Source organism: Centrocercus urophasianus, unplaced genomic scaffold (genome assembly GCF_019232065.1).
Source record: "Centrocercus urophasianus isolate 14NV4802_14NV808 unplaced genomic scaffold, USGS_Curo_1.0 seq_30, whole genome shotgun sequence".
In the NCBI taxonomy this organism is placed as follows: Eukaryota; Metazoa; Chordata; class Aves; order Galliformes; family Phasianidae; genus Centrocercus; species Centrocercus urophasianus.
Window position 1 is genome coordinate 8784214 of NW_024884867.1, and position 54362 is coordinate 8838575.

The window sequence follows — 54362 nt, forward strand, 5'->3', positions numbered from 1 at the left end:
ATGGCATTCTAGGCCCTTGGTAATTCACCTTAGAGAACGAGGTGAGCTTTTATATTGGTAATGTTTGAAAACACATTGTAAAATGTTACCTCAGTCTTCAGGTATTGAGAAATAGGCACTTTCACTGCAATTCTTTCTGAGCATCGCTCCATCTTGCTTTAGGCTGTAGAAGTAAGAAATGACCATGTTTTGTATTACATGAGCCATTTTAGGACAGTGGAACAGAGCTGCAAGAACAAGGAATGATGTTCTTGTTTGGCACAGGTGCTGCCAAATTTTCTTGATGCATTACAGCTGTATGAGATACCTTGTGGGGGTGGAGTCTGGGAGTCAGAGTGTGCTGGTAATGGACATATTATACATAATGTCAAGAGAGGAAAGGCAGCTGCCTAAGGTTGAAGCAGTCTCTGTGATGTACTACAGGTCTGCTGGACATGCTGACAACAAGGCAGCAATGACTTTTAAAGCAGAGATGGCTGGTGCTTGGGTGGTAGGTGCTTTCAGATGCCCAGATGTGTATTGTGTAGGCCACTTACATCGAAACAAACTTCAAGGCTAGAATGCTGAGTGGGTTGACAAAAATCCTTTAAATTTCCATGAAGTCAGAAATGCTTTCTAAAACAGTAATGAAAACAGCTTGATCTTGCCTACCCTTAAATTAGCATTTATGCTATTTTCAGCAATTATGCAAGACTTGGTGCTCTTAACTTCCAAGTAGAAACTATTTTTTTTTTTTTTCTTAAGTCTGCATGAAGATGAAGATGGTCTGAACAGGATGCTGTGCTGAATAATTTCCAAATGAGCCTCACGAGTGCAGGCTGTTGAGCATGGCTCTGCAGCATGAAGATGTGTTAGCAAAATCCAAGCCTCCTCATCAAAATGCTCACAACTTGCCAGAATACACTCCAAAAAGTGGTACATCTTTTTCTCTTCTAAAACCCCTCAATTCCTGAATACCTGTCATTCTCAGATACCCACAGAAAGCATCTAAAGAACTATTATTTTTAAACTAGGAAGTTTAAGAACCTTTCTCTTTAAGTGGTGTATTTTTGTCTCCTTATCTGACAGGGAGACTTGAAGAGTAGTTGAAAGCAAAATAAACAGGCACTGCGGTTTGCAGACCTAGATTTCTCTATCTCCTACAGCCTTGAGGTAACCTGCATCATTGTGGCCCTGTGGTAAATTACATCAGGGAAGCAGTCCAGGTTATAAACATGCAAGCAAAAAAAGTGAGCTTCCTCTTAGATCAAGCCTTCTTTCTATCTGCTTCACAGTGCCAAACACCTTGTATGTGCTGTCAGTGTATTTACAAAATACAGAATCCAGTCTGAGGCCATTGGTGTCTGCACTCTGGCTTTTATCAGTCTCTGAAGAGGATTCCACAGTGTTACTGGCTGCTCACTTTGTTTCTGGTTGCTGGGGCTTGTCTTGAGGGCTTGCTTGGGATGTGGCTTTCCTGGTCCTGAGCTCTTTCTTTGCCCCTTTCCTGAAGGTATTTGAGATCAGGTTGATTGGAGTCTGATTTAGTGCCCAGCTGTGCAGCACTGCCCACAGCAGGGGTTTGGAACAGGTGGTCTTTGAGGTTCCTTCCAGCACAAACCATCCCAGGGTTCCCTGGAGGCAAAGATGATTAGAGGCCTGGAGTGCTTCTCTGAAGAAAAACTGAGAAAGATGGGGTTATTTAAGTAGGAGAAGGCACTGGGGGAGACCTTACAGTCGCCTGGTATTTGAAGGATGACCACAGGAAAGAAGGGGAGAGATTCTCTTGGGGTGCATACTGACAAGACAAGGGGTAAATTTTAAATTAAAAATCGGGGGTTTAAGGGAGAAATTCTTCACTCAGAAGGTGGTGAGGCTGTGGATGCCCCGTCCCTAGTAGGCGCTCACGGCCAGGCTGGTTGGACTGCCTGCTGTAGCCGAGGCTGCTATTCTCCTTGGCTTTTGCCCTTCCCGATAATCAGCGTGCTCTCTGACCTCGGGGGGCCCTGCAGACAGAGCGGCTCCGCCATCACCGCACGCAGAGCCCGCTGCAATTGGGGCAGGGCCGATGCAGGTGTGCGCCCGCAGCGCTAAGCGGATTCCGCGAGGCCGCGCCCGTGCCGGCGGCAGGTGAGGAGGCTCGCGGACGGGCGGGCGTCGACCGCGGCACGGCCCCTCGCTGCGGAGGGAGGAAGGAAATACCGCTATGAGGCTGCTCCTGCTGGCGTGCCTCCGAACGCACACCGGCAACGCGACCACGGCGGCCAGGATACAGTAAGTGCACGCAGCTCGGCGCGAGGGAGGAGATCGGGTCCCCTCCGCCGCATCGCGGTCCGCGTTCGCAGGAGCGAGCCGGCCGCCATTCGCTGCCCGCTGCGGCGCACGGCGGCGGCGTGGCTCACCTCAGCCGCGCGTATGGCTGCTGCCCCGCCGAGCTGCCGCACACCGGAGGTAGCGGGCTGGCAGCGGGCGCCGCGAGGGCTGGCTGCTGTTTCGCAACACGAGAGGGCCGAGGGGAGAAGCCCCCCGCCGAACAGGTAAATGAATGAAGAAATAAGGCTGCGTTCAGCACAGGGCAGGTCACGCTGTAGGGGAATCCGAGCTCTCAAAGGTGCCCTCGTTATCTTAGTGCTGGAGCGTTCTGCTGCTGTTTTGGTCAGTGGTGGTGGGTTTCCCAACGGTTGCTGGTTTGGAAGTGCCCACCATCAGCTGCAAGGTCAGTGTGAGGTGCAGCAGCAGCTGTGGAGTCTGAAACAAGAGCCCGTGCAGCCATCCTAGTGAAGCACGTGGATCCTCTAAGGGCCTAAAATACACTAATAACTCGACATTCTTCATCAGGTTAGATACTAGGTATACATTCTTCTTAGAAAGAGCAATCAGCACTGGTATGAGCTGCACAGGGAAGTGGTGGGGTCACTGTCCCTGGAGGTGGTTCATAACTGTGCAAACGTGGCACTGATGAATGTGTCAATGGGCATGGCTGGGCTGGGTGAGCAGTGCGTCTTTTCCTACCTCAGTGATTCAATGATTCACTTTAATCTTTTCCTCTCACTGGATGAAACAAAGCTGGTTATTCTTGGGGAAGTCTATGCGTGTTCTTCCTCCTGAAGATTATTTCTTCTACCTTTACAAATCACATATTCGTTTACTTTTGCCTTCCACTTCGCATTTAGACTGTGGAGCGGTTCAGAGGTAAGCCAGTGGAAAGCTGGGTCTGCTTTATTTCTAGTTAAACTGAGCGTAAGTAAGCAAATCAAACAAACGTCCACATATTATTCCAAATTTTCTTCTCAATAAACTGAGATTATGACCACATCTATATGTTGCACCAAGACGCAATGGCTTAGTAAGGTACCTTTGTCAGAGTGGCAGTAACCAGCAATTTTGGTTATTCATCCCCAGCTGTGTGTGACTCCTGTGTGGCCTGAGCTAATGTGCAAGAAAGTGTAGGTTTGCTGAGATAGAACAGCTCAGCTGGCAGATGGTTTAGTGTATTACCATCTTAGTGCAACCATTTGCAGCTATGTAAGTGCATCTGCAGTATCTGTGCAGAGTACCCCAACTTGCTTCAGCATCCTAGTGCTCACAGTCGTGCCTTGCACAAAATGGATGCTGGTTACTCATAGACCTTCAGACAGAAAGTTAAGTTGTGAAGGAAAGGCTAATTTGATTCATTTTCAAAATGAAGATAGATTAAAGATTTCTAACAGAAGTAGTCTTTGAGAATCAGTAGCTTATGTCATATTCAGTTGCTATCTTATCACTCGACATAAATTTTGTTTATAGTAGAAATATAAAGGAGCCCATTTAAGAAATGAAATCTAATTGGGAAAAGGAGTAAGGAGTACCAGCTATCAATTAAATCTCCCTGACTAAAAGGCTGCTAAATGACAGCTACCAGCAGAATCATAGAGTCACGAAGACTGGAAAAGACCTCTGAGATCATCCGATACCAACATTTAGTACAGCATCTAAACCAATAAAACCATCTTACTCAGATACTTTTATTTAACATGGGTTTTATTAAAACTTTGTGCCTTTTAAAAGTATCAATGTGTATGGCTAAATGCTTGGGTGTGTTGCTTCCCTCTCTAATTTGCCATACTTGAAGTCAGGTTCATATGGATAACCTTTGTGTATTAACTTGTACCCTGCAGAGAATGTATATTCAGATTAATATTTAGCTTTGGTTGTGTCTGTCTGCATGCTTCTGAATTTATTTGTTCAATCTTCCTTTTTTTTTTTTTTTTTTTTCCTCTTTCATATTGAACTGTGCCTGACTTTCAGTTGAGTATATATGAAACAATGATGTTGCCTCCGGGTTGGACACTTGCCAGCATAGATTAATTTTATGGCTTAATATCACTGGGGATACTATGTTTATGTTATTACAGCTATTTTCATAAATAATATATTCATTTCCTGAGTTTAAAGTAGCTGGTGACAAAGATACCGGAATCTAATTTGGCCTGAAGTCAGTTCACTAAAACAAGTGGTATGATAGAGGTGCTGTGAGCTTTATTTGTATTGGTCTGAGTAATTTTTAATCACTTTGAAAAATCTGAGCAGCGGATAGAGAATAAAGGCAAAGCAAAAGCCATTGGTTGGGCTGCTGTTCTTCTGCCCTAGCAGCATTATGTCCACGAATGTTTCCTGTGGCTGGACCCATTTATAAGGCAGGATTAAACCCTGCAGAGTTATTTTGGCCTTCCAGAGGACTTCAGGGCTGAAGCAGTATCAGTCTCATTTTTATTTCTGTTCTTACTCACAGTAAATTTTATTCATGCTTCCTTCCAGCCAGCATAAATTGTCTGCATTGTTTAAAGGAGAAGCTTGAGTGAGAAGTAAAATAAAGAATATTAAAAAACGGTACAACAACAACAAAAGAGTACAATTTACAAAGGAAACTGAAAAGACCAAGTGGGGTTTCAAGTCTTGTAATTCAACCAGTTTCAGTGGCAATTGTGAGTATTCGACTGTAGCCAAGTCTCAGAAAGTCGCTCTGCTGACTTAATAAGCTTTGGATCACGCTGTATAGATTTAACAATAGTTCATGCGTAGCTGCTTTACAGAGTAGGCAGCCTAGGGGAAGTGGTAATTAATATTTTTGGATGATCCCTATTTTGTGCTGTGAGTAATTCCACTCAAGTATCAGAACACAAATGTTCCTGAGAAGGAGATGGAAGAAAAGAAAACAGGTTTGAAAACCGCAGTATCTTATGAGCAAGCACACTTCTAACTTGTCTGTAAATTAGCTCCAGCCATGCTGTTTGGAGCTGCAGAAGAGTTTCTGAGACCCTGAATTGAAGTTACAATGCAGGGTTAGGAGGCTTTCTGAGCCAGGATAAGAAGGGAGAAATAGTGATTGATAATATAGGAAAGGAAAAATGAGATGTTGTAAAGCATCACCTGGTATTTTGTAGGTGTGGTACAAAAAACTCTTTCTCTGTAGAAGTTTTTAACAAAGTGAAAAGTGCGTCAGATCATCGAGATGGCAACTTTCAGCAATATCCCTCTGCACACTGTATAGATCCAGAGCACTTACACGTGTATGTGTCAGTTATATGTCTCTTGATTTCCAAGGAGAGTAAAAAAATAAAATAAAATCCAGGTGGCTTCTCTTAGTACAAAAATTGGTGAGGCTGGGAAATGTTTAAGTGGTGTTTAGATGTAAATAAAGATCACAGGGTAAGATGTGACTATTACAATCTGCTCTAAGAAATTCTCTTCCAAGCTTACTGTGTGTCTGAGATGTTCCCAGATGGGTTACTTTCTAGCAAAACACCCAAGGTTGGATTCTGGCAGCCAAACTCCTATTTAGAAATATCCTCCTCCCCATGTAGCACTGTTGGTGTCTGTGTAGTAGAGGAAGGTATGACAAAGCAGGGCAAAATCCAGATCCACGCAGTGCTTATTGGGAGTTAAGGTGATTGGAAATCTGTTTGCTGCATTCAGAATTGTGATAGAGGGAAAGTGTAGCCTTGGAATTTGACATTTTCAGCCTGGCTTTAGATTCACAGAGAGGAGGAGTTCACTTTTATTTTTCACATAGATGTTATTTGTTTATGAGACAGTGAAATAATGTGAATACGCAGTTCTAGGAGGAGAAAAGATAGGGGTGGTGATCCTCTAATGTCTTGGCTTTGTTCAGGGGCATCTGTGGCTTCATAGACAGACCAGCCTTCCAAAAAAATTTCCTGCAATATCTTTGCAGCACCCTCTTATCGTGTTCCATGATAACAGAATGTGTGTGAAAATCACAGTCTGCTTTTTTATTTTTTTATTTTTTGCTTATAGAGATGAAAAGTTATCAAAAAAAAAAAAAAGAAAAAAAAATAGCACTGTAAATTTCAGTACTCAAACACCACCCTGTAACTCTGCGTATGTTTCCATATATGCATAATTTGGAGCTTATGACTAATCATATTGAACTCAGTGGTATGTTTATGGGATGAAGGTCTCTTCACGTCTGGGAATTCAAATTATTCTGGGGATGATTACATAATTTTTCCTTCTTAAGCCACATGCAAATTTCTTACGTACTCCTGAGTCATTTTGTGTAGGGAAAAAAACAACCAAAAAGCAATAGAGACAATCCACAATCTGTGAGCCTTGGAGCACATGAGGGAGTCCCCCTCTGCTCACAGCACAAGCAGCTGTCTGTCATTCAGTTGCGTGGTTTGGAGATGTGGAGAAAAGTCTCGTTCCTGGTAGGTGACCAGAAAAAAAAGAGATTTAGATCACAATTTTTAGCAGAGTTTCTAGATTCCTGATGTCCTGAGAGGGTTATTCTCAAATTAATTGTACTACGCAGACATACTGCCTGCATGTGATAGCGATTTATGTAATTGGAACACCGATGGGGGAAAGCACCTTTTACACTATTTAATGAGCAGCTCTGAACTTCGGGATTGCATGCACCAGCATCCCAGCTACTTGCCCCAGAGATTTTCCTTCCACAGCTGTGAGGCTTGGGTGTTGTTATTGAGATAAAAACGGAGAGCCTCTTTCAGATGGCAAACAGTGCTTGGTGCGACTTCATGGGGCAATGGAAGTGAATAATTGCTCGAGAGTGCAAATGAAGAGCTTTGGTCTAGTTGCTTTTTGTTATTTATTAGTGCTAGTTGCAATTCCTTGGTCTATTTTAAATGGTGAAATTAAAAGCAAAAGGAGTTTCTTTTTAGAGTGAAGAAGAAATACAGTACCATATGTTGTGCTGATGGAGCTCTGTGTGATATAGTGCTAATGCATTCCTTTTGAGACCTCACGATATTTTACAACATTTTTAGCACTGATTTCTGCTATAATGACTAACTTCTGCGGGACAGAAAATATCCTCCCTTCCTTGGGAGGATATGAAATGATCTAGAAAGGAAACAGCCAACGTCATCCAAGGAGCTATTGAGTTAGCAAGATTTTAATGCCAGAACAATTAATATTCTGTGAGGAAAAAATCAGCTGGAACTATATGTAATACATAACAAACATCCTTGTGGTATTTAGTAATACTGAAAACATAAACGTTATTTGTTTGAAGCGATGTTATCTCCATGTCAGCTGATGCAGTGTGCCAGTTCCTATCAAAACATGGATTTTACTCCTATTTTTTGGCTGATGGCACTGGAAACTGATAAGTGGATCTGGTTTCTGTGGGAGGAATTATGAGGCGAGTGTATTTAAGGAAAGTCTGAGACAAAGCTTGTGGAAATGCTGAAAGCAGAGCTCCCTGCAATCCATCAGCAGTATTTGAATCAATTTTTTAATAGGAGGAGCTGCTGTAAATGAAGATGAATGGGTAAGCTGGCACCAAGATAGGTGGTTTGTGGTGAGAATTTTTGTAATTGAGACTTTTTTTCTAAAGACTGTGAAAGTTTCTGTGTAATTACTTTGGTGTCTTTTTTTAACTTCAATTATCCTGTGACTGTTTTACAAATGGGATAAACCTGTGCAGGAGACCAGCCCACAATCAAACAGAGAAGGAAAACAGTTTTAACTTTCCAGTTTTATTTATGCCTTCATTTTTTTGTTCCTGCAAACAGGAGCAGGTATTCTTAACAGCATGATGTAGCTGGACGTATTTGTTGGGGCCTTTCTCCAGAACAAGGGTCTGAGGTTATCCAAGACCAAGACTTTCATTCTCTATTCAAATGTAATCTTTTTAGCAAATTGAGCAGATAATGACACAGGAGAGGTGCTGGTCCAGAGTTCACATCCACTGATTCCCCAAGCATTGATAGTCTGGGGCCTTAAAGTAGGTATGGGCTACAATGTATGGCTGTGTGCGCAGTGGTGAAGACCTTTTCCAGGAAAACCCCTTGCTTTAGCTTCATGGTCACCTGAACAAAATTATTATAAAGACAATGAATATAGGAACAAAAACTAAGGGAAAACATTATGTAATTGAATGCCTGCAAAATTCATTTTTTTCTTTTTTTTTTTTTTTCTTTCTCTTGCTCTACCTGTTCTTACAATGAAGGAGTCATCTGCACGATGCAGGTCACATCTGCATTCTCAAAGATGCTTCCAGGTGTGAAAGTCTGACTGAAATAGCGAATCTAACCTCTGCAGATCAATTTGATGCAGCCCTGGCCATTCATCTTTATAAAGGAGGCAGACATCTGCAAGGTAATTCTCTTCCTCTTTTGCATTAGAAGTACCTCCTAAAATGTATTGAAAAAGAAGAAAATAAGTGCAAACTGTTACAAAAGACAATACGTGCATAAACCCACACATAACTTAGTTATTCTCTTTATTCACTTCAACAAGTATTCAGAAACACTGAAAGTCTTTCTCTGTGGGAGATCTAAATAAATGTACTTCTAAAGCACATAATGCATTTTACAATTAAGTACTTAAACTACATTAAGATAAGAGCATCATATTAGCGTTAAGATAGTTTAAACAAAGGTGCTTTTCCAGAGGACAGCAGCTTGGCTAAGTGTAGCTCAGGTCAAACTCAAAAAAGCAGAGGCTAATCTGATTTTTCTGTTGAAAAATGAGTCTGTGTTTTTTGGGGACGTGAAATAACTTGCAGTTGTTGTTTATGCCAGCTAAATTCTAGGAGGCAGAATGTTATCTGACAAATAATAAGATGTTCTGTAGTAACTGGCCATGTAGAACGAAATTTTAGTCTGTCATTAATGATACACTTGAAGCACCAGCTTCAAAATTACAGACACTGTCACCTACTGAAATTGCAAGTGTGTATCCATTTTTGAGATCACATTCCCATTGTCCAAACCTATTCACGTGGACAAAGGTACATCATTTGATAGTTTCATCAAATCTCAGTGTAAGTTGCGTGGTTCTTGGTTTCAGACTTAGCAGTCCCCAGGCAATTCATGCTGGTGAGCTTTTGGAAAGCCTGCATTATTATGTCTAGTGTTCTTGTGTATCTTTTGTTATAGTAGAGCTCTGATTTCAGTAGGGATCCGAGAATACAAATACGAAAATAATGCTGTGTGATGATCTCTGCTGCCTTATGTACTGGGGCTTCTCTTGCTGGAGTGCCATTTGTTTAGAATTTAAAACCATGTTAGGCATGTAGTAATTAGCCACCTCAGGTTGTTACCTGTTAGCTTAATGTGGTGGAAACTGACCACTTAATTGTTTTCAGTGCTGAAACAATCAACAGTAAACATTATTGACTGCAGCCTTCATGAGTTTAAGGAGAGAACATTTTTGGTATCTTGTCAGTCACTAAAAAGAACCTGGCACCAGGAAAGCAAATTCTATTAGAAAGGAATCTTAAATTGCTATTGGCTTTTGTATTTTCACCGTCTTTGGCCTTGTCTGTGTGAGGCTTACTGCTGTTAGCAGAAAAGTGCTACACTATCATGTGGTCATGGCTTGTATCAAATATTAATTTATTGTGATGCCATGTATCAAAACTAGGCTTTTAGCACTGTGGGTCATCTGTGCTTTTACTCATGCTTTAAAACTTGTGTGTTGATAAGATCTTGTGCACAGTCACCATGCGTCCTTCTGCTCTTGCTGTTCTGAGCTCTGGGCATCCTACAGCACCTTCCAGAACTTGGGTATCACAAAAGGTGTTGGAGCAACCACTTATAAACACAGATCTACTTTTTTGGATGGAATTAAGCAAAATGGTGGTTTTGGTGAAATTTCACATATACTGCCTTATTTAATTGGGTGACTTTCTGATGGTATGGCTCCACGTACCAATTTAGCAGCTATAACATTGGCCACCCAAACCATTATACTGGAATGCTTGGGAGGGCAGGGATTGATTGGCTGAGGCTAGATACTTAGAACAAACACAGATTTGAGGCACTGTATCTTATGAAAATGTGAATACCATTTGAAATATATGTGCTGTTTGGTGGGCTGCCAAATGTAGAAAGTAATTGATTGTATTATTAAGTGTGGACAAAGCCAAAGAAAGTCTCATAGCTACAAAACAGGCTGACATGCTGTTATTGGATGTTTCTTGTCAGTGCCAAAACCATAAAAAATAAGTTTCTGCACATTTCAATTTCAAAGCCTTTTGCTTAAATATGTGATATGGTATTGTCAATATATCTTTTTCACTCTTAATGCCCTTTTCTCACCTTGGTTATTGTTTTGCAGGTAGCAGAATTCCTTTTGGAATCATCTTTGGAGGAACAGATATAAATGAAGACATCAGAAGTGAAGAGAAACGTCGGGTAATGGGAGCAGTGCTAGGAGAAGCCAGGTAAAATCTGTGGAAGGTTTGTGACAGGAAATTACATATCTTAAAGGCAGATTTTGTAGGAACTGTTCCATAAATATTTGGAGTTTCTGGGAGATATGTAAGCCAATGGACAAAGGATAAACAACTTGACATCGCTGTGAGCTCAATCTAGTTCTTACGATTTTGTAATACAGTTTCTTTATAGAAATATAGTCTGTATGCACTGTTTTCTTTTTATGTTTCCTCTGTTCATTGTATTTGTCCATGTAAGAGTTGGCAGAAGTAGTGGTAAAGCTTGGCATCTTTGGCTGCAATTTTCCAAAATGACTCAAATCACATTAAAAGTAATGAATTTTGTGCTTTTGTGTACCAGTCCTGTGCTCTCTCTACTGAATCATAACTGTTTTCTAGAACAGTATAACTATGCATGTGATGAGGGTATAAAATTCTAAGGCAGGTACAAATGAGAAGAATAGTAGCAAGAATACTTAACTTGTGACTTGGCAGCATATCTACTTCATAGGTAGGCATTATAAAGACAGTCTTTGATGTTTAGTGTAACTGTGGATTGTAGAAGCTTGGCTGTGGTTTATTTAATCTGTTTGTTTGGGGTACAAATGTTGCATGCAGTCACATTATAAAGTCTTACTAAAACCATTTTAGACATTTTATATTTTCAGAGATTAATTCTATCTACACACACAGATAAAAATGCTCCTCAGTTTGAGAAGCAGACAACTAAAAATAACTGGTGTTTATCTGTTTGCATCCCAGAGTCAAACTTGCTTTCAGAGGCCTTGCACTTGATGTGCTGACAGTGTGAGCAGCTGACTGAAGTATAGAGAGCTTTTGTTCTTTTTTCCTGCTAATGTGATCCTTTTTCTAACTGCATAAAGAAAGAAGCAAAGACAGAAAAAAATCTTTACACAAATTCTCTCTGCTTTTTTGGTGAATTGAGAAGCGAGTATTTTCAGGGGGTTTTAAAGTCTGGAGAAATTCCAGTGTTGTGTCAGTGGAGTCATCAAATGTGGTTAAGAACTGATCAGAAATCAGTGAAAACAATAGAAAACCAGAGGGGATTTTACAACATTTCTCATTATTTCAACATCCCCCTGAAAAAAACTTCTGCTTGGTCCAAAAGTCAGTTGATTTTAACTGTATTTGATCATAGCCATAGTGAGGCTATAGTCCTTTCTTGTGTTTGAATCCAAAGTAAAATGGATGTAACGTTTCAAATAGGGTAAAAAATAAAATAGATGGCCTAAGTCTTATTAAGACACACACTGTTGTCTCTTCATGTGCAGTCCAACTAATTGCTTACTGATGACAGAATGACTTTACCTGCATTCCTGTCCTACATCAGTTCTTTCCTGTAGCTGCGTCCCAGGCTTCTGTGTGCCAGGGCTGCTTTCAGAGCAGCTCTAACTCACTAGCTGCTGTAAAATTAGACCTTTTCATCTGGATTAGTTTTCAACTGCTTTAACTTGAAAAGTCAACAAAGATGTTATTTTAGTGGCACTGATCTGCTGCAGCAGGTCACTGAGCTGTATGGAGCTGTGTTCTGTCTGAGCTTCTGCTGACTTCAGTACCGTGCAGAGGCTTCGCTCCAAGAGTGAGCTCTGCTAAGGGAAGGGAGCACTCAGTGTGCACTCAGGTGTGATAAATGGAAGCGTCTAGATCTCGTCTCATCCTTGATGCTCTTTGCATACCTTCTCTAGCAGAGCTTAAATACATTGCTGAACCAAGGCTGCTCAGGATATCATCTGTATTCATCACAGCTTCTCATAAAGATAACTACGTTGGTTCAGATATGGCGGTATGGATTTTAGTTCATGTTAGCAATGAGGAAATGTGTTCAGTGTCTGCAACAGGCTTATATCTTGTGGTTTTATCTTTGCTAATACCACAGTATGTTCTCGCTACTATTAGCTAACTTACCTCTGGCATTGCTATGCTGTTCTGTCTGCAGTGACTTGAGAAATGTGGTAGGTAAACGGATTTCAAAGACAGCGCTTAATGATGCTCATTGAAAAATCAGTAGGGCACGTTCTTAGGTCTTAATGTGACTTGCAGTTGAAAATCACCTTATGGCCTCATTTTTAAAACAAAGTGTTTATACTTTTTTGTTGTCCTATGATTAAAAGGTGTTCTATTAACAGTTCTTAAGAAAGAGAAGAAAGTCATTTAATGTGTTGGCTACAATGAGAACATTAGATTTCAGCACTGGAAATTGGAAAAATATCTCAAAAGAGAATGTGTGAGTGTCCATTCTGATCCAGTTCTGTGTTTTAAGCATGATCTGTCACCAGTGCAGCTCATGCAGCTTATACAAAACCATACTGAACCAGTTTTTGTGTTGTTTTTAATGGTAACTAATTTAGGTACTTGAGGTGTAGTTTTGGATTTCCTCTGATGTTTCAAAATGCATTAGTGCATGCTCTATGCAATTCATAACTCTGCTGCAGTAAAAGTAATTCAGTTTTCTAGAAGTTACACTCAATGGATCTCTTCCCCAATATTATCACTGGTATTATTCATTGCATAGTTATTAAAAGAAAAATTGATTTTTTTTCTTTATTGATTGCAGGGTTCTAAGCAAAAAGCACAATGAATTGTAGATTACTTGTCCAGTACAATATACACCACGTTCCATAAAACAAAGTATTGAGCATTCTCTGGCTTTATAATGAGTGTTTTGTTTTTAATCAAATTCCTCTAAATGGTGGCTGTACTCCTTTAGGGTATTTAAATCTATTGAACAGTATTTTGTAGACTTGGGAGCAACAGTTTTTTCTGCTTGTTAACATGATGTATTGAAAGTATAATTGCAAAAAATAGAAAGGAAACAGATGCATCTTGAGAAAACAAGCATTCGCAAAGGCCTCAATAACCGTAGAGCTGTCGTGTTTTATATGTAGAATGCATTGTAAAACTATAAAGCAGACACTACAAAACAAATGTATGGGAGTAAGTCTGCTCACAACAAACAAAATAGGAGTTATAACTCAGCATTTATGTGACTTCTAATGAGTGCCCTCGAATTGTAACATAACATCTCCAGTGGAAAAGCACTGTTTTGGCTGGGACTTAGCAGTGTGCTGCACCTCTTGCACTTGTGATACTACAGAGATATCTCAGAATGGAAATGTTGCATGAATACCATGAAATAGAAACATGAGTCTTAAGTTTTTTATTTGATAACTTATGATTTATATTCAATGTTTTTGAAAGTGATGGGAAAAAAAGTATTTAGTAAAAGAGACAAATTATGTTTGATATGAATGAGCCATTCAAACCTATGTATTCTACAGGACTGATAGTCTTCAGGAATGAACCATTTGTGGTTCCAGTTAAGACTGAAGCTCCATTTAAGAACAGTCAAAGCATGTTTGTATTTAATGACATCTAAAAAGTTGCCTTAAAGTTCAGGATGAACAAAGATTCTTTATTAAATCTGACTCCATAAAAGTATCTCATGACTTCTGGGTATTACATCAAGCTCCCAGTTAGAGTTACTTGTTTCTTTGGTAAGTTTAGATATCAGACTTCTGTGGTTGAAATCTCTATGTAATGAGATGCCTAAAAAGGAGGACTGTAGATATCAATGCTGCTTTTAAATGGTTTCTGAAATAACTCTTCTGTTGTGTGGGATGGAAGTGTGCTGAATTTTTCTCTAAGGCACACCAGTAAGTGTCAGGATGAGCCCTGGTAAGCAGACATAAGGCAAAAGTGTAAGTAGGCTCGGGAGCAGTTTTCTTCTCTCTCCCAGGTGAAAAAATCCTACCCATGTAGTTGTTCAGGTACACTCTTGTTTGCTTATTCATGTTGATTTGTGTAGATTGCAGCTGCGTGTATTAATCTAGATAAACTACAGGGTGTTCCCATTTTTTTTCCCCTATTTTAAGAAAATCATCACTTTAACTCCATGGGAGCTCTAAATTGTAAATTCACTTAAAGCCTGAAGAAAGACCATTTGTTTTACCAATGTTTTCTGGTTAAGTAAAAATAGAAAGCCTGCTTTCTGTTTCTCCATCTATCATTATTTTTATAAGCTTCCATTCTTCTTATATATATATATCTTTTTTTTTTTTTTTTCTGAAATACTTCTGTGTTTGTTATGTTTAAACACTTTAAGCAGCAGATCCCAGCTATTTTTGTCCATTTCACTAGGTTTGCCGTGGCTTTCACGACGAAAATGAAGGAACTGGCAGCAGCAGCGTGGGTATGTTCATGTGATGATGGTGATGGTTATCGCATTAGTAACTACTCAGTCTCCTAAAATGTCTCATAAAAATTGCTAGAGAATTGTAATCATCTTTATATTCTTTAATGCTGTTTGTTTGGTCTTTTTTCTCTATAGAGAAAGCTTTTCATATTTATGGGCTTTGACAGATCAAAGAGATCTGGGATTTAAATGCTGTTCAGTATTTGTAAAGTGCTTCTTTGTAACAGTTGAAATTAATCATTATTGCTATTATTGGATTCCTCCTGATACTATGTGCATGTATCGTTTCTTTTCGCATCATTTGATAAACTTTGTTACGTTGACAAAATTGCACTAAGCTTACAGTAAGAATTTGGAAGAATAACGTGAGAACATTCATCAACACTGGAAATAGAATGAACTTCTGTAGGTGAACTGCAAATTTAAAACTGAAGTTATGCTAAAGCCCAATGGTGTGCAATAATACAGCACTATTGACCAGGCCTTGTGGGATACAGGGCACGCAAATGGCACTTTTCTAAAACCACTTTTTAAAAGTCATCTCTGCTTCTGAAAACTGAATAAACACAGCTAAATGAAATATGGAAAAATACTGAATAGAATTATTTTCATCCAACATCGTAGTGTTCGAACACATTTGGCAGTGCATTTGAAAGATGATTTTGCCAGCAAAGTGCTGGCAGTAATAATGCAAAACAAAATTCTTCTAATAAGTTAGCTAACTATCAAATTTCAGTTTGGCAGAAAAAAGGATATTCTACAGAATGTTTTCCTAGTAGCAAACGTATTATCCATGTGGAATAAATTTTCTTATGGTGAATTTAATTTAAAGGTAGGTATTGCATTCATGGAGAGAATCATCAGTACATCTAGAAAAATATAAAAGACCTCTCAAATACAGTTTTGTTGATAACCTCATATTTCAGCTGCCATGCTATTTTATTAGAAAAGGTGTTTAGCAAAAATCCCCTTATCTACTAAATGTGTGATGTACTTCATATTAATTGTAATGAATCCTGGATTGGTAGGGAGCTATGAAAACTCATCTGTTTCCATATCTGATTGTTGCTATCAATCAAATTTTCCAAGGGCCCAGAAACTCCCTGCAAGATTGCGACTTCCATGCGCTAAATCCCTATCTTCTACTGCTGAAAGTAACTGATGGCTTTGCTGTTGAGTTCAGTGAGCTCTTAGGGTTAATTTTTCAGTCTCTCAGCAAATATTAATCTCAGGTCTTTGCAACTGGATAGTTTAATTCATTCCACGGGCTGTTTAAATAATGTTTAAGTGCTACATAAGATGAGTGCAGTGGCCTCTTGCACTTCTTTGTGAGGTGAGCATGCTTGCTTTGATAATGTGCTGTGTATGCAGTAAAAGTGTCAGCTCAGGCAGTCTTTAGCAGGAAAAACTCAAGTGATTTCTCCAGGACTTAGCTAATTTGACTGATATGATTGAGTTTCTTAATACATTTGTAGGTTGGTTTTTTTTTTGTTCATGAAATATAAGACCAAAGGGGCAGGAATTTAAGTTTTAGGGAGAATAAAGAATAAATAAAAAAACATACAATTTTTAGGAGAGTAAAAATAGTATTTTAATTTCATAGAATCATAGAATGGCTTGGGTTGGAAGGAGCCTTTAAGATCATCTAGTTCCAGCCCCCTGCTATTGGCAGAGACACTTCCCTGTGTCCCTCATCTCTTCGTTCTCCCTCAGCTAGTCTTTCATTTAGCCTTTGAGATAGTGTGATAATTAGGTAATTTTAAATGCATAGGTCACCCTGAAAGCAAATCTTTCTGCTTATTTCCATGGAAACTGCAGCAGGTACAAAGAGCACAATAACACTATTTGATAGAGCAAATTCTCAGCTACAAAACACTGTTTTTTTGACATAATCACACCACAATTAGCTGTGCATGTTTGCCAATGATAAACACTCCTAACAATCTGCATGGCCATCTGGGTTGTGACTTGTCTTTCATGTCACTGTTGCCAGCTGCTGAAAAGCAGCACCCACTGCCTCACTGTGCTCACATCCACTGTTTGGTCTCCTTAAATGTTCAGCAATTATCAGCAAATGTCAATGGGTGCATCTTCTTCTATATGAAGGGCTCAGTTATATGCCTTTGCTTCATATGCACTTCCATGTCAGACACCATTCTTTCAGACTTCCTCTCTGCTGCCATTTGTCACGTGGCAACAAACTGTAATGGAATACTGGTGGGAGGGTTCAGCCTCTGTTGCCATACCATCAGCATCTGCCTCTGACGTTGTGGGCTAACATAACAAAATAAGAGACATTACTTTTGGAGCTGACCTTTCATTTTCTTCTTGTTTTTTGAAAATAACTTCTGTAACAACTGAAACCCAGTAGTTAAAAACATATGGACTAACACTAATTAGGATTCTCTTCATCTGTTAGTTTGTTTCCATGCATTCATTATTTGCCCATATACCATGACCACGGTCTTAGAACTTCTGAGTGCTCTTTATTTCGTAGGTACTGTTATACCTGCTGGATTGCAATTCTAACTCATTCATTCAGTGCAATTATTTGTAGTATCTGATGGTGCTGTTGGAAAACAGGTTGGGTCAACCCTATCACCTTCATGTAGGTGAGTTGATGGCAGACTGGCAGTGGAGAAAATAGAGACAGATCCTGGAAGTAGGCAGTGCTGGTTTCTGAAGATCAGGGTAAGGCAATGAGGAGCTGTCAGACATATTAGTACAAGTGCTTTTGGGTAGCATGAGGCAGCACTGCCTCATTAGCCCAGATGTTGGGTTTTTTTTTTTGGCATGCTTATTAGTTTTCCACCAATAAGGGGCAACTGGGATAAAATGAGCAGGTCAGGACTGCCCTATTAAGTCACCTTATCTTGTGAAATATCAGTAAGAAACACATTTTTATTTCCCATAGTTGAACCAGTGATGAGAAATTCTTAGGTTGCCTTGTATGGAGTCAGGAATTGGACTTGATCCTCAGATCTGTATTTTCGTATAAAGGGTGAGAGCAAGTGTCATACATTTTCTTTCAAACACTGAAAAGCATAAATACAGCTTTCCATAACACAGCTCACAGAATATTACCACTCTTTACATATTAATTCACCCTAATGTGATATACATTATTCCTATAATGTGTGCTTTATTAATTAGCCAATAATTCACATTACAAACATGTAAGCAATACCACTGTGCACGAGGCCTGTATCTTCCATCAACTTGTTTCCTATTACATTGGATAAATTATCCTTAATTATGAATTGCATAATACAGCTTATGTAATAATCTGTATTCTAAGTAAGTGTGAAATACTTTCAAACATCTTGTGCTTATGGTCAGTGTTTTATGTCAATAGTGTAAAATTGGTACCTAAGAATTACCTAAGCCAGTTTTATTGGTATTCAATTTCATTTTTCTACTCTCCCTACTACCATTTAAAATAAAGAGTATAACATAAAATTGATCTATAACATGTGAATATATCTGTACTCCGTGTTACACAATTTCTACTCTTTTCTTCTTGATGATCCCAGCCTTGGCAGGAATATATTTAGTTACTGCATAGTCATTAAGGGTCTTGCAGAGCATGAAACCAAATAATTAATTAATTTCAGCTTATTTTTGAAATGTAACAGTTTTAGAGAAGTAAAAAACTTATCTTTAAACCCCAAAGTCTGAGGCAGGATTATGCAGTATGTCAGCTATAGAGACAAGGCTGGCTTAATCTGCCCCCTGCCCCATCTACCTTCTTTCCACTTTTTCTTTCATTGCTTCTTAACTCCTAGCTCTGAATTTCAGCTCTTCCACTTGTCCAAAAAATTAATTGTCCTTCAGCTTGCAGTGCTGTCTCCATCATTAGCAAGGTTTTTTTTGGATTGAAAAATCGAATTTAATTTAAAATGGTACTTATTCACAGTTAAAAAAAAATAATAATAATAAAAAGCCAAGAAGTATTAAGTAATGAAACAACATATGAAACCATCTTCTTTATTTTTTAAATTGTTGGATCACGAAAGTTCATTTGTCTTTTGAAAGATGTCCTCAGTCTTCTACTGTAACATAAACAGCATTACATTTTTTCCACTTCATTTATTACTGGACCTGCTTGCTCACGTTGTTTTTGTGATGTGGCTGATTCACTCTGGATTCTCTGATTCTCTGGAACTGTCCTCTTCCCATCTGTGAGCTGCTTGTTGATGACTATTCACTTCTTCCTGAGCCCTTTTCTGTCCATTTCTTTTACTATTTTTCTTTCTCCAGTACATCTTTAATAACTAAAATAGACTGTTATGACCGAGCAGTGAACTGTAGGGGCAGTCATGTAGAAATTCTGAATTAAAAAATCCTCACAAAATGCCTTCAAGTGGAAGAATAAAAAAAGTCACCACTACTTTGACTTATTTCCTGAGTGGACTGGTTCAGGAATTTGTTGCTTTAGTAGTTTGTTTCTGCATTAATTTTTGTTTTTTCTTCCTACCCTGAAGTCATCCTTCGGATGTGATTTCACAGTGCTGAGGTTGGAGTGGAGATGGGAGAGGAGAAGGGAAAACTAATGTGCAGAGTGATGTGATCCAGCAGCGTTGTGCTCTACCTCATGTAACTGTACCTGCATTATGTCACCACACTGAGACAAGTCTGCATAGCAGTTCTTAGCTTGAGGAGTTCAGCAGTGCATCATCTGTGTTGGCCATTTCCCACTGTTCAAAAGCAGGGTGGTTGGAGGGGCAATATGGGACTCTTTTTCCCATTAGCACCTTAAAAAGAGGCACAATAGTCAGATCCTCTGTGACTCACTGAGTCAGTCTGTTGGGGGGACTGTGCTTCTCTCCATGGTGAAATGGTAGCAAAGAGCATTTAGCCCTAAGTCAGCAAAGACTGATGTTCTAGCAAAGGTTGTTTTGGGACTCTGGGATGGTACACTAAGCAATAGTATCATTAGAACTGCTTGAAAGAATGTGATTTCAAACTGAAACTTGCGAGGTAATATTGAGCAAATCTGTTGGAGAATGAGTGAGTTGAGCAATTCCCTACCTTACTCCTAAGGCAACCAGTGCTTTTAAAAGAAGTAGGAATTGTCTGAACGCAGACTGTTTACAATTGAACTCAAAGAAACTGTGCTTTTTTTGCTGGAGGGGAAGAGTGCATTCGATTGTTAGTTTTTGTTCTGTTTTGTTGTCCTTTTTGAAAGATCCTGAGAAGATTTCTTTTTTTTTGTTTTTTGTTTTTTTGTGTGTGTTTTTTTTTTTTTTTTTAAAGAAAGTTTCATATTCCACAAGTTCATGGTTGGAGTTACAGAAAGGCAATGAAGTAAGAACTAGTTTGTTTAATAATATGCTAAATTACTAGTGTACTAACTCTTCAGGAGAAACGTTGGAAGTGTTGCAATTACCACTTTTACTATATCTATTTTAAAATAATTTCATGTGCAATTCTTATTTGGGAATAACTGCAGTAACCACTCCTGGCCCATGTTCCTGTATAGACATGTCTTACGTATATTTGGCAGCAGCCTTTGAAAAGGTTAGTGGTAAGAAGGGCTGGATTCATGCTTGGTGTGTTTTAAACTTCTATTACGGATAGATGTGTCTGTGGTTCTAAAACTAGCTGTACTTTTTATTTGAAAACCAGAGTTTTTGAGAGCTAGGGCTGTTCTGTAATTGAACATATTTTCTTTTTCTGTGCCATTTATCAAGTTAATGATTATGAGAAAGTACACAGAGCTAAACTAAAAAAACGTGCTTCTACTGACCTGATAATCGTGTTAATTACAAAACTGATCCCTTTACACTGTAAATTCTTGTTGTTAATGTAATTTAAAGTTTTGATTTTGTTGGCTTTTAGTCTTATTAAAATATTACTTTCTAATGATCTGTCTTGTGAAAAGAAAATCACTGTGATGAGCATATTGTTATACTAGATTTTTTTGTAAAGACTGAGCAGATCTTTTATGATGAACTATAAATCACTTTTCTTCTCCTTCTCTTTGAAGCCAGATGCTAGCCAGAAAATATATGTCCAATATCAAGGTGAGAGTTTTGAAATATTTACTAATGCATTCAATTTATTTAGTTAATATATTTAGTACCTGTATGTTTATGTATCTATCTTCTTTTCTCTGGAAATGTTTTGCTGAAATGGGCCTTGGTTTGAAATGCTGACTTCTCTGAAGTCGAACTCTTTGCCATTGCCTGTATTGTTGTGTATGAAGTGAGGTGTGCTTGAGAGGAATATGTTAATATGTTTTCTTATAGCAAGACCTTAAGACGCATGGTTCAGCCATCCAAGAAACAAACATGTCATATTTCTCTTTTCTTCAACACAGGAATCAGGACTACTCCCATTGAAACATTTGACTGGTGTAGATTTCTACAAAATGCAGGTATAGCTCACTTTTTTTTCTGTATTCACCGTATTTATTTTAAATAGACATAATTCTGGAATTTTAGAATGTGAAGGCTAACTGATCATGTAATAAAATAGTTTAATGATATGAAAGTCACTAGATTCAGGTAGAACATCAATCAGTAAATGCATTCAGATTGTAAGTTCAGTAAGTTTGCCCAGTTCTGAATTACACCAAAAGGTAAACTATTCCTGGTATGGGTCAATATCCCCTAGAAGATTGGTTAGACTAAAGCACCAATACCTGCCCGTGCTGTGTAATGGAAAGTGAGGATGTCCTTTTTAGAAGAGCAGCTGAGGTGAGGAACTGGTAAAGAAGGGAAATTCGTATTGATTTTTAATTATTTGGTCTTGATGTACATTCGTCTCTATTTTCACCAATACGATGGCATGTAGGGCTGATGGCCTAATTTTAAATCACCTGATCTTGGCAATACTATAATTAAATACTTTAATACAGCTATCTTTCCCCAAAAGAATTTGTATGCATTTTACAGCGGTGAAAACATTTCAGTAGTCATCAATTTGGTCTCTCGTAGTACAACTACTACTACTAATGAACAACTACAACTACTGTTACTAATGAATCCTCATGATTCAATTGCTTTATCATATAAGTAAATGTATACCATTATGTAAGACGGGTGTCTAATTTTAAGTTGAGCACTATGAGATTATTTTGTTTTAGTAAATCATGGCACACAAGCACAGTGCCACCAAGATTAATAGTTTTCTGAAGTGAAATGATTTGTCTCTTGCTAGCCCAGCCCAAGCATTGAGTGGACCGCCAACTAACTTATGATTAAAAGAACAGTCAACAGACAGGGGAGGAGGAAGCTCCCCTAAGGTGCATATCATCTAATATATCAGAGAGAGCTTTTGCCTAGTTTGTACTAATACAAAAATGCAAAATAATTTGTAAAGTATATGAAAAGCAAACAATAATATAACTCAGCATCTGTGCTTGTTAAATTATAACTTGAACACTGGCATCAGATTATTCAGTGTTTGTTGCTTGCTTGTTTGTTTTAATGACTGTTTCAACTCATCAGTCTTGTCTCTGCTTCCAGTGCTAGTGGCACACTAAAATTTCCACTTAATGTTGCACATGGAGGCATATTTTTGGCTATACCCTTACACTTACTGCAGACCAATTAGGAGTTTCATTTGAATTGCTTTTCTAGGGATTTGGAATTTCGAGGTGTTTAAAATGTTTAAAATTCTCCTAATGTGGAGCAATCAGTACAAAACTGTATTACCATCAAAGCACAAAAATTGTGGAATTAGGATTTTTTTTCATAGTCTCGGCAGCAGATTTGAGAGTGATATTTGAATGGTGTTGGTGTGCAAGCTGCGCTGTTTGCAGGGGCTGCTGTTAAAATATTTATTGGTAAAATATACAACAGAAGATTTTAAAAGACAATTTGCAGTGTAGTTGCAGTGTTTGTCTTAGTGTATGAGAGACTGTAAACAACAGTAGCCAAACCAAAAAGCCAAGGCAAGTAGAAATTTCAACACAGACTTCAACAAGACAATCATTTCATTTTATTTAGTAACTCAATACTTTCTTAGGGAACTACTGCAGCGTGGGTCAGGCTGGAGGTCAGACTACATGCTCAAAATATTTTTGTCTGTCCTTATAATCTGGAAATCTTTTACCTCATAATTGGTTCTGAATTAAGATGCTTGTCTTTGGAGAGACAATGAAAGTTCAAGTTTTTGCTGAAAGCTAGATCACAGAAAATGACAGCCTAAGTACATGCAAAAATGGAGTCTGATCTCTAACAACTTAGCTCAAGGATGGGATATAGCTACTTAAGATCACAGGCAGGCTTGATGTCCTCATACCTTGATGAAAGGCTCCTTTTGATCTCTGTGGAATGTGGTTGAAGCTGTAAACCCTAATAAACACTCTTGTAAACACTTAGAAGTCATGTGATTAGAAGCAGATAACTAACAAAGTCTATACTAATGAGCCTAACAGATGTGTTGAAAACATGGTATAAAAGTAAGGAGACAACTTTTGAATAAGAAAAATACTTTAATTGTCTGTATTTGAGCAGGTGGTGAGGTCCTCTTAGGACTGTGAGGAGTCAGGAGTTAGATTCAGTGATATTGTATGATTCTAAAATATGTCACTTAAGATACAATGTTCTCAATTGCATTTTTACCCCTCAGCAAGTTAGTGCTTGATATTATTAGGCCTGCAGCATGACAATAAGATTAAAGATTTGCAGTATTTTTTTTTTACCATACATCTATGATTTCTACATGTTTTCCTGATAGCACCTAGAGGCATGGAGTTAAATGAATCTGCTTCTTCAGAATCAATTTAGATAACACCTCTACTTATTCTTTACTTTCTTAGAAAAGTGATGTCCTTACTCATGCTTCAGAAGTGATTCTAGTTTCTGCTATCTGTTTGCCTGTATTCATCTTTTGTTTTGCTGGCATCTAAGGAAAGATTTTTTTTTAAGTGCCAAATGCCAACTGTTATAGTATATCTTAGTACTAAAGTTACTATTTTTCCTAAAAGCAGTTGATGTGACAAAGATGCACAATTTCAGATAAGGAGCAAACCAGGAGCCAATGAAATCATAAATAATAAACTCCCTTGCATTATCAAGATATTTTCCACTGGATACTTTTAATATAATTCATTCTCTCATTCTGTCTCATAACTGAATACCTCCAGTTAATTGTGCCACACTGGTGTATTTCCATTTTAGAAGGGAGTCAAAAAGGATTGTTGTATCTTATTACAGATTAAGCAGCCTATCTGGGAAAGGCAGAATGATAGCAAAATCTCAGATACTCAGTATCTTGTTTAAGCTCAAGTGAAAAAGAAAAAACTTCTTTTGAATACCTTTTTTCCACCCAGCTGATGACTGTAGTTAGTAAAGGCAGCTGTTGCAGTTATTTTATTTCCCTTATTAGAGTTCTTATGAGGACAAAACATACTTAAATGATTGCTTTCTTGTACAAATAGTTATATTTTTTCCTCACACTAGGCTGGCATAGCTTGAGAAAACAACATGTGGGAGAAAAAACTGATGCAGGCATCATCTTGACATGTAAATCCAATAATTTTTAGTGAATGAGGAAAAAAGCTAACAAGGTGCTACTTAAGCTTGATTTTAAGCAGACAGTGAATGAGTGAAGTCTACAGTACTAAACAGTGGCTGTGATGTGCTGGTAATATAGTCTTCTCAGGAATGTCTTTATATTCCTAAGTGGATTGAGTTGGTGAGTGTCTGCCTGTAAAAATGAATTAGGTGATGAGAAAGATCTACAGCATTCAATAAAGTAAAACTACAGCGGACTCTCGCTTCACTAAATTGAATAGGAGAGGCAAATCCTTGCTCAAATAGCTCTTATTGGACAGCCTTTAACAGACTGTGCAGGATCCAATCTCAGGGTGGTGTGTCTACAGTCTGCGATTTGAGAAGAAACATTCCACAGTAGAGAAGGAGGTCATGGTAAAGTTGCACAAAGTGAATAATCTGCCTGTTTATTCAAAATAATAGTGGTCAAATAGCGTAATATCTAATAAAGGAAATAGCCACTTAAGTAATTTCACTAGTTAAATAATTAAACTGATAGTCATTAGATTTTCAAGAGAAGTATCTTTAAGTGCCATGGGCCTCGAATGTAAAAATCCAAATTTGAAAGCAATTGGTGTCAGCAGTCTCAGTTTTGCTGACAAGTTCTAGTTGTTTGTTTTGTTGAGTTTGTCATGAATCGAGACCAGTGCTGCATGTCTTGAAAACAAACAGTATTAATGGACCATTTCTCCAGAATGGCTTTTTCAGTCCAAATGTTTGTGTATATTATAAATTACAAATTATTTTTTGGTCCAATAACCAGTAAAATATTACTTACCTTGTCTGCTGCAGCCACTCTTGACAGCTCAAGCTGCTAAAGTTAAATGGAACTGACTCAATAATGAGCCCTGCGACAGGGAGCATACAAAAATCCCTGAACTGGATTTTAATTTTAAAAGCAACAGCAGTAGATTACTCACCATACTTCTGACTTTTTCCCCCAGTAGACAGAGTTTTGATGCAAGGCTCACATGAATCCCAGCGTTTGACATGAGGAAAGATATTCAAGAACGTTTTTTTTCTTTTTGTGGGTTATTGCTGTAGATTTTCATGAGGGATTTTTTGATGCTAAACACCAACAGGTTGAGATATTTTCCAGACTTATTTTATATTTGTATTTCTTAACAACAGTGTTAAAATAAATGCTTTGTGACAATTGAACTTCTGGTTAAATACGCTGTGGCACTGCTGGCATGTTAGGGCTAGATAACTATTGACCTTTACCTGATCTTTCACAGCAACCTGTGTCTGCCCAGGCCTTACAATATTCTTGAAACAGGTGTTGAATTGTTATATGGATGCCAAGTTACTCCTTTCATAGGTAGAAAAAAAATGAGAAACACATTTCTTGTATAATGGCCAAAGCTGATTTCTGGTGTTGAAAAATCTGATCACCAGTTTTTTTAATTCATCCAAAGCCTATCCTCTTGCTGTCCCTGGAACTGGACTCACATGCATTGTAGAATGATATGCATGATTATGTTCTCCACTGCACTGATTTAATTTTCTTTTATCTGCATTCAGATTGTTTTTAAATGTTTTGTTACAGACATTCCTGCAGATACAGAAGATTTACATATATTTCTCCTTATATGCGGACTTAGAAGAGTCAAAGACCCTCTGTATTTAGTAGATGTATTCTCAGGTAGGTACCTTGCTTGGTTCCCAGAATTAGATGCATTAATTTAATGTTTATGAGCTGTTTCATTCATGCCCAGCATTTCATAATATAACTATATCTAAAGAATGCTCATGTAACCACTGATCAGTTGAATGCATTGTTTCTGTACTGTGTCTTTTTCAGCCTGCTGGGAATAACAGTGTTAAAATCAAAGCAATATTTGATGCTTTTACTTCTTAGGAAGACTGTTTTGCTGCTACAATATAGATTAATGGAAGACAAAAGAAGGGTCTGTCTACTTCAAAATAACTTTATCTTACTGTCCTGTGGATGTTACACTGATCTGATGTGTATTAAGTAATATTATAAATGTTACAAGCAAATCTTATCCCCCATTGTTATAAAGTTCTCTTGTATTCACGTAGATGAATGTTTTTTCATATTCTCAGCTTGTATCTGAAAAGGTTCAAATATTCTAAGCTGCAAATATAGCCTCAGGTATTCCATTTACTTTGTTAGGCCTTCACTGCCTAATCAATCAACCAATACATGTGGTTGATTAATGCCAAAAAGCTGATTCTGTTATAGAGTTCTATTCTAGTCATCGAAGAATGGCAGATTACTCTTGAGTACATAATAACTCAGTGTTAGTTGTAATGGTTGCAGTTGCTTACGAAACAGGTAAACTTCAAATCATTTTGTCTTAGTGGCCAGGGTCACTGCATCCTAAAGAGCATTGCTCTCTAAAGATGATTTAAAATTACAATCTGAGCTTAGTTAAATAACTCTTGAATCATAAGGCATTTCATGAAGCAGAAATGCTAACTGCAAACTTTCAGATATGCCAATCTTTTGAATACAGATGAGTAATCTGAGGGCAGAGCATGAAATCAGATACATATTCAGTCCTCTATGTAGAAATATGTTATTTAACAAGCTAAACTTTGCTCTTGCAGCTATTTACATTGGTTTTAGAGGAAAAGGAATATTTTCTGTGTTTTAAAATGGTATTAAAAATGAAGAATTTTGATTAATAGAAAGATCTTCCTCTTCTATTTTAGATTGGCACAGAAAGGACCCCACTGTTCACCTTGGCATTATTGGACCTGCAGTAAGTTGATGTAATTATTATCATGAGGGAGGGGAAGGGAAAGTGGAAGGGGAAGCTTTATCAGACCTCTCTTTCCTTGTACAGGTCGATCCACTTCTAACACATGAGATGAAGGAGAAAATCAAAAGGTAAAACACATTTGACATAATTTTCTCACAATGGGTATTCTGTAAATTTTAGACCTTTGTAGACCTTTCCACATTTTATCTTCTTTTCTATCTTATTTAATCACGCATGCAAGCAATTGTTAACAGCAGAACCATGTCTGAACTGCTCAGATTACCTTCTATCACTGCTCTGTTTTAGCAAGAAAACTTAGACCACATTAACACATTCATAGGAGGTCTCCTATTTGTATGCATCTTACTCCTAGGGCACCTGGAGTACATTTATTACAGGAGATGCCACAGGATGATCTTCATGCTGCTATGAGAAGGTGCTTTGCTGTAGTGAACAGCTCCATTTCAGAGGGGATGTCTGCTGCAATTCTGGAGGTAATTGCATCTTAGCAGTGAGGTTTTTCACTGAGGTTACAGTGAATCTGACATTGCATTTTCTCACTAGAAATGCATGTCAACATTTTACATCTATGTTTCAAAGCCAGTGAAGACATAACAAAACTATTTCTTCTTGCAAGTGTTAGTTATGGTATTCATAGGTTAATCTGACAGAATTCTATGCTTTCCCCATTTTTTTCTTCAAGGAGAGAGTATAATTTTATCACTCTTCTTAAATTAACAACACAGACACAACATGAGAGTTGTTCTGATTTTCTGAGGTTGTAATTATTCTTAATTCAACATCCACTTCCTGATAATGTTACTAAAATAGACTCTCATTTATTTTTACATCCTTTCAAAAAGCAATCTAAGACCTGTATTTTTTATTTCATTCAAATGAATTCCATGCTCTCTCTTTATTTTTTTCCTATAAATATTGAAAGTTAATAACCAGATCTATTTCATATATAGAGTAGGACTAGCTTAGTGCCAGATACTTACCAGAAAAAAAAAAAAAAAAAGTGTTCTTAAAAGGGAAGTTCTTTGGGCTGATGTTTTTTACTCTTTTTTTTTGGTGGCTGGTGAACGTTGGTTCATTATGATCTCAAAATCTCAGAAATTATTATATAATCTGTAGTAATGAATTACCTATTGCTGTTTCTATTGAATAATCACATGTTGCATCTTCAGCATGCATCTTAACGTTCATCAGATGTAAGAAGGAAGTGAGCACGCTACAAATTGTAAATGCTGGTTAGATAGCAAATTTCTTTCTCTTTTCAAAAAAGAAGTTGAAGGGGTAGAAGAATGTGCTTCTTCACAGCAACAACACTGTCTACATAAACAAAAAAATACTACAAATAATGTATTTTCCAAGTTTATCAGCGTGGCTGATAAAAACATGTAGTAGTAGTTATGTAGTGTAGTACTTATGTTCAGTAGTTGAGATGAAATGAAGTGCTACCAACACAGTGCACAGCCCCCACCCAGTCCCTGACTCAGAGAAGTAAACTTAAGTACCTGTCACCTCCTCCAACCAGCTGCATGTTCCCTTCAGGAGCACTAAGAACAGTCGACCAAAAAAAATCAATCTGATTACTTCCTGAGAATGTCAGTGAGTTAAAGAGGAGGAAAAAAAAGCAAAACAAAGACTGTTAAATGAGAAGGCATCTGCAACAGAAGTGCTAGTGTGCTTGGCCTAGAACTGATGAGACTATGAGAATAGTTTTCCCATCACGTATGAGCAGTTTAAAGCTAAGGAAAGAGCCTTTCTCAGGACAGGGAGTGTACATACAACATCTTAGCAAATACCTGGTAACTTAAAGTGAAATGATAAGGCCAGTTTACTTCAGAAGTAAATGATGTAAAGGCTGTAAAGGATGTTGAGCCTGCTTCATGGACTACTGATTTTCGGTCTCTTTTGAAGTGCAATTCTAACAAGTTTTGAATCTAATAAATCAACAAGGAAAGTTTGTATTTATGCTCTTCCCTGAGTGGCTGAACTATTCAGTTAACCTTTCAGGGCTATTAGATTGTCAAATATCACCTCTACTGGAAAGCTACTCTTAAGTTCCCACTGCACAATCAATGTTGATTAATTTATTTATCACCAATTCAAGATGCAAATCTCTGTCCATTGGAGAGAAAAAAAAAAAAAAAACACCTCTAAGAACTTATTTTTCTCACTGAAAATCTCTACACAGGCAGAAGAGTTGATCATTCCTACACTTCCGACTTTGCTGTTGTTGGTTTGCATCAGAAAAAAAAACCAACATCTTTTACAATGCATAATTGGGAGGAAGCTCAAGCTATGTTGCAGTTTTAGAGTTGTTCCCATCACCTCTAAAAGCAAAATTGGTTTTTAGTTACTTCTTAAGAAACTACCTGAAGCTTGCCCAGTCAGTACCTCAGACTTGCTTGAAGGCTTCTTCTGAAGCAATAAAGATTTGGGTACTGTGCATCTGTTTACTACACAGTTGTAGAGTGGGATTTGATGACCTGCTTATAAATTACCCTGCTGTAAAAATCTCTCCCTCTCAGAGGAAGTGTCATTCTAATAAAGTGAAGTCTCTGCCTGAGATGGTCAGCAGTAGGAAGAGCCATCTGCTAAGATCTTGTTAAATTAATAAGGCAGAAAACGATGCATAAAAATCTTTCAGTCCGAGGCTGGTTGTAACATCTTGCTTGAATTTGGAAATGCAGCTTTCATTCTCTTGAAAGCTCAAAATTGAACTAGATCATGAATTTGTAAACACTGAGCACACTCCTAGCTTGCTTTCAGTATGAGGTAAGCATATAATAGATAAATATATAACCACCTCAATTTCAAACCTGCCTTAGGTATGAAAGAACTAGAAACCATTGCTAATTACCTTGTCATTTACTACTTAAATATTGGTGATTTTGCTCTAACTGACCTGTTTTCTGTCTGGCATTTGCATCAGAGAAAATAATGTGAAAGCAAACATTTAGCATACATCCCAAACTCAGAAAGCTGAAGAGTCCTGCATGTTCCCATGCAAACCACTACTGCTAGAAAATTTTGTCTGTTTTTATACAGTTGGAAAGCAAAATGTTTTGAATCCAGCCCCATTTAATCATTTAATTCTTTTTTATGCTTTCAGTTATACTACAACTGTTCTAAAAATCATTAGATTGCCACGCATACTAGATTTACACAGACACACGTAAAAGCCAATTTAAAGAAAGTAAACATTGGAGTGAAAGATAGCCAGTCTGCTCTACCATAGGGTATAATTCATTCTTAAACAACATGTGAAGAAAAAGATCTTGGAGAGCACTGAAATTGAAGAGGGGCCATAGGTCAGGGGGGAAGAAAATAAGGGTCAATCCAAAAGACAGAATTGAAAATAAAACCTGTATTTATATTGTTAGCCCCACACTATTGGTTAGAAATGCTTACTGTGTAGCTTGATTCCTAAGCTTGAATCTCCATCCTGTACTCTTTTGAAATAGCATTAAAGCACATTTGCATTCAGGTTAATGTAACAAAACAGATGGCCAGTGGACTAACATGTTACTTCATGCTATTATTTGTGGAACCTGGGTCAGTAAATTATATATGTTCTCAACAATGCAAATGATTATTTTTACTGCTTAAAAATGGGCTAAGTATCTAAATTACACTCTAATCCACTTCATGCAGTAATTATTTACAGCACAACCCATTTGTTTAAGGCTATCTAGTGCAAAAGCAGCCCCTCATCTTATGTATTTAGCCATCTGTTCTGTCTTTCAGTAGCTATAACTCACTGGTACCTATGTGTTTTGGGACCTGAAGTTTTCTGGTGTAGCAGTTACTGCCCTACAAGTGTTTGAGACAGAACAAATGTATTTCCCTTTACAGTACAGAAATTACAGAAAACTAAATACAGACTTAGTGACCAACTTCAGTGAGTTATCAACTAAGTAACGTTCAGAAACAAGTAAATGAACAGACCTTGTAAAGGTAAAAAATAAAAGCAAAAAATGTATTCTAGACTCCAGGCTGAGCTATAGCGATGCTATGCTGGCTTGTAAGGAGATCACAGCCCAGGACAGACCTGACTTAAGGCACCACATTTGTATTCGACCAGTGCAGGCACAGTTTCCACTACTCCCTGGGCTCAAATACAAACTCCTCTGCTTTGTAGGTAACTATCCTGGGGATAAGTGGCTGGTCTTGTGGTTTGTGTTTTGTCTGTTTTCTTCCTTTATCTTTAACGTGATTTCTCTTGAATGAACAATTGCTTGTTTGGAAAGTAGCCAGATCTGAAATACTCCTGTGGTTTTGTTTTATAAAGGGAGAGATGCAAAGAGGTGAGAAGAGGGCCTTAGGCAAGTGACAGTGAATGCCAATATGTTTCAAAACCACTATCAAGCTCTTGATTTTCAAGCGCAATATTTTTGCTCCCTGTTCAACAAACATTTTTGAGTGATACCAACAACAGGCAGCACACAGAACACAAGGGCATTTCAGCCCGTCAGTGGGACAGTCTGCTGAATCAGAAAGAAGCTGATGCTTGTGTGGTAACCCCAAGTAAAGTCTGCAGTTGAGTAAATAAAGCCAAAAGCAATCCAAACCTGTCAGACACTGCACCTCCCATCTCCTGGGTGAAATTTGGCATTCAATAAACTTTGTTGTACTGATTACATACAGTAATTGTATACATTTTTAAAACCTATCTTTGGAAAACATACATATCTATTTTCTTTAACAGTAAGTCAGAGGAAACGACAAAATAATTTGTCTAAATTATAACAAAAATAATGACTAAAAACTGTATTTCTCCTCACCAAATAATTTTCAGTAAGAGGCAGTATCACAATAGACTGTTACATTCAGAAATCTGGTTTGTAGTTTTTAATACTCCCCATTTGTCTCATTAATCTATTTGTCTGAATCACCTCCAGTTGACACAGTAGTTTCTGGTATGAAGTGTAGAACAGGTTATGTCATTAAGGGTGATTATTATTTCTAGACCTCACTGCAGCAAAGCAGATGGCTGTGCCATAAGCACCGTTGAATTTCTACGTCCAGTGTAAATTCATCTGTAGAGGTGATTTAAGCACAGTTTCTCATGGATACTTCAAGCTATTAACACGTTCAGTAAATTGCAACATTCCTTCACTGTTCAAAACATAATTGGTTCTGTACAGTATCAGTCAAGATATCAAGGTTTTTTTGCCTCCAGTTTTATCTGAACTATAAAAAAATAAAAAGCAAATGACATGTTCTCTTGTTTTGTTCCTTGGGGTTTTATTTTCCTGCTACACAGACTGAAGGAGGATTACTCCCCATCCGGGAGTGTAATAGCAGTAATTAAAACTGCATTCACTCAGAAGCGACAGGGAATCAGTATGGAACACGGAACAGATTAAAGATTTGGAGGAGTGAATTTCTCTCTCTTTTAACACTGTGATACTTACTCAATATGAGTTTTTCTAGGTTTACAGTCAGTCAGTGTACCTCAAGATTTCCAAATTCATTGATAGCAATCGAAATTTCAGATAGGGTATGCATGAGTAACAGCACTGAGTGGCCAGGTTTGCACACTGGGTACTTCAAAATCTAAGCCATATTTTTTGAAGTTGCCTGGCCTGAGGTCTCTTGGAAATGGTTTGCTGTCTTTGAACGGATGCTGTGCTACATCTCTGCTCCTGATTCTGCAGGCAGCCTGAAGTGCTGCCATGTTGAAACTCCACGCTTCCCTAATAATGAATATACACACATGAACATGCATGTATATAAGACATGAATTAATAAAGAAACCAAAAAAACAACAACTGGTATAATCTAATTCTACTACTTCTAATGAATTCCTTGATCAGTGAGGAATTGCGAACCAATAGCTTTGTAGGTAATATGTTTTGAAAGAGGGACGCGTTCTGAAAGCATAATCTTTCCTCCACCCTGCATGGTACGGTTCAGTTGGAAGCTCTGTGTCACTGCACGCCTTCCTGCATTCCCTGAATGCTCAGAGGACAAGCCTGGCTTTAATGACAGCGGCCAGCAAAAGCAAAGTTCCTTCAAAAGTCTTATATGACCAATAGGAATCAGAACTGAAGAAAGGAGCCAAGCGATTTCCACTGTCACCAATACTGATGCCGCCCAAATCTCTCCAGTTCTGCACATGCTGTAGAAAGTCTGAGATAAAATGCATTTTATGGAACAAAAGAGCAAATACTTTATGTTGAAGAGAGCTGGCTTTTGGTGCTATAAACTAAATCTCTCTCTGCATGATAATGGTGGGAGTTACAGTGACAACCTTTGATCTGAACATTAATTTTATCCTCTTAAAACCTTCCATATGTTGGGAACTTCCAGTAGGAAACAATCCACGTATTTTGAGAAGGAATAAAGGATAAAACAGCTATTAATTGACCTTCTGGATTGGTTGCTTTTGAAATTACAAGACTGATACAAAATTACAAGATAATAAACTTGTAGACTGATAAAAGTAGGAAATATTTGAGAGAAGTTACATAAAGGAGATCATCTTAGACATGATATCTTTCAGCTATAATGCTGAAGAAATGGGAAACAACTTGAATTGCTTCTGCTTTTCATTTTAAAATTGTCATCAACATCTCAAAATAGCTGTATTCTAATAAACTCTTATTTCCTTTCTCCATTTTCCACTAGGCAATGGACTTGGATATTCCAGTGCTTGCAAGGAACATTCCTGGAAATGCAGCAATAATAAAACATAAAGAGACAGGACTGCTATTTTCTGATCCCCAGGTAACAAAACAATAAGAAAACTAGTTTTCTTTCCCTTTCAAAAGTTAGGTTTGCTTTCTGTTACATGCTAATGTCTCTCCAGGAACTCAACTTTTACACTGAACAGTTTTCCTCAGATCCCTCTAAAACTCTAGGTGTTAAATCGCCTGACTGGAAGCTCTGCTGTTGTCTCACATTCACTTTGCAATTCGCTGAACTTTTACTAGGTGTCAGCCTTGCTGAATGTTTGTCTAGTCTGTGCTGCTTTAGAGCCTGCCAAATGAATGGGGCTCAGTTCTCATCAACTTAAGCAGTTCAGTTTTGAAGGTTCCATAAGAAAGCCTTGGAATAAACGTTATGCATCTGTCGTCTTTCCTTTTGAGCACTAACTTAAATATGAACTTGTATTACACAACCCAAAGCTACATGAAAGAAGTATGAGCCTGAGGTCTTAGATAATACATTATCTATAATGTCCAGCAGTAAGTGTTAATATAAAGCATTATTAAGTCAAAGATATTGCTGAGTCAGAAAATAATTAATGACTAAAATCTAGCAAAGTTTCAGAATAGAGTCTCTATGAAGAAAAGTTCCAGTGGGAAGAGAGAGGTTTCTTCTTTGTTTGGGTTTTTTTTTTGCATTGTGGCTTTGCTGTTATGTATTTATAAAGATGTATAGGAAAAAAAGTGTGTTTCTGTACAATTAAGTACAAGTTCCTGTACTTAGTTCATTCATTTTTCTTATAGAGTTCCTCTACAGAAGAAATACCAGAGAGGTTATCATAGCTACTTTGAAAGTCCCCATTCATAAATATTACACAGAGAATTCTTTTGGTTCTTTTTTTCCCTTTTCTAAGGACTAACATTAACATTTGGTTAAAGGAGTATTTCTGCTTAGTTTAGTATACTTTCTTAAATCATTTCATGCTCCCATCATATGTAAACCATCATACAAAGAAATCTCATATTTTGTTTCCAAATTAGTTATGAACCTATTTTGCAAGAACTCACTCATTTTAGAATTTGAGACCCAAACCAATAATATAAACGTGGTAGCAGTTATGGAAAAAAGCATTTAAAAAATGCTTATTATTCCATAAAACAGAATGCCCTAGATACTAACTATTAGCTAAATTTTTAGTGTTTTACCCAACTCAAGATCAAATATGGCTTACTGGAACAGTGTTATCTGATAATTTTGTGAAGTACAAGATGTATGATATTAACCACTTTGTGGAGTGTGTGATTAATGTATCCTATTAAGTGGTGTTTCAGGCAGGTGAGTTCTGTTAGTTCCATTATATTTAAAGACATGGAAACATTCATGCAGGTCATGTTTTTTCTTTTTTTCTTTTTTTTCCTGGAATATTCAATGTTTCCAGTGGTTTCTACAGCAAAGTTTCTGGAATGTTTTTTTGCTGGGGAAGCATGCTCTCTTCTTGAAATACCCTTTCAAAATGGGATGCTTTCAGGATAATGGAGGCTGAGATGTAAAGGTACTTGTAAAATTATTTATACATTTATTCCCTGCAAACAGCTCTTTGCCTTCCATATGCTTCTTCAAAACTTCAAGGATAAATCATCATGTTGAACATGCACAGAGATGGCTCTACTGATATTAATTCTGATTCATTCTGGTGTTTCCCTCTACATTCTGCTTGTATTTGGCATAGAATTCAGATACATTATTCATACCAGACCCAATTAGCTTCATCATACATTCTTGTATGAAGCTTCTTCTGTGATCTCAAAGCATCTTACGTTCCAAGTTTTATTTGGAATTCAAGATCAATTAAAATATGATATATATTTCCTTAGTTAGAGAAAGGCATAGTTTTAAGCACAGTAGTTCCAATGATATCTATGACTGGTTTCATTTTGTTTTATAAAAGCCTTTTTATAATATTATTGGTGTCAAATAATGTGGAAAACATCAACGTTTGCTGATGGGCCAGAAGACTTTTTGTTTGCAGGATGACATTCTAATCCCACTACAAAGCTGAAGAACTTTCTCCTTGCACAGACATGCACAAAATGCCAATCGTTTTCACTCATGGTTCTAAAGATAAAGTAACCATTTCATTTTGTAGCTTCTTATCTCTCCAAACCATAACAAATACAGTTTTAAAATCACTATTTATTGTCTATCAGAAGTCAAGAGCTACATTAGATCAAAAAATGTGATTCAGTCAGAACACTTTCAGTTTCAAGGCATTTCTCTTTGTTTTAATCTTGGAAATAAAAACAATGTCCACAGCACCTTGAATGTTGCCTTTAAGGATTCAGCGTGACAACAGAGATGGAAAAACATTCTCTTTTTTGTTATTCTGATTACTCTGACACCTTCAATATCTGGTAGAATATCCTTCTACAACTTCAGTGACGTTAGTCTTCCTTGTTCTTACATTAGTTCTATCAGAAACAAATCAACCAAAACTGTTTGGAAACTCTCAGCTTTCCTAAGTATTCGCCATGTTCTTCCTGGTAATTATAGCTACTCTCATAGACTGCAGTTAAAGGAACTTGCTCTTCCACAAGAAATTCCTGTCATACTTTCATTTCCTTTCCAATACATTCCTTTGTTCTTAAGAAAACAGGGACAATGAGGAAAAAAACAAAACAAAACACCAAAACAACTAGGAACACCTAGAACTCAGTTTGCTCCCCCTTTTCCCTATCCTGATGTCCATGTGTCCTCTCATCTCCATCTCTGTGGCAATTCGTTAAACTGCTCTGTCCTCCCTTCTCCTGCAGCTTCCCTTTTCAGACTGCACTGGAAAAAACAGGTTTTATTCACATACACAAGAACTGTCTCTCTTCAGCTGCTCAACTCTACCCATTCCTCCATGAGGAAAAAGAAAAAAAGGTTCTTGAAGTAGAGGTTTTGTCATCTCAGGAGGGTGCCAAATCTCAACTTCATCATACTCAAATTCCTAGACTATTTCATTCTTCTGTCCTTTTGTCTCTGTCCTGCAAATTGAAGTGTTTATTTCATCTCACACAGAGACAGGCCTTTACAGACACTGCCATGTCTGTTTTGTCACGCAGCCTTGTCCTTTAGTCACAGGATGAAAAGTTGGTCTAAAGGGATACACTACAAACTGTCAAAATCTGTGCTCAGCAAAGTCAAACAAAAGAAGGTAAAATGCTGCTCTGCACACAAAACCCACTCTTCTCTTTTAGCCCAAAGCTAAAAACAGACCTCAATCCAGAAACAAACAAACAAGAAAACCCCACAACCATGTAGGATACTCAAAGTGGTTAGTAGATGTGAATGGCTGCAGTCCTTCACGCTGTGATTGACTTGCAGTATGTTACACTTCAAAGAAAGTGGTTTAAATGGATTGGGGAAAGATCAGTATGGTGTCCAGGTGGCTGGGAAAATCTGTCCCTGTCTCGAAGAACCTGGGCCACCAAAGACTTAAGAAAAAGGTTGAAGAAATCTTCAGTGCTTAAGTTCAGCAGATTCTCTTTCCTTGTGATGTATGTATAGGTCAGGAGTATGAAACATTGCTTAATTTCAAGTTGTTACTGATCTGGGTAGGAGAGGCTTCACAATATGGTTAGTTTAAAAGTCACTGCGTCTGGTCTGTGGACTGCTCTATCCACTGAAAGCTGAATTAGAGGGATGTAAACTGATTCTTATACAGTGGACATCACTTTGAATTGCGATCACTTGGTATTCTTCATTTATACTTGGGAAGTGAACTTTCACATCTTATAGGCAAGTAGAAATATTTTGAGCTGAATTGTAGTCACCATTAACTATTTGCATATATGCTGAGGCTTCATGTCTGAAAATAAAGTCTTGCCAATCACTGAAGATAATATGGAGATGGAAATAGCAGTTAAACTAAAGGTGAAAGCTATGAAACATTTTGTCCTTGATACTACATCATCTGCACACCTTACTTTTAAATCATGGCTTGATCCAGCCATTACTTGAATTTGCAAGTTTATGGAATATTTGACACTGAGTTAATGGGATCTGAAAGAAAAAATGATAAGGAAGAGAGAATAGCCAGCTACTTTGGGGCAATAAATAATGCAAAACCACATTAAATGAGAAAACACAAAGAATTATTCTGCACCCTAAGGTTCAAAATTACATGTCCAGCATCTGTGAAAACTTACCAAAGGAGCCAAATAAACAGAAGTAGGTAAACAAACTTCAAAGCCAGAAAGAGAGGAGCCAAACACTAACTGAGTTTGAGTGCATGCAGGACCTGGAAGGACTACTGTTAGCAAAGAAAACTTTTGAAGTTGCGAGAGGGAATTGCAGCTCAGCTGGCTACTGGCAGCAACACACTGAGTGCACATGGCTTTCCTCTGCCAAACGTGGGTCAGTGCCATTCCTACCAGGACATCAAGCCAGACCATAGCTGAAGTTTTTAAGCCCTTTGAACCTTGGTACTGAATAGTTTAATTTGTGACTGCGTGCAGTGCCAGCAATTACTGCTTGTGCTCCCTCAGCAATACTGACCTGTTGCTCTATGAAGTACACAGACATGCCAGGTAACTTCTCGGCTTTGCCTGCCATAAGGTAGATCTGTCACTATTCTGAGTTTACATACAGCTGGCATTTACCTTCCCTGGGGTGATTCTCTGATGTTTAAGAATCATGTTCTTTTATCTGCTGAAGCTGATACAAAATGGTTTAATTGCAGACTTACTTTCATTCTGTAAATAATAAATAAACCATACATTTTACTTTCATCACCATAGCATCAGTATGATTCCTGTAGTAATTGAAAGAACATTCATTCTCTTTTTCTCAGTTCATTTTCTAGCTTTGTTTTTTAGATAGATACTGGTATTTCTGGGCTTCTGCAAAAAAAATCTCACACTGAACTTTGTTTAGGTATTAGATAAGTTGGTATTGTCTTTAAAAATGATTGGTCAGTTTACCAGGAGAAAAACATAACATGAATGTCACTGCTGAAAAATGCCTGTGAAGCATTACTCATAAAGAAGACTGTAACACAGTGAAAAGCAGAGCAGCAAGGTCACAGACTGCAGCAAGTGAGGATCCGCTCAAATGCAACAGCTGCAGGCACAGAAATAAAATTAAACAAACAAATCTGCTTACCTTCAGAAGGCCTTAGGAATGCAAGGATCTCCACTGAGATGCCTTTACCTGGGCTGCCAACCCTTAAATGAGGTCTGGGAAGGGGGTGGATCCTGGCTCTACTCCTTCCAATCACACAGGTGCATTGCACTGCATACACCTGAGCTTCCTTGGGTTGGCCCTGCCTTCCCACCAGCTGCTTCATCACTGCTTCAGGTCATGTGTCAGCATTTCCATTACACAGCACATGTAATATACTTCTGGATATACATAAGATGATCTTCCCTCTATTTTGTTTTTGGCTAACTGCTGAGGTTCGAATTTACACTGTGTTTTCCTGTGACATCTACAGTAATTTTACTCCTATATGCAAACAAAAGGCTTATTAGATATTTTGTTATCCCTCAAGTATTAAGTTAGTGTACGTATCACCTCTCTCATGGTAGCCTTAGAAATGTGTATCACCATGTTTGATAATGGAAAAGTAACATGAATTTTGCTCCTTCACCAAACGTGAAACATACTTCACATCTACAATAAAATAATAGTGCACAAATGTTCATGTGAATATCAATTGCACAAATACAGCATAACTACTGATTAAGGCATGGTACCATGCCTTAAGTAGTTCACACATCATAGGCTTTTCCAATTAAAGAAAGGGTGACACCTGAAAAATGAAGTTAATGCTGACCTGAGCTCAGTAGCCAAAACTGAAAACAAGCTAAGCCAGATGCTTTGGGAATATGAGGCCAAACCTAGATAAGTCATAGCAAATCTTCCCATTGGCTTCCAGTCAGAGAATGCCTAGCTGATGGTCGCATTTGAGTAGCAGAAGTAGGGATAAAGCTGAGAAATCCTCATTCCCAGCCTCCCAGTATTTTTCCATTTGTGGTTACTCTCTATTGCAGCTTCTCAACTTTCATGCTTTGGACTCAGTTTGTCATTTTTCTTGAAATTATCGCCAGCTCTTAGTATTGTAACTGCGAATAAGGATCTCATTTCTTCTATCATTTACATGTTTCCAAGTTTTTGTCCTCTATAGCCACGTTTTAAAAGAATGCTAATAGGACTACCTGTCAAGAAATATTACATTACTGCTTCTGTTCTTAGGTAATTTACATAAATTATTTTTAAACATTACTTTAAATAAAATCCTCCACAGGAGCATAAAATTAAAGTTGGAATGTAGTTCAGTGTGAAGAGTATTTATTACCATGATTATACAGGCAATTGGATGAAACCAGCATAAGTCACGTAAGACTTTCCCACCTTCCCTGTTCTGTATTCTTGGCAGATATGGAGGAAGGAAAAGAACAAATCTCCAGAGTCTCCTTGGTTGTATCTGCAGTGTCGGATAGATGTGGCCTCAGGTTACTCACTAGACCAGACCTACTTATCAGGAAACACCTGAGTGCAGGGTAGTTGTGGATGGAAAGCAGGCTGGATGAAGCATGTATGTGGCCCTCAGGGCTATTCCAAAGGCAGTGGTTGGGAAGGCAGTAGAGAGCCTGAAGTTTGGCTGGAGTCCTGCAAATGCAGGGAGGAGAGCATGTGGTGTGCTGGGCACAGGTGAAGTGTGTGTGGGGAGAAATGTGCTGAGATCTCTGGGCAGGGAGAGTAGGTTTTGCATCCATTAGCCATGCAAGCTAAAAAGCATCTGTGCAAAGATTACAGCCTGGTGCTGATTTTTCTGTTAAATTTGAGGTTATTGTTAAAATTCATATGTGAAAGTAATCTGTCTAGTATCTACAGTTAGTTACACATCTTTCCAACAGAACCGACCTGTGCACCCCTTGTTTAAATTTCATGTCAGAGTTGTATAGATTGATAGTTTGTCTTGTCAGTGAGAATCAGGGCAGTGATTATAACATGTTTGATGTGATTTCATGTACCACTGTCTCCCACGGGTCCCACTATAGTTATGTATTATGCATAGCCATAACTTGCATTACAGCAACAGCATCGGTTCTGTGGTAGCCAAATATTTTATATCTAAATATTTGTTTAAATACATTGGGCACCTAGGTTTCCAAGTATAGTTTACTAGTTCACCTAGTGTAGATATAAATGCTGGGCTTATTTGTGATATTTCCTTTCACTGCTGACAGTTTGCATGAACTGTATCTCCTTCTCCCATCCCTTCTTGTCCCCCTTGTCCTTATACACTTATCTGCACTATCAATTATGTACCAGTGTAGGATCTTAATTTTCCTCTGGCACAATAGCTATCTTCATTTCTGAGCTGAACCAAGACAATATTCTGCAAAGATCAGAGCCCATTTGTAATCAAGCTGAAGTATCAGTTGTCTCTCGATAGAATATTAGACCAGCTGCTCAGATTAGTTCAGACATCAAATCTCCTTTCACACACCTGAAGTTCACAAATTCTCTTCCCTAGAAGTAAATTAGAGTGGCAGATGAGCAGAAAAAGGAATTGTTATAATCTGCCAGTTCTAGTATTTTGCCAAATATAGGAAATTTGTATACAGCTTTTTTTGTAGAGCATGTTGAGCTTACACTGGATCTACAACTGTCCATCTGCAACAACTCTGTAAGAGCTTGTTGCCACATGCCTGCTCTTCTCTTCATACTGTCACAGTCCTTATGTAGTGAGTTTTCCAGTCTCACTACAAAATTAACTAATGATGTTACAATAGCAATGAAGTTTAAGATCAGATACTCTGATGCCAGCTGTGCTCCACGCAAGGGAGCAGGTGAATGTTTAATTAATTTATAGCTGGCCTGGCTTCATAACACTTGTGTAAGCAAATGCTTTTTGTGGCATTAAATTTTGCTGTATGTGTATTTGTCTTAACGCTCCTGGGATTTATCTTTGGTTTTAAATGACTTGGTGGGCTGAATAAAAGATATAATTATTTATTAATCATTGTTTATAAATAAACTATGATATCTGACCTTGAAAAAAATGACTTTAAACAGCTTCCAATATTGGCACACAGATGAAGAGTTTTACTGTAGCCAAGATACAGGCACGGGTTATTTCAGTATCATAAGAACTTCAAGGAACTTTTAATTTATTATTTTCTTTATCTTTTTTAGGAGTTTGTTGTGCTGTCCAAGAGTTTGATGGATGACCCCATTATGAAAAGAGAAATTGTAACAAGGGCCAAAGACTACGTGAAGAAATATCACTCATGGGAATGTGAGAGAAAAGCCTATCAGAATCTTGTCCTAAGACTCCGGTGAACTGCCAGACCCAGCAGTCTGTGTAGAGCACTTTAATGATGGAAATGTAATTAGATTTGGGTTTCTCTGGGTTTCTTTTTGGAAGAGATAGTAAGATATGCATTATTATTCTATTCAAATGCAGCAACATCACAGGAGTTGCCTGCTACTTCAAACTATCAAATTTATCTAATTCAGCACTCTGTCTCTAGTGTACCAATTCATCACAGACCAGTATCAGTTTGTAAGATCACATAGAAGAAATATATTCCTTGAACAGACACATATTTTTTGTGTAAAGTCCTCAGAAGGAGGATGATTTCTTGTATACAGTGCAGCACTTCACCACCAAGAGCTTATGTCAGATGTTGTGATCTTGTTGCATCCTAACAAAGTGCAGTATAGAATCATTGAAGCATAGAATGGCTTGGGTTGGAAGGGAACATAAAGACCATCCAGTTCCAACCCCCTGCTGTGGGTAGGGTTGCCAACGACCAGATGAGGCTTCCAGGTCCCCATCCAACCTGGTCCTGGACACTACCAGGGATGGGACATCCCCAGCTTCTCTGGTCAGCCTGTACCAGTTCACCAATTTCCTCGTAAGAAATCTCCACCTAATATCTTATCTAAGTCTCCCTTCTTTTACTTTAAAGTCATTCCTCCAGAAGCAGTTTTTCTTTCCACTTATACCAATCTGAATATGGTTGGGTACGTGTGACATGCACAATTCAAGTACATAAAACCATGACTAAATACACAGAGTACAAGATTATTAAGATGAAAGCTTCCTTCAGACTAAAAGACAGATGTATCTATTGATATAGTTATCGATGTCTACATCAATAAACAGTGTTGATGCTTAGGGAAAACAAAAAATATAGGAAATGTTTTTTACTGCCCTAAAGGTACCTGGATTCCTTTCAGCTAAGCTGGTACAGCTGAACAGTCACATGTCTGCATTTTCTCTTGAGTCCTGATTGTAACCATGTAGGTTGGCACAGCACCCAAGGGCCATACGTGGTTTCTCATTTCAGAATTGCATGGTACTGCCCTCAGCAGCAAGATGTGCTCGCAGGCAGAGATGCTTTGTTACATAAACTACCTCTTAATTTGCCAGTTGCTTTGGTACCTTGGTTATTTATCTATTTGCTAAAAGATTTATGAGAGCTATAGAAAGGAATGAAGGGGGGAAATAAAAGTATTTTTCAGTTTACCATGTATTTTGGAACTGTTCATTCTCATTTGTGGTTCTCAGGATATATTTTAACATACTGCAGTAGGCTATTTTAAAAGGAGACTCATCTATACTTGAAGTCCATGCTAATCATTTTTGCTAGCACAGTGATTATGGACATATCTTTGATTCCATAACTGGTCATCAAAGAACTTGTATTCATAGAAGAAAGAGTGTCATAGTTTCAGTTCTTACTGACAAACTGTATGCTTTGTACAGATTTGATCCCGTCCCCATGACTGTGAATTTTCTACTGATTTGAATGGCTATTCCGTCTGACTTTTCTTTGTAATAATGGAGTTCTGTCTTTTAAGCTTTCCTCTGTATTTTGAATGTTTTGCAACCACTGGGAGAGTAAACAAAAAAGGAATTTGAATGTTGTGTGTTGACTTCTCTAAAACATTTCGCCCTTTCGCTTGTAATGCGCTCAGCATTGCCTTCGATAACGTGGGACATCACAATCCCCAAGGGCAAAAGCAGCCTAATCTCAAATCAGAGAATAGCTACACACCCTTTTAAGCACATTTCTCTGAAATCTTTCTTGTGCCCTTTGACATACTGGGATGTCAGCACGCCTGCACTAATTCTCAGCTTAGAATGCATCTGCCACTGAACAGCTTCTCATTCTGCCTCTGCATCTTACTTTGGACCTCTCTGTTAGCAGGATTAGCATGGCCTCTTGTAGATTTGCAGTCTGTCTTTTAGGCACAGCAAGCTCTGTGTTAAGGGAGGAACCCCTCTGACACTGATTTCAGCATGATGAATGTGCTAGGGGACACTGATAGACAATAGCAATAAATGGTCTTTTTAATCTAACTGAGCATACTGCAGGCTGTGCTGGTCCTCCTAAAACACCTCACGTTTCCTCTGCCCATGTGTCTCTGATACTCCACTTATTTGGCATTAATCCATTGGCCTTCCCCACTCCTGTGGCATCTATCATCTCCTGAGAAATACAGATTATTAACAAATAAACAAATACGTAACGTGCAATAGAAATTAGCTATACTTCAAAGCATTGAGCTAATGGTAATAAATGATTGGAAACAGTCACAATTAGAAAGCTTTTCCCAAAGTGTAGAATGTTTATCAGCAAGCTTCAAGGAACTAAATAGATTGAACTGGAATTTGTGTTATTTCCAGCAAAACAAAACATGTGCAAGTGAGAAATTCTGCTATACCCTCAGAATGTAATTAACATATGATTTTTCAGGCTGTATTTAATCTATAAATATGAAAAGTGCATCTGGGAAATAGCGTGCTCATTTGCATGTGATAACCATACCAGAAGCACAAACAAGCCCTCTGCAATATATGCATTAAAAAAAAAAAAAAAAAAAGGAAGAAAACCAAACTAGTGGTGAGCTCAGCCCTCAGGACTGCTTTACAGCCATCAGACAAAGCAGCACTCATCAATCAAGGGCATTCAGCTTCGATATCATTTATCACATGGGCTTGTGTTCTGCAACATGAAGCCTGTCTAGTGAGGCTAAAAGGTTGGGGCAACAACTGCTAGGGAATTTCATCACAATAAATTACCATTGAATTTATGTTCTAAATTTCATCCAGTCTTATATTCCAGGCCCATAAATATTCAGCGAATCTTGTAAGTCCTCGTAAAGAAAATATTAGACCCTGTGCAGGCAATTTTAGGTATAATTATCTTTCATATGACTTCATTCAAACGATTTTACAGTTCTGAATAATCCTTTTGTTGTCCTGCAGCCCTAATTACAGTATTTATCTTCCCCTTTTGAAGCCCCATTTCTTATCCAAGCAGCTTTTCAAGCAAGGCACACCTCACTGGGGTACAGGCACAGAGCCAAAATAGCACAGGTCCTGTTTACAGGGAAAACATAATGCATTGTGCACTTAGCCCCATGGCTAATTCTGCATTTCAGGACCTTGAAATGTACTGTTAATTAATCCAATTACATGCGTTTTATTTTGCAATTCATTCTGTCATTGAATCCCCAGAAATGGGATGAAAGCTGTGGACCTGTACAATGGTACTACTGTGCCATTCCTTGGCAAGATTGCTCCAGGAGTGGAGACAATTTGGTACCGTGCGGCGAAGTTAGAGCCTGCATTCTGTGAAATGAGAGCTTCCCAAATGAACATTTCATCGTAATGAGCCCTACAGCACACCTGTTGGAGCTTTTAGGCTTCATTGCTGCGTTCCTATTTTATCCTCAGCCAGGATAGGCCCGAAGAGTGATGTTTCCAAGCTGACTTTTTTCTGCTTTCTGCTTTGACATTGGATTAACCCAGCCAGGATAATGCAGTTCCCAGCTCTGCTGTGGTGGCTCTGCTGTTCCCCTTCCTGCCCTGCTCTGACTCTCACTGAAGAAAAGGAAGCAAAGGGAACTTTCTCTTTCTTCCCATAGCAAACAGAATGTGCCAGCTCTTATCCTTCACCAATGTTGCAATCAACAGCTGGCTCTGAGCGCCAGCCTCTGGAAAACAGATCATGCTGATCTGAGCTCTTATCTTAGCAGTTAGCAGAGCGCCGTGGAGTTGGGCTGTGCCACCTGGCTGGGGGGAAGTGGGGAAAGGCTTTTGATACAGATCTCTAAGATGTTAAAGATAACAAGTCAAGCTCCTCTTTGGCCTCATTACAGCTCATTTTAGTAGTCACGAATCAGACAAAAAGCAGCACTCCCAAGGAGCTGGAGTATGAATATGGCTATGAGGTTGTTCTTTTAATAGTTTGGTAAAGTCTGTATTTGAGGGGGCTTGGTTCCAATAATAATCAAAGTAGCACAGCATTTGGAGCGTTAACCTTTGAAATTAACAGCATTACAAGTGTTATCAGGAATGCCAGAGTTTGTAGCAGCCCTTCATGTTCAGCCAGGATCTGCTCGGTAGCTTGGCTGAGTCAATAGATTAATTCAGAGCCCTTAGGGATGCTGCCCTCGATCTCATGCTGACCACCACTGTTTAAAGTCCTGACAGCAGCCTCAGAGCTCCGAATTAGCCAAAGGTCATTACTTGGTGATCTCAGGGAAATCAGTTTTGATATTAACCTACTTGACATATCAGGACTTAAAAAGGCAACCATCAAAAGAAAACGCTAAATTGTACGCTGGGAGATTTAAAAGTGTTTGTACTCTTTCTGCAAACATAATTTACAATCAGCATAGTCTGAATATTAAAATCCAAACATCTGTAAGGTCTGCCTTCGTGTTTAATGAATACATCAGCACTTTGTTCTTCTTTTATGACGCATATTCTCCTGTCTATTGGGCTCATAACCTGCTCACTCCCTTTCTCCCCTCAGTCTTTTTAATCTGTTGGTCAAAAACTATTCCACATGAAATTAAAGCCTTTGTCAAAGGCCTGTCAGCGGAGATGGGTGCTTCCATGTGGAAATCAATCATTTAATGGCTCAGTGGGATCTGAGCATTTTTTTTTCATTAAGTTGTCCAAAGTAATTTCATCACTCCAGAATGTATTTCCTTTCAGCCCTCCTCTGTCTGCTTGTTCCATGCCCAGTTGCTTTAATGTTTGAAACCAGAATCCCAGGGAGCAGCAGCCCCTGCAGCCCAGTCAGCGAGCACTTCGAATTTCCATGCACAGACCCCACTGAATGCTGCCTGACATACACGACCAGAAAGCCTCCATCCTCCAAACACTGAATTGCATTCAGAATTTGAGAGCAAAGGTTCTACTTGTAGACAACCCAGCAACTTATACCCACCAACATAAGAACAAACTGTGAGACAAAAACGAGATATATAGATATATTTGAACAATCTAAAATTTTTCTATAAAGGTGAGTAATTTTTATGTGCAATTGAAGTTTCTTTAAATGAACCCTAGTTTCACCAAGGAACGATTCCATCCATTTAGATGTCACTCCATAGGACATAGGAATGACATCTAATTTTAGGTATTAAATATTGAGGACACTTGAGATCTCTCATCCTTTATAAAAATGTAGGACAGCATTTGTTTTGTCCAGTCCAGGAAATTCATGTGCCCTAAAGCACTCCCATTAAACTAATTTAAAACATTTGTTTAAAATCAAGCAGCACATTCCAATAAGAACAGCAGAGAACATCTGGCTGCTGAGAAATCGCAGTAGTGAACATCTGACCTGAATCAGCATTTTAACACTCTCACAGCCCCCTCAGCCCTTCCTACTGCTCCAGGAGCAGCTCTGTCACACCTTCCATGGTATTTTAGCACGCTTCTTACTTTGCAATTTCCATTCTTGTGTACTTCAGCACAAATGTTAGACACATGCCCAGTTATAACTATCACCTTGCTAGACAGAGATCTCTTCTTTCATTTGTCTGATTCAATCATCTTGCATCAAGCACTGAAGGCACTGAAACGAAATGCCCTTGTGCTGCTTCAGAAATTAATCCCTGCCGTGGAAAAGTTGCTCTGTTATTTTAGTAGCTTTAATGAAGTGAAATGAGTTACGGAATCTTTAATTTAACTTGAGTAATATATCAAAAGCTTATATGCTCAGAGCACGGCCTTTGCCATCCATTACAGGCTCCTAGCTTCTTACTTTGCAGTTGTTTTTCTTTAAAAATATATTCAAGTAAGAAATAACCTGGAATCACATCCACTGCAGTGCACTCCTGAGCCTGGAGGAGGGAGGGCTGTGGGCTGGTGCTGGGCTGCAGCACAGCTGATGGGTTCCAGCAGCAATAATTGTTGGCTCTACAATGCCTGTCTGCCTACCTGGCAATATCCAGCAGTATCTTCAAGAGGCAGGTAAGGGTGTGAAAGGAACACATTAATGAAGCAGTAATGCTTCCAGGTATCAGAACACAATATTAGAACTTGGGTCCCTATTTAGAAGCTCCGGGAGTCAGACTGTGTGACACCACTGCAGCTCAGACCTCTCACTCCTCAAACCTCAGGGTTGTAAGGTGTGATCTGACGTGAACAAAGGCATTAAAGGCTGTCTAACACTTCGTAATGTGGTCATAAATAAGTTTGTTTTGACTAATTGTTAGTGACAGTACAGCTATTTACAAACTACTCTAAAGGTCAAGCAAGAGTTGCCTCCTTTTCTATATGGAAACATAGCAAAGAAAGAGGCAAAGGGAACATGTGATAATCGCTTTCTGAAATGGGAAAATATTAGTATTACATGTTCTGAATACTCATCATGTTTTAATGCCATTTCACTCTCTTTTTGACCTCAGCATGACCTTAGTAATGATTCTATTCTGAACAGTTTTAATGTCTTCCACAAAGGCTGTGGCTCACTGTGGTTTTTGTAGCTGCTGCTTCTCACTGATTGCACCTTTTATTGTTGTAGCCTTGGGAGATGCTGCTGGCTGTCCCTGGGGCATTACACATCTAGTTACCTAGTGCATCTCCCATGCTTTTTAGTTACTTTTCTGCAACTTAATGAGATCATTTTTCTATCCCTTCCATTCTTAAAACATGTGGTGTCTCTGCACATCATTTGTTTGAATAAAACATCAGAAAGTGTTTAAGCTTGCACAGGAGGAAGTCTCCCAGACATCACTGTTAAGGTAACATTGTTCCACACTGACACGACTTCTTCCCTTTCATTTCAGAGCTTGCCAAGCTCAGATTTTGCCGACAGGCAGATGCTTGGCAGGAGCAGCCACCTCACCCAGCTCTGCTGCGGGATGCACTGCCATGGGAGCCCAGGATGCTGCTGAGAGGTGGGAGCTGCAGACATTTCCCATGGATGTACAGAAAAAAACATAAATGAAATGGGAAGCTCAGCCAAGGCCTCAACCCTTTTTTCTGCTAAGCAGGGCAAGGTTAGAGGGCTTATCAATTACGCCTTTCAAGAAGCTTGCATTTGTTTTGATGATGAGGAAAAGAGCATTCCTTCTGTAGTCTTCTTCTACCACTCCCTTCTCTGACAGGTGAGACTGCAAATCAAGGGCTTTCACTTATCTCTGTTCTCTTTTCCTTAAAGGAATGGTGCCTCTTACACTCCTCTGTGAGGCTGGGATCTCTTGATGACCAATGTCTGCCCATGCCTCTACAGATCACTGCAAGAGCTCCCACCTGCTGACATTGTAGCACTCACTCGAGTTTTGCCAGTGCAATGCAATGTTCTTCCAAATGTCACATCAGGGGACAACAGAGGAGGCTAGGGGCTGAACTATTGAGTGGAAGGGAACATATCATGCAGCAGCAATTCACTGGATTTGAATAAATGCTCTGATCCTGGGCTGTGCTCAGTCTGCAGCTAAGTGAGCTGCAGCACTGTGATTGCTGGGGCTGAATGCAAATGCATGTTCATAAGGACCAGGCTGAGACCAACTGCTTTCATTCCATTGAAACAAGATTCAGCATACAAGATCTCAGCTTCACCAGGCTTTACATGGAAGGAGCGGTCTAAGAGAATCAGTCTGTGTTCTCACTACACCCTTACCTCATGCTGCTAACACTGTAAAGTTAAAGTCCATTTCTACAGAGGAAAAATTGATTGTCAGGTCTAGTGCTTAAGCAGTCATTAATTCTTGTGTATAGCTCCTATTTTTGTGTTTTGCTTAAAGTCTCAGCCCCAGACAGTTAACTGAACCAATATATTAGAAGACGTGTAACAGAGATGGCTGAGGCTCTGCTGGCATCTGCAGTTGATGGGCAGCTCAAGGGAAAATGGGAAGATTTCATGCAATGCTGACCCATCTCAGAAGAGGCCAAATTCCTGTCTGTGATCTTTTCAGGCAAAGAAGGGAAGCAGTGATGTGCTTGAGCCCCTATAACAAAAACAGGCTGCAACGGGCAAACACAGCAGCACAGCTAGAGAGAATGAGCCGAGTTCTTGTCCAACTTGTAGAGACATAAACGAAGGCAATCGTGGGTCTATGGAAGAGAAATGAATCCTCAGCATGGAGACAAATAGTCAGGAGCCAATTTCCTCTAAACTGCTTTATGGTTGGCAAGATTAATCTCACTTCCATGTGAGTGTCTCATAAATACAGCAAAGTGTTTGTTCAGATTTCCTAATGGTCAGTAGAGAGGTCTGGGCCTCATCAAGAGGACAGTTCATCAACCTGACCTCAGGTGAGGAGGAGTCACTGAGGAATAGCATTTGTCTCTGTAGGAGGGAGAGACCCTTTGACATGCACAGCTGAGTGAGATAAATTCTACCCTAAATTCAGGTACCAATTTCTGGTAAGGAGGACAAACAAACTGCTGCACGTATGGTTTGTGCAGGGTCACTGCCACGTGCACATCATCACAATATCAGCCATCCTTGACTTCAGAAGATTGCTGTGGTTTAACTGCTACCCACAGGTGATACTGCAATTACTTAACAGAGGTTCCGTGTTGATCAAGAGATTCAGTGCGATGTAAAACTGGCTGTAAAACTGGCTGCAGGTATCACTTGCTGCTGACTACCAGCTGTGTAATCCAGGGATACAGCAAAGCAAAACAGAAGAGCAGGCAATGATATGCATCCAAAGAGAGAGCAGCAGCACTGTTCCCCAGGCTGTAGCCACAGCCCAGCTTGCATTTTTCCTCTCAACAGTATTCTATTTCCTCGCTGCTCATTTTTCCATATTTCCATATTCCAATCCCTGCCTAAAGCAAAGGCCACGTCCTGGCTTGGCCTCAGACCCCACAGAAACCTGTGCCCACCCCCTCAGCTCTGCACAGTGCTGCTGCGTACAGCACAGGATTTTTTGGCTGGGACCTTCCTAAGGTGTCACACTGGACCATTCCTAATCCTCTACACAAAGAAAGCTGTCACATGAACAATTAATTGCGCATGCAAGGACTCCCATCCATTAATATGTTTCAATATTGGAAGATTTCTGGGGAGACAGAAATGTAATCACGGGAAGCAAAGCAGAATGAAGGCATGGAGATCAAGCAGGCTTCTTCGTGTGCTGTCACATAAGACAGACTCTGTTCTCCCCAGATCTTCCTACTTTTGCCTGCAAATGCATGTCTCCTTGTTTCCATCTATTTCTGGCAAGGCCAGAAGTCCCCAAGAGCACTATAATTATATCCATCAGAGATGTCAGAAGAGTTTACAGCTGAAGTAGATGTTTGTTCCTAACAGGAAAATCAGGTACACACTCCTGTGCTGAGGAGGTGCAAAACCAAACTGCTGCACGCAGTGTTTTGTGGAAGACTGTGGAATCTGGCAGTAGCAGAGGGAGAGATTCGTGGGGCATCTCTGCTTTAGGAAATAAAATAAGTCATATGATCCTTCTGGGCTTTAACTTTGAGCTATTAGGATTGAGTAGGACAAACTAACTTTAAATGACACCTTGTTGCTTCACCTGTTGGACAGGGTGAAAGTGGATAAGCTCCTTAATGCTACTGCAATAATGAGGGTAGCCCAGCGATTCTCTCCCTGTGTTTATTGCAAGTTTTCATTTCATGTGCTACAACCTCTTTACCTGCAAGTCTGAAATAAGTGAGGTACTTGTAATGAGAAGTCTAATTTTCCTGTGGCAGTGTTAAAATACAATTGCATTGGGTTGTACGTGTAACGGAGTATCCGTGTTCATGAGTGAAGATATTTTCAACAATACACATTGTTAAAAAATAAAAGAGAAACTTTACTGAAGAGGATCAGCCTTGCAAAGATGTCTTATATCTTGCAGGGAGGTTAATGCCTAAGACCTAGGTTAGTGCCTAGTGAGTTTGGACTGGGGGAACACAGAGCACCAAGCGGCGCCAGGCTGCAGCAGGCCTTGTGGGCACAGAGTTCCTCTGGGCTGGGCAGGTGATGTTGGGCTGATAAAATCTGCCAGCACCCACTCACAGCAGAAGCAGATTATCACCCTACAAGCTGCCAAATGGTTTCCATTGTGTGCATAGCAGCCACGTGAGCAAAATACCCACGTTTCATTGCGCATTCTACTACATATTATGCTCCATTATTTTTGAATGCAATAGTTCTCTTGGCATTAGTACTAAATGAACGGCAAGTTCATCTCATTGCAAAGGCTAAACAAACAGGCAGCAACAATGGAAATAAATCAGATTGCTGCCGTACTTTCAAGCAGCTGGTAAAAATAATATTTTAATCGAATAACTCAGCTGTAACCACTGTGAACTACTGGGAAGGTTAAGGCTGTGGCTCAGAATCCTAGTGAGAATACACACAGCATTATTCAAAACAAGCAATTTCGTCCCCACTGCATAAAACGTAGGATAAAGTGTAGGAGATGGCAGTCTGAATTTCTTTCTCTGCTGCCAGGCGGAATCCACCAACAGGATAACAGTTAATGCAGTATTCTGGAAGACAAGACTCCTAGCAAGAAAATACAGCGTTATATAAAAATAAAGGCAGCCAGGGTGGTCTGATTCACTCCAAAATAAAGCCAGTGAGAAGGAGAATAAGTCCATGTTTAAGACTCTGAACAGGTTACTGAGAATGGAGAGCTTGGCATGGCCCGGCTGCCTCAGATGCTTGCCCATTTCATGGCAGCACTGCCAGGCAAAAGGAACCAGAGAGTGTGAGCTGCTCTGGTACTGTGATGCTGAAAATCAATGGGAATGCTATGGGTAACGCTGTTCAGATGTGCTCCGGTGGCCCTGTGCCCCACCATTTGGGGTCTCACACAGCTCAAGAGGCACAGATTTGCTTAAAGAAATGAGCAAAACCGAGGCGGAAGTTCACAGAGCTTTGCTCTCCCTTGGCACCAAATTTAAAACAACTGTGAGCACAAGAGATCCTCCCCTTAACCAGAGTACTCTCTATTTTATTGCAAGCTCTGTCCCCCCGAGCTGCCTCCACTGACCTCTGAAACACAGCATCACTAGCCAGGCATGGCTTCCATAGGGCTCCAGGACAAAGGCAAGTCCCAAGCTTCTCTTGCTAGATAACAAAGCCTGGCACCACTGGGAAGGCAAATAATTAACAGTAACCTTTACAAAGAAGTTGCTGTTAACAATTCTTTTTCCAAAAAGTTGTCCCAACCTCTTGCCTACCAATGAATCAGCACACAATTTTCAGATATCAACCATGCTCTGCATTTAGGTACAAAACAGTCTAAACAGCCAAATAATCACGCTACTCTCTCAATACATATAAAATTTATGGATGCTGCAATATTTCAGCAAAGGCACTTTTCAAAGGAGGAACGGTCTGCAGAGCAATTAGGATGAAAAAGAGTTTTGGCTGCCTTTGGCTCAGCAGCTCTCATCCGTCACAGAGGGAAATTTATGCTGCTGCAGAAGCCTGCATTAAGAGGCTGGGAGGAGAGCACAGCCCCATGGCTCTTGGGTGCTGCAGCGGCCAGAAGCTTCTCTGCAGTGCCAAAAACACACCCATGGAAATGACAAGCTTTTGTCAGCACAGCCCTCAAACACCAATAAAAAAGTATGATTTTACTTTACCTTGCTTGCCACCACAACTGGTTCTTTCTGTCTCATGTCTCCTATTTATGGTTGTTGCCCCAGCTGTTCACAGGTATTAAGAAGTCCTGCTCTGTCTCATATGGTTTCCTCCCTTCTGCAGCTCCTGCTCAAGACCTTCATTGCTAAAGGAGTTCAGAATCTGACTTATCAGCTGCAGCTCTGTCCTTTCAGGGACAGAAACTCCACTGTTCTAAGAAAGCATAGATATCAGCAGTAAAATTATAGCTTGTTAGTTGAGAACTGAAGTTACCTCCAGATTACTGTTTATTTTCCAGGTGAGATATGTACAAACCTCCCCTCAGCTGTTTTGCTTTGCATGATGAACAGCAAAGATAAATATAAGGACAGTAAGGTGAAACTTAATATCTGTTTTACAGGCATTAGGTAAACACAATAGGTTTAATTACGTACTAGAAATGATAAGCACCTGTGGTTGCAGAGCTAGCACCTAATCTGGAGAGACAGTTCACCCCCAAGTGTCCCAGCTCAAGGCACACTTCTCAGCAGTGAAGAGTTGAGTCTTAATTGGCAGCTCTGTCCCACTATTTCCTACTACTTCTGGGATTGTTACAGTTTTATTTCCTCACTTCTGTCTTGCAGCATAATAAGCTGCTCACAACTGCAGGGTTTCCAGCAACACCCCCAGACTGCAGGCAGGATCTCTCAATGTTGAGCAGATGCTCCAAAACCACAC

At 38.9% G+C, this 54362-nt stretch overlaps 1 protein-coding gene and 1 long non-coding RNA gene across 3 annotated transcripts; one reads left to right on the plus strand and one right to left on the minus strand.

The window, feature by feature from the left end:
* The first annotated feature begins 2138 nt into the window (after positions 1-2138).
* On the plus strand, positions 2139-43706 carry GLT1D1 (glycosyltransferase 1 domain containing 1). 2 transcript variants are annotated; one of them, XM_042828914.1, is made up of 13 exons: positions 2139-2253; positions 8456-8604; positions 10570-10675; positions 14825-14876; positions 20136-20186; positions 20869-20905; positions 21202-21258; positions 25935-26030; positions 27068-27117; positions 27202-27245; positions 27491-27611; positions 33763-33861; positions 41971-43706. In XM_042828914.1, exons 1-13 carry the CDS (start codon positions 2186-2188, stop codon positions 42115-42117), a joined length of 1077 nt encoding a protein of 358 aa, XP_042684848.1. In that variant the 5' UTR covers positions 2139-2185; the 3' UTR covers positions 42118-43706. The 2 variants fall into 2 exon arrangements, with proteins under 2 accessions (XP_042684848.1, XP_042684849.1); XM_042828915.1 differs by lacking the exon at positions 20136-20186 and having other exon boundaries at positions 2141-2253.
* On the minus strand, positions 7986-25150 carry LOC122165679. Its single transcript, XR_006170574.1, has 4 exons — positions 17747-25150; positions 10551-10682; positions 8439-8639; positions 7986-8315 (listed from the first exon to the last, which is right to left on the minus strand). It is a non-coding gene; the product is annotated as an uncharacterized LOC122165679 (long non-coding RNA).
* Positions 43707-54362: the final 10656 nt, after the last annotated feature.

Coding starts and splice junctions, on each gene's coding strand:
- GLT1D1 (XM_042828914.1), top strand. CDS start 2,186: ATGAGGCTGCTCCTGCTGGCGTGCCTCCGAACGCACACCGGCAACGCG. Junction 2,254..8,455: donor ACCACGGCGGCCAGGATACA/GTAAGTGCACGC, acceptor CTTACAATGAAG/GAGTCATCTGCACGATGCAG. Junction 21,259..25,934: donor TAGATTTCTACAAAATGCAG/GTATAGCTCACT, acceptor GTTTTGTTACAG/ACATTCCTGCAGATACAGAA.